This window comes from Staurois parvus, unplaced genomic scaffold (assembly GCF_062004578.1).
Source record: "Staurois parvus isolate SC_StPar_1 unplaced genomic scaffold, SC_StPar_1.0 ptg000286l, whole genome shotgun sequence".
NCBI lineage: Eukaryota > Metazoa > Chordata > Amphibia > Anura > Ranidae > Staurois > Staurois parvus.
Window position 1 is genome coordinate 2,202,513 of NW_028318082.1, and position 72,089 is coordinate 2,274,601.

Sequence of the window (72,089 nt, forward strand, 5' to 3'; positions counted from 1 at the left end):
CTTTCTTTGCCATTCTGATGCTTGGTTTGAACTTCAGCGAGTCGTCTTCACCACATCTAGATGCCTAAATGTTGCCATTTGATTGGCTGATTAGCAATTTGTGTTACCAAGCAATTGAATAGGTTTACCTAATAAAGTGGCCAGAGAGTATACATTAGTCCCTAAGGTCTTGATGTCTACTACATGTTCAAAAGGTAATATTTATTTATTTTTACCTCTAGCCATATGTCAGCTGCCTTGATTTATTTTCAAACCTGTATGCAAAAATACAGGTAAAGGACAGACAGATAAACAGGTGACATTACACATGAAATGACCCTTTCCACATTTTGTAATACACTGTAAGAGTGTGGAGAGCACAACATTGTGAAAGAGCTGTTTGACATGAAAGCACCTTCAAGTATGCTCTTCTGTAGATTTCCCCACCTTCAGGTCTGCTCTTCTATAGATTTCCTCACCTTCAGGTCTGCTCTTCTGTAGATTTCCCCACCTTCAGGTCTGCTCTACTGTAGATTTCCCCACCTTCAGGTCTGCTCTTCTGTAGATTTCCCCACCTTCAGATCTGCTCTTCTGTAGATTTCCCCACCTTCAGGTCTGCTCTTCTGTAGATTTCCCCACCTTCAGGTCTGCTCTTCTGTAGATTTCCTCACCTTCAGGTCTGCTCTTCTGTAGATTTCCCCACCTTCAGATCTGCTCTTCTGCAGATTTCCCCACCTTCAGGTCTGCTCTTCTGTAGATTTCCCCACCTTCAGGTCTGCTCTTCTGTAGATTTCCTCACCTTCAGGTCTGCTCTTCTGTAGATTTCCCCACCTTCAGATCTGCTCTTCTGCAGATTTCCCCACCTTCAGATCTGCTCTTCTGCAGATTTCCCCACCTTCAGATCTGCTCTTCTGCAGATTTCCCCACCTTCAGGTCTGCTCTTCTGTAGATTTCCTCACCTTCAGGTCTGCTCTTCTGTAGATTTCCCCACCTTCAGGTCTGCTGTTCTGTAAATTTTCCCACCTTCAGGTCTGCTCTTCTGTAGATTTCCCCACCTTCAGGTCTGCTCTTCTGTAGATTTCCCCACCTTCAGGTCTGCTCTTCTGTAGATTTCCCCACCTTCAGGTCTGCTCTTCTGTAGATTTCCCCACCTTCAGGTCTGCTCTTCTGTAGATTTCCCCACCTTCAGGTCTGCTCTTCTGTATATTTCACCAGAAGTCCTAAAAAGTGGGGCATGCTTATATGCAGATAGAGACTACTTTCTATTGTCGCTGGCTCTAGATTATCTTTTTTTGCCTCACAATTTTCCCTGTTGACCCCTCACTAACCAATAGATTGATGCAGTAGAAGGGTATGGGCCAGTGCTATTTCCACATTAGAGCACCCCAATTTTCAGGTTTCTTGGGGTGTTCCACAGAAGACCTGGCATGCATGTACCTAGAGTTTCACAATGTTTTTCTCTCCACTGGTACACTTTTTCCATTCCATAACCCACTAAATATCTTTTCAAATTTTTATTTGAGTCTATATCCTTTAAACTTGTGTGCCATCATACATAAGGTAGTCTAGTATGCCTTCATGACCTTAGTAATTCCAGTCAGAAGGATTTAATAATATTCAACCACAGTCAGCTTTCAAAATGTTTATATATATTTTTTATGAATATTACAAAATGATCTATACACAGACCAAGATGCAATTTAGCATAACTGTTCCTTTTATAAGGTTGTTTTATCTTCCAAAGAACAGTAAGGTTCTCTAAAGTGCATAATAAATACGCAGACGACTGTTATTCTTTAAGGATGTTTTTATTATAAATCCAGATTGTGAAAGTTTTTACTTATTGTTAAAACCGCCACTTCAAAAGGCATATGTAATGTTCCATATAGTCCTTGATAATTCATCTTCCTACTTGAATGAGTCACCTTTTACTTAAAGTCTTCAGGCTTTGTTAGTCTGACAGTATTTGCACAAAGTCAATTGTTTTTATGGTATCAAACTTACCTAGTGGTCCTATTTACATTCTAATGTGAATGACACTAGTCAGGAGGTCATGCCAAATTTGAAAGGCATATGGCATGAGTAGGGCAGAACACACAGTGGAAGTGATACGTTCCCCAAGTGCAGTATGTTTGTATTTACGGTAGAAGTAAACCCCAACTGAATGACATTTAGAGGTCTACTTATGAATGTTTTACCAAAGATTCCAACAATTTCCACACAAACTTAACACATTTTTCTAATTGAAGCTTATGTGAATAGTGTGTCAATCTTAGGTGAAAATTGTGTGAAACTTTGGTAATAACATTGAAAAACAGACCTGCTAGTGTGCTGAAGCACTGTTTATCATATACAATTACACTTTTGTTTAAAATAAAATGTTTGTTTTTACACACACTCCAGGTATGGCTTCATGGGATTTCCCAAAGCGGCCTTCCTGATGATGACAATAGTGGGCCATGCCATGTGCTATGTGTGTCGAAACAGTCTCCATCAGAAGCCCGCATGACAAGGTACCAATACACAACTGGAAGACAGTTATAGAATGTTGTCAGCCTATAAAATGACATTTATGGTGCAGTCAGCAGTGAGCAGTGAGAAAGAGATTTGCTGCTTACAAATCTTTACATCTGATACAGCAGGGGGCATGTCAGACCTCTGCAGAGAGATCACTGCTTTAACACAGATAGCAAGGCTCCTTCTCTACAGCATGCTGGCATGGGTCAACATTTCTGTTTGGGCTGTGGCTGCATTCTAAAGAAAACAGGCTGTAAGACTTTTGAATAGCATTTGTGTTGATGCACCTGGAATGTATTTGACTGATTAAAACTGAACGTTCAAATGGGCTTTAAGAAACAAGAAAGCACCTCTGTTTTCCATTTTTCGTTGGTCTGTACAGATAAATACAAAGCAGACAAGATGTTTGCTCTAATAAGGCATTCTAGCATCATTTTTTAGTAAAGTAATTGAATGACACAATGGACTGACCTTATACAAAAGGTATCATTATTTGGGTGTGCCTAGGGCACCAGTAGGTCAAATTATGGCACTTGATACAACGAGTTCAACTATGAGACATTATAGATTGTTACAGTGAGGGCTTAGGGGAAGAAAACTACAGTTATCACAGTGCTTTGTATTTTGTGGCATACTAGTGTCTCACTGGTCACAAAAGCTTATAGTACTAAAGGACTGGAGTTGTGCCCTGATGATGTGAAGTACGTGAAACTTACACCCTCACCTGCATTGATGTTTCTATTGGGTCAGGTCCTTATTGCTCATAATCAGTTCCACTCAACTGTATTCTTTTGGCTGCCTCTCCTTCTCACATTAATATATGTTCACCACCACAGTACCTCCATGACCCTCTTGGCCCTATTTCACTGTCATCAGGTAAAATGTCCACTGCCTATATTTAACTTATAGTTTTTACTTAAATAATACTTAAGGTACACCTTTCTGAAAAAAATATTAAGGTAAAATCCCTGCTGAATAGTAGCCACCATAGATTGTTAGATCGTATCTTCTCTAGAAAATAATTTTCTCCATTATATATTGGTACTTCCATGCTACTGGGAGAGTAGGCATACCCCCATCCCACAATGTACTGCTTTTTGCCTAAGTTACCCAATGTCTGATCTGGGCATTGTTACATAGGGTAAACATAAGCTTATGCTAGTTCTAGCTTTCGTAAAAGTTGGTATTTGCATATGGATTTTTGAAGATTCTGGTGGTGCTATCATATCTGGTGAGCTTGTAAACTGAGTGGTACCTTCATGATCATCTCCATCGCATTTATTGTTTATCAGTAATAGACTAAACAGTGTTGTTACTGATATGCATATTTCCACTGTTTGTCAGCAACTAAGTCCTCATACCTATCTCTAACCACTTTTTTCTTCACTGGTTTATGCCTACTGTCATGGAGAAATTAGCGCCCCTTGGCTGTCTCAGTAAAGGTTTAGCTGTCTTTCATGTGCAGGATGAACTTGACAGTCTAGCATTATCTTTTGTGGGAAAAGCAAGATGAAGTCCCCCAACAGGGGAATGATTGGATCTCTTGGGCCAGAATGCAGCAGAGCTTTTGTTCAGTGATTTAGCACTGATTAGTTGTATATTAACTGGATAGTTTTTATTTGGCAGTGTTTTCTGTAAACATTGGAAAGGTAAGGTGTTACTTTGGTGGGCCTAAATGTTAAGCAAAAGTAATGAATGTTAACTACTGCCAAGTCCAACTCCTGACCCAACAGCAAACCAGTTAAAAGAAAAAAACAGAAACCCAACTTTCTGAATCTCTGCTTGACACCCTTATGTACAGTGCCTAAAAAATGTATCACTAATAACAGTACTTTGAAGTACAATGTAGTGCTCAGGGCCTGAGCAGATCATCACTAGACCTGAGTGTGTGTACAGGGCTGTGGGGGAAAGGTGCAATACAGTGTTCAAGTGCCAACAATATGTGGCAGTAATGGGATGTTGGGCAGCAGTGATACATGTATGTTTAGCATTGAGGATGCCTAGCCCAGGTTGGTTAGATAACCCTGGTTTGGCCCCACTGCAATTAGGAATGGATAGGCTGTTAAGGATGTGATGTCCTGATGGTCCTTCTTTAAGATGCTCCCACCTACTGAATTGTATGATGCTCTGATTTCACATGCATTTATATTATGTGACCTGTTAAATTGAGCAGAGATGCTATCTACTATAAAATTCTAGATTTATACTGTGAGTTTTTTTGGTGTAGTTTTGATCTGCTCTAATGCTTGTCTTTGCCTGATTTCGGCAATTACAACTGTATTGGGTAAACTACACTGTGCGCGCATTGCACTATTTCTTGTCTTGTCCCTTGATATCATTAAAAAGAGTTTGGTTTAAAAAAAAAGGATGCCTAGCCCACAATGTTGTTGTTGGGAGTGGGAGTTGGTGTTTTAACCCCGTGTCAGGGAACTCATGCAGCAAGTGCTAATTCCCAATCAGCAGGTGCTCATTTTCATGCGTGCATGCAGGGTCCTGGGCATAGGAGCTTAACAAGATGTGCAAGGACAAAAAAAAGCAGGCCTCTGTGTGCACATATGCTCATGGGTGCGCCCAGAGTTCCTTGTGACCAGCGGCCTATTTAAATCTGAGAAATGCCTAGCTTTATTTCTGTATTGTATTCAGCTCTGATTCCTTTGTTCTAAGTTCTGAAAACCTGCTTAACTTGTTACTGACCCAGCTCACCTGACACTTCTCTTAGGATTGCTGTTGCCTGTTATGTCCGCTGCTCATCTGTGTTATCGACCATGAACTGTACTTCAGACCACGATTCTTTCTCCTGACTTGGTACTTCGCTGCCAGCATGTTGCCGACTCTTGCCTGTTCCTGACCTTGACCCTGATTGTGATTCTGTTCATGTCTGCCTGGCTGCACTGAACACAGCTTGTGACTTGATTACATACTGCCACTGGGTGGACCCCAAGCTATAGCTTCAGCTTCTTGCCACCTGCACCCTTCCGCTGCTCTAGCAGTCCTTATTTTCACTACCAGGGGTACTTGGATGGGAATTGTGCAACATGCCATCCTCGTCATCTCGGGCACCGCAGTCGGGTGCATGATACCCTGACAGGTTTGCTTTAAAAATGATTTTCTAGTTTCCTTCCCTGTATCAATAGAAAGTTCACAATTACATGTCTGTTCAATACATTTTTGGGGATTCTAACTTGTTGAAACATTAGTAAGTGTCGTGTAAGGTAATATTAATGAGAAGATTTAATTGGGTCACTCTACAAATTTCACAGTGAGCGCCTCTCCTACAATAGATGTCAAAAGAAAAGCTTTATATATATATATATGTGTGTGTGTGTGTGTGTATTATATGAGTCTAATGGAAGTCGCCATGCTACAATGCCACCACTGTCAGAGTGGAATGTACTGTCAGAATTGCAACATTATATTGTATTAGGCAACGCATGCTAATACAGGCATTACATTCAAAGTAAATCTATAAATCTCTTCCTTTGTTAAGAAGACTTCATAAAAGCTACATTTCCCTTTATCTTCCAAATTAAGGTTTATTTGATTACATTTCAACTTTACAAAAGTGTCGTCTTTAGACTCATTGTCAGCTGCACATCGAGATCTAAAGTAGCTCAATGTTTCTTGTGTAGTCTATAAATATTGTAGCTAGTGCTCGTTTTTGGTCCAGAAAAACTGCCAATCTGGACATTGTATGTTCCCTGATATAGTGCATACATTTGAAGATCTTTGGATTTCTCAAGCATATTTCGTTTTCAGTATTTCTGGTTCATCTTGAACTGAGGCCCACTAAAATCACTGTAGTCACATCTTCTTGAAGATGCTGAACACGAAAGCTTTAGAAACTCTTGAATGAGACCTCCCCAGAAACTGCAACACCAATGTCAATTCAAATATTGACCTAGATGCGATTTGACATAATACGAGTGTTTAGTTTTCTGAAAAATGACCTAAGCTTGCATATCTTGCATTTTTTCTTTTTATTGGCATTTTTTAGATGCCCATTTATCCAGTTTTCTTCTTCATCCTCATCCTCACTAGCCCATGGTCCCCAGGCACCACCATTGAGCTCTGGATTCCCTCTTGGATCCTCATTTGGATAGCGCACTGGGATAGCAGTGTGGTTATAGTAAGCTATACGCAACAATAGTTCCTTAACAATTTCAGGTTTCTGTGCAGACAAGTCATAACGTTCAAAAGGGTCAGCTGTGATATTGAAAAGCCATACTGATTTACGAGCTCCATCAGTATGTCGTTCTAAGTTCCACCAAGTTCCTGGAAAGTTAGTAAGAGTCTGTGGTGGTATCCAATCACTGTAACCAGGGTCCCCAGTTAACAGTTTAAAATCTTTAACCCTTATAGAGGCCTGAATAGCAGTGTTCCATATTTCTTGACCTTCTTCCAAGGATCCAGACTTGGCAAGATTGTACAAGGGGTCAATATTATGCAAAATTTCTGTACGGGGTGACTCTTTTCCTTCACTTATTGATGGCCACATATCATAGCCATCAAGTTCTTCTGTTTCAGAAATGTTTCCTCCTGCCAGTGTTACTAGCGTTGGATACCAATCCGTAATATGCATTAGGGATCGACTAGACCTTCTTTTCATTTTGAGCAATGGGCTATGAACAAAACCCAAACTCCTTATACCACCCTCCCAGTATGTGCCTTTGCGGCCCCGTAAAGGCCAGTTGCTTCCACCAGAGAAAGTTTGACCCCCATTGTCTGATGAGAATATTATAATGCTGTTGTCATAGTAACCATACTTTTTCAGTGCTCGGGTGATGTTCTTAACAGCAGCATCCATGCATGTTACCATAGCGGCATACTTCCTCCTTGCCACATTGCCCATATTCCTATAAGGATAGATGTACTCTCGAGGAGACTGCAAGGGAGTATGTACTGCTTGGAAAGCTATGTAAATAAATATAGGTTGCTGAGGATTATGGGCGGCCAAGATATGACTTACACGTTGGGAGTAGAGTATGGTGGAGTATTTGCCAGCAAGGTCCCAAGCAACATTTTCCCCTTCATGTAAGTCAAAGCCACAAACCCCTGGTCCATCACAATTATCATAGGTGTAATAGTCAACATTCCCAGTCAGAGAGCCAAGAAAAGTGTCAAATCCACGTCTTGTTGGAAGACAATCTTTCTTATAAAATCCCATATGCCACTTTCCGACCATGTGTGTTGCGTAACCAGCTTCCTGCAGCTTTTGGGGCAGTGTCACTTGATGAAGAGGTAGACAGTTGGGCTGTCGTGGTCGTATGATTGAATGCTGCAGGCCTGTGTGGATCTGATACCTTGAAAAAATGAATAGATATAGTTATTAACTACTAATATGCAAAATGCCTATATAGAATTAAACTGAATTGCTATACAGATTTACTGAACAAGATTTATTGTATATATTCATAAATACATAGATTATCATAAATTGTTCTTTCGTGAAAATGAAACAAATTTTAGTGTGGGGAAGGTCACAAGGAAGGAAGAAGTGATTTTGTTTTTCTAGATTTTAGGTGCATGTATTTTCATTTTGTTTTTTTCTTTTTTTGCTGTCTTTGTACCACTAGGGATATTTCACTTCTATGCTTGTCCCAGAGATTCATGTTAGAGGAAGTATCCAAAGTGAAAGGAATTTGGATCTTAGACAGTTGTTGCCAGAACAGGTGTTCCCAGGGAAAGATTTCCCTTTACCTCTTGCTCTAAGAAGAACTCTAACATTTTCAATTTCCCTTATTTTTTTGCTTGTTGACAAAAGTCACCAGTACGAATAAAAGAGAATCTCCCTAGAATTATTGATGAGGATATGGACCTCTTGTATTACCTAATGTCATGAGTGCCAACATCCCAATAAACTTACAGAATCAAGAATAACATATTTGAAACAGGGATTTTGATCATATCACATATACAATTTATACAACATAGCTTATCATACGCAAAAATCTAAATAATCACAGTACACACAGGGATTAAAAGTATCTAAAACCTGGTACATACTACAAGTTTTTTTTTTTTTTGTTCAAGCCAAGGCTGAATGGAAAAAAAACCTGCCAGCTCAGGAGGAGCCACTGTACTAACTATTCGATGTTAGTACAGCAATCTCCCCTGCTGTGCTATTGTGTTCTGACAGGGGGATGGCTCCTAACACCAGAACACTCTGGTCAGCACTCTCAGCCTTTGGCTGAGAGCACTGATCGGGTGCCGATCAGCAGACCTTTTTTGGTAATGCCCCTTCAACAGAAGCCAGCCAAGTGGCTGGCTTCTGTCAGATCATCTACCCTACACACGGGCCAAATGCCAGACTGTTTCTATTGAACTGACCGATGCTACCCGTCCTTCGGCCCATGTGTACTAGGCTTAATAGAAGCACACCTTCTGGTTAAAATCACATTATCATAGTTTTATTAGTTCATTGTCTTTTCATTGTCACAATAGGATATCACACAGTGGGAATTAAATGAACATGTTTATACATTATGTTTTAGTGTCCCAAAAAAGCATGCCTATGGATCTGCAGTGTTGAGTGCCCACGGGGGAGATGTCAGACATAGGGGAATCTTAGTGAATTAGTAATGTGTGATATCCCTAAACACTTTGAATGTCCCTTATTGGGAGGTAAATGTATAGTCAATATGAATAGTCATTGTGATGTATATATATTTATGATAAATATAAAGTGATTACATATACAGTATTTAATGTCATTTACATATTTCTTCAGATACAATGGACCAAGTTTCCGTGTGATATACTGTACATCTGGTAAATTTGTCCAGAGGAAACTGATTTTTGGTGCTTAATGTGTTGACAACTAGATATGAACTGATAGATTGTAAACTGTCAGTAATGTATTTGAATATGATGGTCCATTAGAAGCATGATTTTCAGCTGATCATTTCATCTTATTGTTTTAAACAAATGTATTACATTTGTGGCCTTTTTAGTGCTGATATTAATTTAAAAAATTTGTAATTTTATATAGATTGCCGCTGTGCAACATTTTAAGTCGTAAATGTGTGGGTTTTTATTTGTGCGTTTTGGTTACATTCTGCATAGGGATAAGTAATAAAACAAAAAGATTCTACCTTTTATCATTAAAAAATAAAGTGCAGTCTGTGAAAGTAATATCATCACCATTTACCTCCCTAGCGGTCTGATTATGTCCATATTTCTCTGCTCAAAGCGGTACATTTTTTTGCAGGGAAATATGTATTTTTTTTATTGTAGGCCTGTAATTTTTAGGAATAACTCACTGAAATCTGTCCAAACAAGAATCTAGTAAACATCCCGGGTATGTTAAAATTTGAATCACGAAATCATAAATTATAATTTAATAAATAATCATAAAAAATAATAATAATACATTTAATTCAATAATATAACCAACCAAAAAACACTGAAGTTTGAAATATAGCTCCAAGTTCGCACATCACTGAACAAAGTCGCAAAATCGTTTTCAGTGTCTGATGACGAATTTCCCCACGAATCATTATCACTCAATTCTGCAAGTGGTTCTAATTTACTATCGCTGTTCTCTAGCTGGTCTAAAACCGATTTTGACCGAAAGGGATGCTTTTTGGACGCCATGGACGTTTCTCAGTTTCCAGGCAATAAGAACACTAAAAATGCAGGCAGGGCACAGGACAAAGCACTCGGGACAAAATGTATGTGAAATGCTTTGATACAGTAATGTTTTACTATGTGATTTTAGTGTATTTAGTGAATGTCACATCTTGTCATTTTCAAATTTCCCGCCAGTTCCGTCCTCCGTATGTCCCGACGTCGCAGGGGACGGAACCCAGAAGACAGATGCCGGCATCTGCCAGAGGACATTACAGGGGACACTTCAGGAGGGACATCGCGGGAGCGCAGGACAAGGTAAGGGAAGAACAGATCCCGGAGCAGCGCCGCATGGTATTCCCGAGTGTATCTCTGGGTTACCGCTTGTGGTACTGAAACATTACCCCAAGCTACACCCAGGAATACTGCCAGGGAGGCTATATCAATTGCCACTCAGATTGTAACATGGTAACTTCACAAGTTGAGAGGCAGCATGAGGTTGATCTGAGATACAGAGTATGTAAATACAATCCAGAACAAAGGACATTCTCCAAGATATTGAAATTATTTAAAGAGGAGCTCCAGCCAAACAAAAAAAAAGTCAGCAGCTACAAAAATTGTCCCATGATAAAGCGGTGTACTCACTGCAGCTGGTTTTACCAGCTATCCTATCTCCTATCCACCAGCATCTTAACTGTGGGGCAACCAGCTGTGTCATCTTGAGGCTTCACAGCCGGGTGCCCACTGTGCATGCACGAGTAACACTGCGATTTGTGATTGGTCCTGTAGTTTTCTGGGGCCTGTCTATAATCCCAGAAGACTATAAAGAGGGAGGGGGAGGACAACTTCTGCCTCCAATCGCCTAGGCAATCGCAGCGGAAGTGGTAGCGGGTGCCTGTCAAAATCAGGTAGCTGCACCCCCCAGCTCCACAAAGGTGCCAATTCCTCACAAGGAGCAGGGGACTAGTATTAAATTGGAAATTCTCCTTCTGGGTGGAGTTCTGCTTTAACTATCAAGGGATGAGATGTAATTCATGGAGCCCAAAATTCTGGCTAAGGCAGTTCACGTACACTAGGGGACCACCCAAGATTTTTAAATACTTAGAAACACAAAATGAGTCCACACCAACTGTTGTAGAGCCCAGAAGTCTGTATTACATAAGATGTTGCAGCCAGTACATTTTGAGGGTTGCTAAAGTCCCCCTTCATCAGCTTTAAAAGCTGTATAAGACTGGTAGGTACTTCTATATCTTCCCGACTAGGACAAATAAATTTAGATTTCTGGACTCTACAACAATTACACTTATCCTTTCATATTTCAAGCCCCTGGCCTGGATTAAGCATGCAGATATTATTCTATTTTATTTCAGGTAGTTATATAGCACTGTCAATTTATGCAATGCTTTACATATATATTGTACATTCACATCAGTCCCTAACCCTCAAGGGGCATACAATCTAAAGTCCCTAACCTACATTCATACATATTCTAGGGCCAATCTAGACAGGATCCAATTAACCTACCAGCATGTCTTTGGAGTATGGGAAGAAACCAAAGTACCCACACAGGTACAACATGCAAACTCCAGGCAGGAGGTGCCATGGTTGGGATTTGAACCAATAACCCTAGCACTGCCAGGCAGAAGTGCTAACCATTTAGCCACAGATATGGACTTTTGTCTTTTCCCCAACCTATAAGGTCTGCATACCTGTTCCAGGTCAATGCATTGCTAAAGCCAACCACTGGGTAAATAGCATTTTGTAAGTAGGTCAGTAGTGGCACTCTCCATATTTCTCTCACTATTTTCTAATGTAGTTAGCAAGTTTCAGCAGTTTAAAATAGTCCTTGTCAGACTACCTGTGTACATAGTATCCTAAATTATTTTACCCACCAACTAACTGCTCTACAGCCATTGATTGTCCTTCCAGCATATCACCTTACCAGTGACTAGACACTGTACACTGTCTCCACCAAGGGGCACTTTTGCGCATAACTGACCAATCAGTAGCCTAAATATTGTTCCTCCTGTTTAGCAAACACCATCTGAGCAATGAATAAGGATAAATCAGATGATCTGGTACTAGAGAATTCTCACACCATTAGTTTATATAGGACAGGTAAGTACTTTACTACTTTTCTTCGATATGGCCAGAAGGCAAGAGAACATTTATGTGCCGTAGGATATAGTTTATACATCCTTGAGTGCAAGAGTTTTACCTTAATACCTATAGTTAAAAGACTTTCTTGCTGAAGCCAGAAAAAAAATATTGATTTGTCTATTAGCGATTGTCTGCATTTTGTGTATTTACATCTATAGGTCTGCACTGATATCCATTGTGTTGTTCTGGAAACTCTGTTGATCACCTAAATGAATAGCGCATGGTGACAGCTAATGGGGGCTTTCCTGTCAAAATCAGAGGACATTTGCAAGCATGAATCTCAGAGCCTTATCCATGTGTAAAAGGCATCTATAGTAGATCCAGATATCATTTAGGCTTTTGGGAGACAACAATGTCTCCAATAATATTTCAATATTCACACTACTTCAGATAGCTGAAACTCTTGCAAATGACTGTTGTAGTGCCTCAGTAGCAACCACTTTAAGCCACTCATCTGAATGTTTCTCTACTGCAGAGCATTGCTCTACTTGGCTTGATAGCCAGGCCAAAGGGAGGAGAGCATAGGAGGCTACTGCAGCCACTATCTCATTCTCATGCTACATACACATACTAGGGCCCATTTAGACAAGATCCAATCAACTTGCTATCATGTCTTTGGAGTGAAGAAGAAAACCAGAGTACCCGAAGGTAAACTACACAAACACAGAAAAAACGTGCATACTCCATGCAGGTACTTTCCTGAGCAAGATTTGAAACAGAGTGCCTAGTGGTGCAAGAGAGATGTGCTAACCACTGAGCCACTGCGCTGCCCAGTATCCTGGTGTTCCTGACTCTTAACACAGAGGACCACCTGTTATTGCCGGCTTGAGAGGGGTACCTTTTACCTGGCCTACCTTTTACACGGCCTATGAGGGACCAAGCAAAACTGACTTCTTTGGTGAGAGGCTTCTTGGCCACCTGAATCTTGTTAATATGTGATGTAATTGAGCACAACACTAAAAGGATCAGGGCCCCAACACTGCAGGACTGCGTTATAGCAATCTGGTCCCAATGGTCAATGAAGTAGGAATAGTTAGAGTTTGTTTCTGTGGGTGAAGGGGGGGGGGGGTACAGAGTTTGTGTGTGTGTGTGTAGCAGAGTTTTGTGTGTGTGTGGGAGGGTGCAGTATGGTGGCGCATGCTGTGATATTTATAGTGGAGCATGCTGTACTCTGACCATCCCTTGTGCCACGTCTGCAGTCTCTGACCATCTCCTGTACTATCTGCAGTCTCTGACCCTCCCCTGTACTAATGGCAGTAACCTCTAGAAACCAATCAGTGAGAGGTAATGTACTGTAACCTCTAACAACCAATCACTCAGTGTTCTTTATGTTTATATTATTAAAGTTTGTTTTTTTTAGATAAGTCTGTGTTTATTTGTTTTTTGGGTTGTTGGGGTGGAGAGCAAAATTGCATGGGGGAGCCCAAGAAAATCTCAGAATTAATTTAACCACACCCTCTTTCAAGTTACGCCCAACATTTAGAGTGATTTAAGCCACACACATTTTTTTTTGTGCGACGTGCTGCACGCCGCCATGTTTTTATCTCCAGACCACACCCACAATCTATGCCCCACCCCTAATGTACATATTGCTCCGCCTATGCTGGCTTTCTGGGCATACAATAAAAAAAAGCGTTTCTAAAATTTTTTTTTAAATGTTGCCAACTATGTTTTTAAATGTTGCCTGAGCCAGATGCCCCCTCCGCAGCCATCAGTGAGTGCTGGGGCAGGGCGAGAAGAACTGAACAATCAGTGGTGTCTGATCGCTCAGTGCTCAGCCTTAGAGCCAATGGGGAAGGATGCAGCATCGCAATGATGCTGCATCCACATAGGTAAGTATGATTTAAAAAAAAAACAAAAAACATAATCCTATACTTCTCTTTTAAGCAATTTCCCTTTACCAGGATTTTGCCTTTAAGGAGCCAATTTTAAACTGTTTCTAGATGTCAGTGTCACTCAGGTCCAGGTATAGGGCAAGTCATCACTGTAGCAATGCAGGAGGACCTCCTTCAGGGGTAACACTACAACCTAAATCTGAAGATTAATCTGCCTATATTTTGCCTTCTCTGGCTCCTAACTCTTCCTTCATCAACATATTAAGGAATGTTTTTCATTTTCATTACATACCTCTTTTTAGACCTTGTGATGTCATCACTGGGTCTCAGTTCCTCCCGATGTAAAGCAGACAGATCATGGATGGTAGGAGGAGCCAGTAGGGTGCTCTACATATCTTTCTGAAAACATCAGAGCACACTACCTTAGAACTCCTCTCAAGAGCCCTCAGCCCTGATGGAAGCAGCAGGATAGCGCTTAAGGAAAATTATAAAAAAACTCAAAATGTCTTGATTGGTAAATGTCAGACTGGAGGAATAGGCATTCCTTGGAAGGCTTAAAGGAGAAGTACAGCCAAAGTTCTTTTGGCTGTAATTCTCCTGTGGATCACAGGAGTGCAGTTCATTCTGCACACCTGTGACCCATTCTCAGCTGACAGCGGGCTAAAGCTCGCTGTCAGCTGACATTAGTGAGCCAGTGCAGGCTGGGGCAAGAACCATCCTAGAGTCTGGAGCGGCACCTTGCTCTCCCTCCCCCTTCACAGCACTGAGCTCCGATGAGCCCCCAGGGGGGCCAAGCACACAGCGGTGACTGACAGTCACCACTCTCTGCTCACAGCGGCGGTGAGAACTCCACGATCAGCGGTCACACTTAGAGCCGGTGGGGGACCAATGCTGCATCCACCGAGGTAAGTAAAATTTGGGGGAAAGAAAAAAACTTCTCTTTTAATTTGGATGTTGTTAACATCCACATATGATGCTGAGCCTCAGTTGTTGAAAGGACAGAAATCAATGAATGAAGGGGATAACCAAGAACAATATAGCTGGGGAGGAAAGAGCTGGATATCCTCCATCCAGGAATAGAACTGGGCTCGGTCTGACATGCTGCAGCGTCTAATGCAGGCTCACAGTGTGCAGTGAAATCAGAGCAAGCACTTTCATTGGAGAGGAGCCTGAACAACTGAGCAAGACTGAAAGCAAGGCTGGGGTTCAGCTTTAATATATGATAAGCTTACTTGGGTAACCTAAGTGCCATGCTCTAATTTAAACTGATGACCAACAGTAACATTTTGCTTTTCTGCACACTGCAGTGATTTCTTTCTCTTGGCATATGCAGCTTCATAAATAATAAAAATGTAAAAAGTTGGTTTAAAAGTTTGTTTTTTAATGTATTTTTTAGATACTCTTCATTCCTCAGCAGGAGGGATGTCTGCTATAAGCCTGCAACCTCCGTTCCTGGTATATAATGCAGTCTGGTTCCAGCTGTCGTTGTGTAAGAGTTAGAAGCCCACAGGTTATCTATTCTTGGTTCAGAGCTCATATATAATGTATGAGCTGTGTTTTCTGAAATGTTCTCTTTGCATTCTGGTGTATGTTTTATAAATTTCTAGGCTATTCTGAAACTTATTGGCTTGTAAACAAACTGTTTTCCAGGTAAAGGTGTGTGCACACAGGGACTTTTCACAATTCAGGTAGTGGAAATCTGTTTGCAGGTTATCCAAAGAATGTACCTGACCCCTGCACCATGTACATTAAATGCCCCTGACCACTGTACCACGTACATTATGTACATGTGATCCCTACACCCTGTACACAACACACTCCTGACCTCAGCACGCTTTACAATACACACACCTGACCCCTGTACCATGTACATTAAATGCCCCTGACCACTGTACCACGTACATGTGATCCCTACACCCTGTACAAAGCACACTCCTGACCTCAGCACGCTTTACATTACACATACCTGACCCCTGTATCATGTACATTAAATGCCCCTGACCACTGTACCACGTACATTATGTACATGTGATCCCTACACCTTGTACATAGCACACTCCTGACCTCAGCACGCTTTACATTACACATACCTGACCCCTGCACCATGAACATTAAATGCCCCTGACCACTATACCACGTACATTATGTACATGTGATCCCTACACCCTTTACATAACACACTCCTGACCTCAGCATGCTTTACATTACACATACCTGACCCCTGCACCATGTACATTAAATGCCCCTGACCACTGTACCACGTACATTATGTACATGTGATCCCTACACCCTGTACATAGCACACTCCTGACCTCAGCACGCTTTACATTACACACACCTGACCCCTGCCCTCTGTACATTACATACACTTGACTGTAGTACTTTGTACACTAAATAAACCTGGCCCCTACACTCTGTATATTACATATTTCTGATCACTGCACTGTAATTTTGCCTAACCCACAATTTGCAATGCATTTTTTGTATCATGGCCTGATCTAGGGGGAAGCTGGGGTGGGCTAAGCCCCCCCCCAAAATTCAGCTATGCCCCCCCCAGGCAATCCATGGACTTTGTTCAATAAGAGAAACTGTCTGCAGTGGCACACATAGCCCAGACAGCACACTCCCCCCCTCCCCTTCACTGACAGGAGAGGAGAGAGGGGATCAACATGCAAGGACAACTTTAGTATTATTGAGGATGGCTGACAATCTGAAGGCTGGATAAACTGATGGAGGTATTGCTCAAACATGTGTAATGCTTCTGTCTAACCCAGGGGTGGGCAAATTTTTTGACTTGAGGGCCGCAATGGGTTCATATATTGGACCCGGGGGCCGGACCAAGAGTAGATGAATGATGTGTATGTGTCATCCATAGTAAGTATAGTAATATTCCCCCATAGTAAGCATAGTAATTAATCCCCCATATAGTAATTCATCCCCCATAGTAATTCATCCCCCATAGTAATTAATCCCCCATATAGTAATTCATCCCCCATAGTAATTCATCCCCCATAGTAATTCATCCCCCATAGTAATTAATCCCCCATATAGTAATTCATCCCCCATAGTAATTCATCCCCCATATAGTAATTCATCCCCCATAGTAATTCATCCCCCATATAGTAATTCATCCCCCATATAGTAATTCATCCCCCATAGTAATTCATCCCCCATATAGTAATTCATCCCCCATAGTAATTCATCCCCCATATAGTAATTCATCCCCCATAGTAATTCATCCCCCATAGTAATTAATCCCCCATATAGTAATTCATCCCCCATAGTAATTCATCCCCCATATAGTAATTCATCCCCCCTATAGTAATTCATCCCCCATATAGTAATTCATCCCCCATAGTAATTCATCCCCCATATAGTAATTCATCCCCCCTATAGTAATTCATCCCCCCTATAGTAATTCAATTTACTTACCTTTGCTCCGCGCGTTCCTCTCGCCGTGTTCCCGCGCCGTTCTGGTCTTCAGGGCGGACTGTGAGAGGAGCCTAGCTCCCCTCACGTTCGTCACGCTGCCCCGCCTACACACATCCTGACAGCCATCCTGACAGTATCACGCTCCGCCGGGCCCATAAGGTCTACATAAGGGGAATTCTTATTGCAATTGGGGCTAGAAAGAAAAGGGAAAGGAGAGAGAAGATCAGTAGGCTCTTAAAAGAACTGGAGGATGTTGAACAATTGCATAAAAAGAATATAACGAAAGAGATAATGCAGAAGGTAAAGGAAAAGAAAGAGGAATTAGAGATTATGATGGAGGAAGAGAAGAAGAGAGTCTTTAATAAAGTATTATGCGAAAGATATAAATGGGGTGATAAATCAGGAAAGTTTTTGATGAGAGCTTTGAGGAAAAAGAAAAATAGGAATTACATAGAGAAAATAAAAAACCCCAAGGGAGAACTGGTGTACTCAACTAAAGATATTGTGAAGGTGTTTAGAGTTTATTATAGCAAACTTTATAATATTGCCCCTCAAGATTCAACACGTAAAGATGGAATAATAAACGTAGAAAAAAGAAGAATATATTTAAAAAACGCAGGACTACCGAAATTAAATGAAGATCTTTTGAATTCCTTAGAATCTGAAATTACCTATGAAGAAATAAAGATAGCATTAAAAAAATCTATGATAGGTAAAAGCCCAGGACCAGATGGATATACTGTTAGATATTATAAAAAATATAGTGAACTGTTAATACCTAAATTGAAGTCCTATTTTAACGCCTTGGGAGAAGAGATGGATATGAGACGAGAATCACTGCAGGCTCAGGCGGTCCTCATATACAAGGAAGGAAAAGATCCCACCCAATGTTCAAGCTATAGACCAATATCTTTGCTGAATATAGACACGAAGATTTATGCAAAGATTTTGGCAAATAGATTGAAAGATTTAATGCCCGAATGGATACATGAAGATCAGGTGGGTTTTGTTCAGGGGCGAGAGGGTAGAGATAATGGGTTGAGATCACTGTTGCTTATCCAGAAAAGTAGAAAGGGAAGGTCGCCAGCGGTGGCTCTTTCAGTGGATGCAGAGAAGGCATTTGATAGAGTCAAATGGGGATATATGATGGACACATTGGAGATCTTAGGAGTGGGCGATAGAATGAGAACTTGGATAGGAAAGTTATATAAAAACCCCTCTACAGTGGTAATGGTAAATGGGGAGCTATCGGAATCTTTTGAGATGACAAATGGAACAAGACAGGGCTGCCCACTGTCCCCATTGTTATATGTTCTATCCTTGGAATCATTATTTGCAACAATAAGGAAAAATGTAGACATAAAAGGAATACGGGTGGGAAATATAGAACATAAGGTTGCTGCATTTGCAGATGATTTACTGTTTTATGCAGAAAATCCTAGGATAACGCTCCCTAATTTAATGAGGGCTTTGAAGGAATATGGAGAGATGTCAAACTTAAAATTTAACCCGTCTAAAACAGAGATATTAAATATAAACCTTTCAAATAAAGAAAAAAGGGGGATACAAGGGGAGTTTCCCTTTGTGTGGAGAGAGAGAGAATTGAAGTATTTAGGGGTAAAACTCACCTCGGCCTATAAAAACTTGTATCAAGCAAATTATATAGTAATGTTAAACGAAATTAGAGAGGAACTAAAGAGATTAGGGGGAGGAAATCGGTCCTGGTTGTAGTTCCCAAAATCCTATATAAATTTCAAATGGTCCCTATTAAGTTGCCTGAGGTATATTTTAAGATACTGAAAAAGATGATGACAAGATTTATTTAGAGTAATAAAAAACCTAGAGTATCTTACGAAGTGATAACTAGAAATAAAAAGAATGGCGGATTGGGAGTCCCTGACTTTAAGAGATATTATAATGCAGTTATTTTGGCTAGAATATTTGATTGGACATATAATGCAAAAGGGAAAAGTTGGGTCACAGTGGAAAATTCACTTAGTGGTAATGATTTAAGTAGGAGTATATGGGTGCCTACAGAGTATAGAGGATTAAAAGAAAGCACGAGTGTGTATACTTTAAATGTGTTAAGAGTGTGGGATAAAATGCACAGACAGTTAAAGTGAGAATTTAATTCATTATTGATGCCATTGAAAAATTCAGGGTTCTTCCCACCAGTTAGGGAGGAGGTTTCAGGAAAATGGATCACGAATGAGAGTGCCCAATTGAGAGATATAATGAAAGGAGTAGAACTGAGAACACTTAAAGATTTGAAAAAGGAAGAGGGAAAGATTTTCACTAGGATTGATGGCTGGAGATATAATCAATTAAAATGTTTTGTGGGGAAATTGCATAAGCCTTTGAGAGCGAGTATAGATTGGAACTTGTTTGAGAAGTTGTTGGGATCACGAGGTAATGGGAGACACGGTACGGCAAGGATATATAAAATTCTCACTGAGTTAGATAAAGGTGGAAAAAAACTAATGTATATAGAAAAATGGGAAAGAGACTTGGGTGTGGAGATAGATGAGGTTAAACAAAAAAAAATATTTAGGTTGGTTCACGAGAATATAAGCTCACGGGAGGTGGAAATGAATTTTAAATGTTTGACAAGAGGATATATCACACCGAGTATAGAACATAAGATGAGTGGGGAGAAGTCACCTTTTTGTTGGCGGGGGTGTGGAGAGATAGGCACGTTTTATCACATATGGTGGGAATGTCCAAAGATACAAATATTCTGGAGAGAAGTGGTACACCAAATTAGAAAGATTACGGAAATTGATATTAGTCCGGAACCTGCCTCTTACATAACACAGAAATAGCAGTAAATAAATATAAAGAATCAGGAATATGGTATTTTCTAAATGCAGCCAAGGGATTGATTCCAAAATTTTGGCGTCAAGTAGAAGCTCCAAAAAAACAAGACTGGATAGTTAGAATGGACCATATTGCAAGATTAGAGAAACTGTTTTATGCCCAGGAAGATGGTATGGGGATATATCAGGCGAAATGGAAAAAATGGGAAGAGCTTAGATCAAGTGTGAATGGACGAGAGTAAGGCCTCTCTTTTTCTTGCCCCCTTATGATGAGAGCATGATTTAGAGCCTCTTTTTTCTCTTGCCAAAGAGCGGTGGATGTAAGGTGGGGTGGGAGGTTAGGGTGGGGGGGTGACTATGGAGCTGCTAGTGGGGGGGTTGGGAGAAATAAGGAAAATATGGGAAATGAATGTTTAAATTAGATACTGTTGTTATATGAATGTAGAGAATTTATATTGTGGATTTTAAATTTCCTAAGATTTTGAAAATCAATAAATATTTAAATAAAAAAAAAAAAAAAGGTCCGCCGGGCCGTATACGGCCCGCGGGCCGTAGTTTTCCCATTGCTGGTCTAACCCCTTCCTGCCCAGCTCCAGCATCCCTTTAGGGGATTGTTCACATGAACTTTGGTCTCTGAAGAGCGATCTGCATTCAGATCACTCTTCAGAGAGCAGTTGGCAGGTAGTGAGGAGATGTATAACCTCCTCACCACCTGCTTTAACCCCTAGAACCCCACACTAACGCACTGCAACCACGTGCTTCGCACGCAGTTGTGGGGTTCTTGCAGAGCAGCCTCATTCACTTGTATGGGTCACATTCAGCAGTCACTGTGCCCACAGAAAGCAACAGAGGATAGAATTTCTTAAATGGCCACAAATCATCACAGTGGCTGTATGTTTACACCCCAACCCTGTGTTGCCAACCATCCATAAATTTACAGACAGTTTGTATAAAACAGACACTTTCCTCCTATCTGCAAATGTTCATGGACAAGAGGAAGGTGCCCGTAAAAAAATCCCTTTGTCATGGGCTCTGACTGCCAGACTTTGCTGTAAGGAGGCACTTTGCTGGACTCTGATGTAAGGGGACACTTTGCTGGACTCTGATGTAAGGGGGCACTCTGCTGGACTCTGATGTAAGGGGCACTCTGACAAACCCTGATGTAAGGGGGCACTCCGCCAAACTCTGTAAGGGGGAAATCTGCTGGACTTTGATGTAAGGGGGGCACTCTAGACTCTGCTAGACTCTGATTTAAGGGGGACTCTGTAGACTGTAATGTAAGGTGGTTTCACTCTGGGGACACTGATGTAAGGGAGGACTCTGATGTTAACATGGCTCTCATCTTGACTGCTACACTCCATAGGTTGTTTTGTTTTTTTATTATTCTGACCCCTGTATTCTGTACATTATGCATAGATATACATAGACCTGACCAAGGTGTTCATTTTCTCAACAGTTGCTGGTTTTAATTGTGTTCTTCTTTAAGGTAGGCTCAGTAAGGCGGCCCAGACATTTATTTTCGTTCAGCAATATGCTGAATAAAATAAAAAATTATTCGATTCTCCACAAATTCAATGTGGATGGGGAATCATTCGCACTTAGGTAATGTGTTCTGACAGCGGACAGACTCCAATGTCACCAGAATACACTGATCAGTGCTGCCAGCTATAGCCAGCGCTGCTAATTGCGCAGAATGTTTCCTAGAGGCTGATTGTACAGAAGTCCATTGGTAGATCGACTTCTGTACAACTAGTCTGCCCATATATGGATAGAAATTCAACCAGTCACTACTGAAGCAGATCAATTTTGATCCAAGTATTGCCGCCTAGGGCAAAAATATTCTTTTTGTGTGCATAAAAACATATGAAATGGAAACAATTAAAAAAAAATGTTCCTTTGTCCCGAGGTTTATTTGTGTCTTTGAGACAGTCGGTTGTGGCACAGTATTTAGTATTTTGTGGGTATGAGGAGTGTGGTATAGGTGTGCATTGTATACAGCAGGCACAGATTCTGTTCAATCCCCCCTTAAGACCTTCTCACTGGCCAGCCACAGAATTTTTTTCTCTCTTCTTTCCCAGGGTGCCCCGTGTTTTTCCTAATCCCAGTCTTGCTCACATTTTGTCACCCTGCTTTGACTTTTTAATTGTAAAGTCAGTCAGATTACTTGTTATGAGTATTGTTAATACTGTCTATGTTTACATATTGTATTTTTTTGCATGGAAATATGTAGTTTTTTATTGTAGGCTGTAATTTTTAGGAATAACTCACTGAAATCTGTACAAACAAGAGTCTAGTAAACATTCCGGATATGATAAAACTTGAAACACGAAATCATAAATGATAATTTAATAAATAATCATAAAAAATAATAATATAATAATTTGATTCAATAATATAATCAAACCAAAAACACTGAAATTTGAAATACAGAGGCAAATTCGCACATCGCTGAGCAAAGTCGCAAAATCGTTTTCAGTGTCTGATGACGAATTTCCCCACAAATCATTATCACTCAATTCTGCAAGTGGTTCTGATTTACTATCGCTGTTCTAAAACCGCTTTTGACGTAAAAGGACGCTTTTTGGACGCCATGGACTTTTCTAAGTTTCCAGGCAGAAAGAACAGTCAAAATGCAGGCAGGGCACAGGACAAAGCAGTAGGGACAAAATGTATGTGAAATGCATTGAAACAGCAATGACAGCAAAAATTACAATTTTAAAAAATTTCAAATTTCCCGTACGTCCCGACGTCACAGGGACCGGAACACAGAAGCCGGATGCCGGCATCGGCCAGAGGAGATGGCCGGGGTCGCTGCAGGGGACACATCGCGGGAGCGAAGGACAAGGTAAGTGCTGCAGGGACCCCCAGAGCAACGCCGCATGGTAAGCCCGAGTGTAGCTCGGGGTTACCGCTCTTGGTATTGAAATTTTACCCCGAGCTACATTTGGGAATACCGCAAAGGAGGTTAAAAACATATATGTCCTGCGCACTGCTGACCCCTGCATAATGCTATACTGACCCCTGTAAACTCCCCTGCTGACTGACCGTCCTCTGCCCTCCTGACCCCCCCTACACTGGCCTACAAACTGCTGAACCGTGCAATACACTACCATACTGACCCCTGTCCCCTGCTCTACTTACTACCCGTCCTCTGCCCTTCTGACCCCCTGTACACTGGCCTACAAACTGCTGAACCCTGCAATACACTACCATACTGACCACTGTCCCCTGCTCTACTTACTGCCCATCCTCTGCCATTCTGACCCCCTGTACACTGGCCTACAAACTGCTGACCCCTGCAACTACACTACCATGCTGACCCTTTTCTTTCACTCTGCTGACCGCCCATCCACTGCCCTGCCGACCCCCTGTACACTGCCCTACAAACTGTGGATCCCAGCCCTTTGCTCTGATAATTCCTGTACTTTGCCCTGCTGACCCTCAGTACACTCCACTACGGATTCCTGTTTTTTCGCCCTGCCCTACTGACCGACTATCCTCTGCCCCCCCCAACATTTTTTACTGCACCCCCATATCAGACTGTCGAGATCCAGCCCTGTTGTGCATGCAGGTAATTTCTCTTCTATTGGCAGGTTGAGAGGGAAGGGACGCAGGGAGGACTGTCTAGATGACTTGTAGGGGAGCTGCTGGTTAGGCTGTGCAAGGCCCCAAGTTTTCTAATGGCTTTTGTCTATCTAGGACAGGCAGTATTTTATTGGCAGGATCTCTAGGTGAAAAAAAGGGAAAAAGACTAATAAAAAGGCAACTAATATAACCAGCACATCCAAGGACTGAAAAGCTGCACAATACTACATTTTTCTTTTTGGGTTTTAAATACTTTAACCACTTCAGTACCGGACACTTTCATCCCCTTCCTGCCCAGGCCAATTTACAGCTTTTAGCACTGTCACACTTTGAATGACAATTACTCAGTCATGCAAGGCTGTACCCAAATGAAATTTGTATTATTTATGTAAACAGATCAATATTTCTTTTTAAACAGCCACTGGGTTTTTATTAGTTTACTATATAAACAAAATACTGACATTTTCTTAGTTTCTGTTTATAAAATTTTACAATTTTTGCAAATGATCTTCCTGCATAAATTTAGGCCAAAATGCATTCAACTACAGTACTTTGGTAAACAAAATAACCCAATCATTGTATATCATTTACTCTATGTGAAAGTTATAGGGTCTACAAAATATGTTTTTTTAGAACATTTTTTTCTATTACTGTCACTAGAGCAGTACAGTGACACAATGGTGGGAGGTGATCAGGATTTTTTTTACACTATGATTATTTAATACAATAATGATTACTGTATAACCAATCTTTTTAAATTGTGAATGGCATCCATTCATTTGCCATTGTGTACTATTGAGATAGCTGTGATTGGCCACAGCTATCACACGGTACAGGTCTGCTGTGATTGGTTCTGTACCAAATGATCACTGTGACCAATCACAGAGATCACAACAGTACACAATGGCTATGAATGAAAGCCATTGTTTACACCTGACATATGATCACAGTAATTGGTCACAGTGATCACATGGTACCAGTGCAGTGTACAACGATATGTGGTCTGCTGTGTTCTGGTGGATACAGCAGGTCACAGATCTCACCTGTGTGTGCCCCTCAGGGCCCATGAGGTGCGCAAGTGGTCATTTGACGTACTCCATGGATAAGACAGCACCAGCCCAGCCATAATAATACAATAGGCCAGATGGGAAGTGGTTAAAATGTTTCTGAGGCAGTTTGGCAATTGAGGGGTTCTCACTCCAGCAACCCATAGATAGGTAAAGTGTGCAGTGATCCACATCAGGCCAGATGTCACTGGCTATTTGAAGGTCTTAGCTAGCCAACAACCTCCTCTGTCAACAGTTGCTCAGACTTATGCCTTTATTACTTTTTTATTCTCAAACTGCATTTTCAGGGCTGCAGCTCCTAGCTGGACATAATACTCAATGGCAATACATTGAGGGAGATTTACAAATACTGAAGTGTGCAAAATGTAGTGCAGCTCTGTACAGAAACCAATCAGCTTCCAAGTTTAATTGTCAAAGCTTGATTGAAAAAGCTGAAGTTAGAAACTGATTGGCTAGCACGCACAGCTACACCAGATTCTGAGTGCGCCAGTTTTAGTAAATCCCATCCATTGTGTACATCACCGTGGATGAAAGAGTGACTTACACACAATGTGTCACTTTAATTTGTATCTGTTGAATAGTATAGTACCAATAGTTATCCAGCTACATATAATAAAAAAAACCTTGCAAGGGGTAGCTGAAACATTGGTATTTCCTAAGAAATTGCAATAAATTATGTTTTTGGTGCATTTGAAGGAAATCTTTGAAGGAAGATGGGGCACTTGGTATGATGGAATGAGGCTGCCTAAATTAAGCCACCCTAAGTCATCATGAGCACTGGACATTTTACAGCGGCTGTTTTTGGCTTTTGATGTTTTTTCTACAGCCAGTAAACTCCCCAGCATGTTATCCTATGTGTCCATGCACACATAGACTTTAATCAACGTTTTTTGGCAGGGGCCTATTTTGGCTGGAAAAAACCCCAGAACTAGTCGGTTTTTAGAAGAGTTTTTTAGCTGAAAAAATGCTCTAACGCTGAAAAACGCAGTAAATCGTTGCAAACCAGCGTTTTTGAACTTTTGTTGACCCAAAAAAAGTTACCAGCATTATTAAAACGTCCAGTGTGCATGGAGCCTTAGAAAGTAGAGAGACATTGCCCAAGTTCTAGACCCCAGGAAGGCGTCAGAGAGGCTTCAATTGCTGGAGAAGGATGTGTGGCTTCCTGAATTGATATGTAAGACCCTGGGGTAAAAGCTGGTTTGTGTCTACAAAGGGATGAGGTTATGTCTGAGACACTTCCTCTTGGGGGACAACTGTGTTACAGTACTGAAAATTGGGTGTGGATTTTGATGCTCCCAGTGCTATCAGTGCTTGAAAAATATGTTTGTGTGTTGTTTTATATTTCACAATTGGCCTTCCAAGCTCAGTATCGAAGGTTGCTCATTGTCAAAGGGGCTTACAAACAGATGTTCACACTGCAGATTTCCCATTGAGTAAATGCTAATTGTCAGGCTGTGATGCTGACTCGTTTTCAGTAATACATTAAGTGACAAATCAATAATGGACATTCTATTGTCTTTCCTGATCTGCTTTCTTCTGAAAGGTCACCAACTCAGAAAGTATTGAAGTCAGAGGATCAGAATAACAGCCAAGCAACAAGTTTTTCAAGGTTAGTAATGCAGCCCCTGATATTCCTTAGTAAAGCTGTGCATAAAATTACATCTGGCAGTCTCTGCCTTCTGATATTTTGTGCTTTTTTTAAATTCTGCTCCAGTCCTTTTTAGAGGCCTACAGTTTCCAACCTTAACCCTGTTGAGTGTTGGCATTGTTCCTATGCTTGACAGAGTAAGCAAATGTTTTAACACTTGTCTTCTGTAGTGGTTTGATAAGTAAAGGGCCATCCAAATACAAATTGTCATAGTCAATACAAAATATGATTGCTTCTTTATTGAAACAATGGAACACCATAAATACTCAAAGTTGTATACAGCATAAGAGAAGAGCAAAAGGAGGCCACCTGGGAAATCAGAGATATAAAATAGAGAAAAGCAGGCCTATTACGCCGAAATGATTAAACCTGTTTGCTTGCTACAGGCAACTCTTCCACCGGGTTTGGGAAATGTTGTTCATTTATGGCTGGTTTTCTACTTAAAAAAATGTGAAGGTAATCTTCTGCAAATGTTTACAGACTGAAAGGAGGGCCAAATATTTTATGTTGGACACTCCTAATTCGAACATGCACCCGTACGCTTTCTGAGCTGTCCAAAATCACTTGTAATATTCACTGAAAAGAGCCATCTGTACAGAAAAATTCTCCAACAAGTTGCTAAATCATTTCATCCAAAATCTCAGATATACATCCATCATTTCACCCTACCCAAATAAACCAAGACTGCATGACGTTAGATTTATTACTCACAGCAACCATTATATACGATTGTAACAATTAAATAAACAACACTGTAAATATAAATAACATAAATTCACATATGGAGAGTGCTAGTAATAGTAGTTTTAAAATTAACTGTAACTAAACTGTTCACAACAGCATCTCACTGCAGTGAGGACCTCTTACTACAACTTCCCTGGGAACAACTCCTCAAGTAGAACACTACAACAACAAACCACCATGATGCTTCATGCCATCAGATCTGCCCTCTTGACCAAACCCCTTGCTAATTTTGCAAGTGCCAAAGACCTGTCTGCCATGACAATTGGTCTAACCTAATGACCAAAACAAAGGGGATTTGTGAGAGTTGAGCAAGACAACTGTTCGGCTCAACAGAACTTTCTTGAATGGTCGTCCTTATTAAAACAATTGGAAGCAGCCCTTGCAGCTTCTCCCATCCCTATCTGACTGTCCCATTCTCTAAATGTAATCGTCTCCCACCACAGTCTTTAAAACAAGGTTAGAATGTATAAACCTTACCTCTGCGTTTCCCAGCATCTCCTGTTGCATTCATTATACTGTCAAATAAATAATAACCAATGCACAAGAGTTAGACACCCTTTACAATAACATCCACCAAAAATGAAACCCTGGTTTTGGGTGAACTGACCCTGTAAGTGTACTTTAGAAATATTTTGTGGGCTGAAATTCTTTGTAATTTGGAAGCCAAATTTGTGATGCATACCTTTAACAGTAAGAAAGGTTTCCAACTTTAGCATGACTGTTTCCAGAGTCAGCTCACTGGAAAAATGTGATGATGCTGATTAATTGTCCAACGAGGAGGCTGGAAGTGGAGCGGTGACACAGGAAACTGTATTGCTGAACCAAGAAAAGGGATTACTTAAATAGGAATTACATCTGTCACTTGTATGTCTGTGTAGTGTGGAAAATGTGTGTGGAATATATCACGAGATATACAGAAATACGATTTCTTTCGATGTTTAAAGAACGCCGGGATAGGCAAAAAATCACCGATTAGTACTGTCACGTGTTCACCCACACGTCACACCCACAGCGACTAGCTAACCGAGGCACGCACGTGCGGCCGTCACTTGGGGTAAGAGGGAATAAGGGGGACTTAGCTCTGAATATATAAAACAGTATATAAGACTGGCTGTGATACACTTTCACAGCCCACACTACCTCTTGGCCGCCACCGGAGGGAGACTCCACTCCAATCCAGCTGGTCGACCACACACACTGGCAGATACAAATCTCACATACAATCTGGTGCACTAATTAGAGTTGAGGAGCAGCTTAGCAATCACACACCCTTCTAGGATCCCTCCAGCTTCCTACAAGCCAGAACCCCAGTGTTAATCACTCTTCCACTGTCCACACACCCCCACACCAGACACACCACAAACGGTAGCTGGCCACCACCCAACAGTCTATCTGCAGAACGGTCTGTTGGGACACCCCACACACACAGATCTCCGTCTGGCAGAAAAAACTACAAGAAGACACACAAATGACTATTCACTATAAAATAAAAGGGAATAAAACAGAAATAAAACGTTTACCAAGATTTATCCTGTGACTGCAGCAAGTCAGGGAGAGTCAGCAATCCATCAGTCAATTGAACTGGCTCCATACGAATCACCCTGTCCCAATGTCAGGGTACTCAATTTATGGGGATAGGGACGTAGGCGGGACATTAGTCCTCAGCCAATTGACTCTGAGGGGGTGTTCCTGTACCCGCCCACAGGATATTTTGGGTGCTGACCTGCCCAATGTCAATTGGACCAAGACCAGCTTGAATCACCAAGTTGGGGATTGGATTTCTGACACCAGCACATCAGTCCGATCACAACAGTACCAATCACTGTTTGGCTGTTGCAATCCAGCGCCGCCTAACCATTTCCTGCATTTTTCTGTCATTCTACCTAATCCACAAATACGGTTTTTATATGCCGATGTAACCCACAGAGTGCCCAATCAGAAGGAAGTATTTTCATCTCTCTGCAACTAATATTTTAGCTTTTATGAGAGATGAAACATTTCCTTTGATCCCCTGATATACTTCAAAGCTCTGGTCTCCCGCTGTCATGAAGCCAACCTGTCTCCAGCCGTTTCCTTCCCGGTCTCCCCAGAAGGTGACAAACCTTATTAGCACCCAGGTTTCACTTCCAGCCTGACGAAGCTGTCTCTTTTCAGATGTTAATTAGTGACCATCTGTGTCTGAGTACCTATGACTGAATATTTCTTTAATGACATGGAATAAACTAGATTTACATTGTTATATTTTCTACAGGTCACATCTTATCTACTCAAATCTGTACATTTATGTCACAAGTACACACACCCCCCTACACAAAACACTAAACAGTTAATAACATTTTGACAACCTTTACCATTTAGGAGAAAAGTCTAATTGGATTTTCTTTACCTTTTCTCCGTAATTCAAAAGATAACAGCGTCTGCTCTGCCCAGGAGGAGATGTAACAGCAAGGATTACATCATATCCTCTCCTTTCTCTCTGCAGTAAAAGGAAACTACAGTTCCCATCAACTACAGTTCCTATCAACACTAGGCCTGTACATGATGAATTCCTGGTCCGCCCACCATAGCAAGTGGGGCTAAATTACTGTACATCACTGCTTCCTGGAGAAAGAACTACAGAAGGAACGTGCCAAAACCAGTGGCTGGGGGAATAGGAGGCATGGCTGCCACTGGTCTTACAAACAGGAAACCAAAGAGAATTAACGGTTTTGAAAATGAATAGACTATTTGAGCAACTACCGAGTGAACCAAAAGATGGATGACATATTCACTGAAGGTAGGATATGTTCTGCGTTAAAGTCGAACATTGATCAGCTATAAAAAATGCCAGTAGGGGTCCCCCTTTGTAAATGTATGTAATTACAGCACATGGCTTTGTGGGACAGTTCATTCAACCTCAGTGGGAAAACGCCTGCAGGGTCAAGAAAAACTAATAGGCAATTAGCTATATTACATGCCTCCTGAAACAACTAAACAAGCATTAAATCCTTTATATATGGGGGTAGGCCACCCTAATGGCATTTTGTTACAGCTGATTAGAGTGCAGCTTTAAACAGGAAACCTATACAGTATGTATTAAACTGTTTGCTTGGATTTTCAAATGCAGTTAATAATTATTCTTACTTTATTTTTATACTTTTGCTTTTGGGGATTAGCTAATGTGTATATTAGTCAACCTCCCAACTTCACAAAATTAAGACAACTGTACCTGGTTGAGATTTAAATAGCTTAGTCATTAAGCCTGGGTTCACACTTGTGCGGCATATCGCATGTGATTCGCACAGGAACCGCAACACATTCCTTTGCAAATCACATGTGAATTCTGTGCAGTGCGATTTGAGCCATACATTTTGTATGGCTCAGGTCGCACCGCATCCGCACCAAAAAGGTGCAGGACCCTTTTTTTGGTCTGCACTAGAATCTGATTGCATGGGTATTCACACCTATGCGATCCAATTCTACACATCGCACCGCGTTTTGCGGACCGATTTTGGGGTGTTGTTAACCTAACATACATACCCGCAGCGGTTCGCATGAATGGAATGCGATTTTGATGTGGTATGGAATTCACACAGAAACCGCTGCAAATTCCACACCGAATCAGTGTGAACCCAGGCTTAAAGCTAAAAAGAAACCTTTTTTTGTTTAAAAAGTACAGAAGAGTTATTGTTTATACTGTCTTAGAGAAAGTTAATCTACGTTGCATAATTTAGGAAACATGGGTGACATGAAATCCACAGTGATGGATCTTTTTTCCAGATGGAGTCATAGGATTCCAATAAATTTTTTGAGTCTTCATCTGGTTTATGGTTATATGATGTCATGAAACAAATAAAATGCTTGAGAACAGATGCCATTATATAACTGAACAATAGGAAAATTCATTTGGTGGTGAGAGAGAAAAATGTGGACAAGGCTGTGGACAAATGAAAACATGCATCTGATTGCGATCAAGGAATTATTCTACTTTATATTTGAGAGATAAGACAACTTTTTACACCTGAGTGATCACACCTTATTTGATGGTTAAAGCTAAATTCCAGACAAACATATACAAAAATGAAATTCATATAAGGGAGCTGATTTATCTGCCAAACTATTTGTATATCCATTTATCCAATCCTAAAATTTACCGTACTCTGGCATGCAGCACAGCCTTCACTGGCAGGGGCATGTTCCTTGTTAGCACATGAGTACTGCAGCACAACTGATTGTTTGTTTCTTTGGACCGCTTCCCATTCTATCCATCTGGGCTCAGCTGTACAGAGACTACAAGAGGTTGATGCCAGGCCAAATTCAGGTACTTATTGACTGCACAAAAAAAAACATTTATTTACGTATTAACTACTTGCCGCCCTGCCACTGTAGAAATACGGCGGCAGGACGGCACAGGCAGGCAAAACCACGTTTGAAAACGTGTGTTTTGTAAACAGATAGGGGCGCGCGCGAGGCGCGTCACCGCCCTGTCTGTCCCGCCGATCACCGCCGCGGATGTCAGTCGCCGGGTCACAGCCGGTCCTTACCGGCTGTTTCCCGGCGATCGGCGGCAAACAGTGACAGACAGCACAGCTGCAGTAGCTGTGCTGTCTGTCACTTCCCTGACAGCTCGAGGACGAGCTGATCGAGAAAGAAGAGTTTCTCTCTCTCTATCAGCGGTGTCCTGTGCAGCACACACCCCCGCCCCCTAGTAAAATACTCCCCCTCACTCAGATAACCCTTCCCTGCAAAATAAAGTTAACCCCTTCCTCCCCAGTGCCATTAGTACAGTGTCAGTGTTTTTTTTTTTGCACTGATCACTGTATTAGTGTTTTTGGGGATGTCAGTGACCCCAAGTCAGTACCCCCCAATGTCAGAATGTCCGCTGCAGTCCCACCATAAGTCGCTGGTCGCTGCCATAAATCAATGATTGCCGCCATAATTCACTGATCGCCGCCATTATTAGTATAAAAAAAACCTAAAAATCCCAGTATCTTTCCCGCCATTTGTAAACGCTATAACTTTCATGTAAACCAATTAATTTACACATATTGTTTGTTTTTTTTAGCAAAGACATGTCGCAGAATGCATTTTGGCAGAAATTTATGACTAAATTTGATTTTTGCATTTTTTTTTACTGGACATGTTTTATAGCAAAAAGTCCAAAACATTATTTTTTTTCCTCAAAATTGTCAGCCTTTTTTTTATAGCGCAAAAAATAAAAACCGCACAGGCGATCAAATACCACCAAAAGAAAGCTCAATTTGTGGGGAAAAAAAGGATGTAAATTTCATTTATGTACCGTATTGCATGACTGCGTAATTGTCAGTTAAACTAGCGCAGCGCTGTATAGCAGAAAAATGGCGTAAATTGCAGTATCTATACCATAGTTTGTAGATGATATAACTTCCACAAAAAGCAATCAATATACACTCATTGGGATTTTTTTTACCAAAAACATGTAGCAGAATACATTTTGGTCTAAATTTTTAACCAATTTTGAGTTTACTATATATTTTTTATAGCTGAAAGTAAAAAATATTGTTTTTCTTCAAAATATTTGGACTTTTTTGTTTATAGCGTGAAAAATAAAAAGCGCACAGGTGATCAAATACCACCAAAAGAAAGCTCTATTTGTGTGAAAAAAGGACGTAAATTTTGTTTGGGTGCAGCATTGCATGACCGCGCAATTATCAGTTGAATTAGTGCAGCGCCGAGTAGCAAAAAGAGGCCTGGTCATTAAGGGGGGTAAATCCTCTGGAGCTCAAGTGATTAAAGCTCAACTCCTGGAAACCTAAAAATTATCCCTTGCAGAGGGGCTGTGCTGTTTAGATCTAGGGGACAGAGAAAAGAAGATGATTTACCTGATTCTCTGCTCCTCCATGTTGCTAGACTGGTTCCCGCAGCATTTTCTTCCGCTATGCCCCAGCGTACTATGATCCTGATGTCATCAGGACCAGTGCAGGGTCCATAGCCCTGCATTGGATATAATGATGCTGAAGGACAGTCCTTCGCCTGAGCGTGGGGAAGTACCTTCTGCTGGGGGAGTAGAGGAACAGGCAGGTTAAAGTGCTGTTATTCTCCCTTAGAATAGGCGAGCAGTTAACCCTGGCACAGCCCCTCTGCAGGGGAGGATTTCAAATTTTCTGGAGTTGGGCTTTAACCTCTTGCCATCCACATGCTGCACATAAGCAGCCATAGACACTGTTGACAGCATACTCACTGTGCAATCCCAGCACAGTGAACAAGCTGTCAAAGACAGCTCCCGATCTCTAGTAATGATCAGGAGCTGGTAGGACCAGCTCCTGATCCTGTGACCACCATGACAGCCAATCTCAGTGGTCACATGATCTGGCTGCCCCTCTGGAATAAGAACCCAGTTAAAGGGACGTTGGGGCTGGGTGGGAGAGCAGCGTACACTGAGAAACATATCCAACATTAGACTAATCTGTTTTAGTTTTTATAAGATTTATTAAATCAAGAATCTACTCTGATATCGGAATTAATATTAATGAGATAATTATAGTAATATGTAATTTGTAATGTTTTTATGCCCATTCATAATAACTAGTACTCATGAAATGGGTACACAATAATACAAAATTTGAACAGACTTCTGTTAGTCCACTTTTTAATGGGTTGATGAGATGACATATGTTAGAGTGCATAGACTTAGTAGTGAGATGGAACTGGCAGTTGTTTTGGGGTTGGTTAGTATATACAGTATATGTTAGTATAGTACTGGACAAAAAGATTTGGCCATAGGGTAGAGGACCTGTCTATTTTCAGCTGAGCAGTGAAATAAAATATTTGATAGTGGAGTATTTAGATGATACAGAATGTTTTGGGTGGCCTTTTTCTTTTAGTGAGGTGGTGATATGATTCATGACAGCTGGTTAGTAGAGCGATGGGAAGGAAGATGGAATGAGCAAACCATCTGTTGATTTTTTGGAAACTTTTGGCTGTGTATTCCAATGATGACTAATGCTTGATGGTAAAAAGGTAATCAAAGGAGTCATTTTTAATGTTACTATTCTTGTAGATTGTAAAGAAAACCTGTCACACACCAGAGAATTTACTGAAGAGAGGCATGATCAAAGTTTGGCATCACTGAAAACCACATTCAAAAAAAATCAGTAGATCCAGAAATAAAAGTAAATGAATTGCAAAACCGCAACTTTTCATGTAAAAGTTGAAATAGGAACCACTACCCTTCATTCCACTGTCAGGCTTTTTATGTCATTAATGGCCTCACTGAAAAATAGTGTTGGGCTATATGTTTGCGTCGTACATTAGTTTGACTCAAACATCGGTTGTGCGTGTGTTCGGCGCCCTGACAGTGCATTGTGATTGGCCAAAGCAATGCACCTGACCACAGCTCAGGTGCAATGTTTTGGCCAATCACAGCACATGATGACATCACCCCAGCCCCCTTGTGATGTCATCACAGTATTTAAGAAATGTAATCCGCAGCTGTCAGATGGCCAGGAGCCAGTGTCGAGAGCAGAGCGTTTTTTTTTTCTTTTCTCGGGTCGGCGGTGGCGGTGGACATTGTGACTGACATTGGATCTACTTCCGGGGACATGTTTAAATCTGTTTTAAATAAAGGACTTGTCAAAGACTGTCTACTGTCATTCTTTACACTACACTTTTCTTTTTTGTGAATGGGTAGCGGTACCATGTACTCCATACTCATTCACATGGGGGGGGGAATTTTTAGGTTTTTCACTTGCAGACCCCCATAACCACAGGCCGCGTTTGTGGGGAAGTCCTTGTCCACATCAACATGGGGACAAGGTGCTTTGGGGGGAGCCCCCCAACACCAAAGCACCCTCCCATGTTGGCGGCATGTGGCCTGGTATGGTTCAGGAGGGGGTGGGCGCTCACTTGTCCTCCCCCCTTTCCTGACCTGCAAGGCTGCATACTCAGATAAGGGTCTGGTATGGATTTTGAGGCGACCCTCATACCAATTTTTTTAATTTTTATTAATTGTGGCATGGGGCTTCCTCTCAAAATCCATACCAGACCTGAACAGCTTGGTATGGATGGGGAGGGGGGGAACCCCACACTTTTATAATTGTCGGGAAATGCTGGCAATTCTATTTTCATTTAAATATTAAAGAAGGTTTTTAGTAGCTGTGCGGTATCTTACCGCATACTCAGATGCGGTAAACTACCTCTTAGTGAATTGTGACCTCTGTTCAAAGTTCGCGGTTGAACTTTTGTTATGTTTGAATGTTCGAGCGAGAACTGAACAGGGGGGTGTTCGGCCCATCACTACTGAAAGATTAGAAGGCTCAATGGACAGGGCCAGAGAGGCCTTTACAGTAAATTCGGAAATCTGCATCAGTGAAAGCCATCCATCACTGGACAAGAAGATACAGGAAAGAAGACCCTGCACAACAACTGACTAGCCTAGAGTAAAAAGATACTTATTACTATCAATTATAAATAAAAGCTTGCAGGAAGGCCTTTAGGGGAGGGCTAGGGGGCAGAAGGGAGGGCTGGACTTAGGCATTAAATCTATGGTGAGTAGATGCACCGTGGTGTGCTGGCAGAAAAGACTTTGAGTCCAGTTGTAATTACCAATACTTGTAATGAAGAAATGGCCCAAATTTACAAACAACCCAGCTAGAAGGCCCCAAGCTTGGAAACACTGACAATTTTGCATAACTTGTAATATAGAGCAGATTTTGATGCACTGAAGACGTCTGTCTCCGAATGCAGAAGGAAGCACGTGTTTCAAAAAGGAAGTGTAGTGCTACCCCCTGTAGGAGCCACTTATATTTTTGCCTGGGTCTCCCCTATCTTTGCCTTGTAGCCAGGCGCAATGATATTTTTGACAGCCAGGTGCAAACACACACCTTTGCGCGTTGTCTTTAATGACCAGTCTAGGGGATATTGTTTTTGTATTTTTATTGTAGAACTGGGGATAAGGATGGGGAATTTAGTAGGATACTCCAGAATTAGAATGAATTACAGTTGAGGACATCTAACTGATCTTTTATTTGAGCACTGTTGAAGTTCTTGCTAGAAGCAGATAGCAGGCATCTCTTATAGCAAGAAGTAGTTTAGGAATGAGAAAAGTCCATTAGCAGTAGTAGAAGTAGCAGGGCAGAGCTCCTCAGGTACAAACCAGTTATGGCAGACTGTGGCAGTCCAAAAGCAATAGAAACTGAGCAAAGCCCTATGCAGTAGCAACAATTGGACTCTTCAGAACACTAGCCAATGTTCCCTTTTTCTCAGACCCACCCTGACTATCAAGCACCGGAGGGGTAGCAAAGCGCACAGATTCCCCAAGATCTCTCGGTGTCTGTACTCACAATGCCCAGGGACAGAATGGTAGAATTCTTCCAATCTTCCAAGCAATACCCTCCAGTGATACCAGACAGATCTTTGGCAGAAAGCTCCCCAGGGTCACTTTTTCTCTTACTTCAGGCCCTCAGGTCACCCACCTGAGGCCTCATGGTAGCAGGTGCCAGATGAGGCAAGCCTGCCTCCAGCTTGGATTGGTGAAATCCTCTCCAGGAAAGACCCTCAGCCCTTGTGCTCACAGAACATAAATACTAGCTCCCAGCATGCAATGCCCCCCCCCCCTCTCCTGTAATTGGCCAGGGCTGTATCCATACCCATGCTGTTTATTTGCCTAGTTCCTGCCTATGTTCTAGAAGGCTCTCATGGCTTTCAGGAAGGAAGGTGGAGCTCAAGTCAAACTCAAGCAGCACCAGAGCATTATGAGCAGACCTGATTAATCAATTGCAGCACTCTGTTAAGCAGAATGCCAACCTTTATTTTACCTAATAGTCTCTCTGTTAAGCAGAGAAACACAGCTATACTTATCCTAACTGTACAAAATCCTAGCACCTATTGAGGAGGGTGCTGTAGAAGCTTCCACTTCCCCTGAAGATGTTAATTGTAATGAAACACCTCTGTCAAGGCATGTACTTTGACGTCATCATGTTTTCATGCATGCATGCTAGTCCTTGATCCCAATAACTCCATTTTTGTTTACCGCAGGTGTACCTGACGATCACCAACTTTGCACATGCACTATGTTTTATAAGAGCGTACATATTAGTAATAAATAGGAACATTTTAAACAGTGTTGCACTATATGCAGTGAGGTTTTGATTATATGGTCCATACTTGATGTGGGGTGGGGGCTGGAGGGGTTTGTCTGGAGTGAGTCCTTGTGGTTCCTTGAGATTTCTATGTATCATTTGGATATATCCTGATAGCCATCCATGTGATTTCTGTGCGCTGTCCATGAGAGCTCTGGTAGCCATCTGATTGAGTCCAGAACAGGAAGGATCGATGAGTGGTTGTATAACAACAAGCAATGTTTTGACCTCCATCTGTTTTGACCTCCATTGTTATAGGGGGTCACACTGCATGGTAAGGAGTTTGGCTATCTGTTCTGGTGGCGGTGGCTGGATTGGTTCACTGGTGTCCTGGCACAGGAGAATTTGGACTTTATTTCTTATTTATGCACTTTTTGGGGGGAATTTTTATTTATGGTTATATATGTTTGAAATTGATATGTGTTTTTATATATCTTATATAATGGGATAGTATTCTTTTTCATAGTTTATGCAGATTGAGTATAAGCACCTTACAGTTGGTATTTTGAGTTTGAATCACTGAAAATGTCATTTTTAATAGTTTAAAATCTGTAGTTTCGGTTAAAATAAAACCCATTTGAAGGTCCTTATTAAGGCTCTCTGTGTTATAGGTTGACAACACGTTGTCTTTTGTACTCTTACTTTATCACCCTGCTACATGGCTTCCAATGAGGACTACGAGTGGCAATTTCCACACACATGGGTCATTTTTTTTACCAGCAGGAAACCCACCATAAAAAATATCTGGCAGGCATGGTTGGAATGCATGTAGACAGGAAGTGACTGCAAAGAGGCTTCAGGTCAGCCATTCTATGATGCAAGAATAAAACGGTGGAAACAAGTGTTTTATAAAAGGAATGGCAACAAATGATATGCAATGATTCAGCAAACTAAATTCCACTTAGCTAGGGTTTATATCTGGGTTAAAACAATAGCAAACTGGTATCTGTGCTATAGAGGGATGAGGGGTCACTTTGGTCACCCATCTCAAATAGCTCCTATGGCCATGTGATGCATTGGCTTTCTTTCAGCTTTCTACCTTACTACTCTTCATTGCACATTAACAAATGCTTTTGTGTCATGCTGTAACCTTGCGAATTTAGATTTAGATGTGTGTGTGAGCCTTTCATCACCCCTGTGCCTGCCATTACTCAGACAAGTCTCAGATAGGTACATCCTATCATTCTTAGAAGCAGGAAGTTGATTCCATAGGGAGATCTGCAGAAACTCTACACCTGAAGGCAAAATGGTCCCTGTGAATGGCAAGAACACAGGAATCTCTATTTTTCTTTTCATAGCTTAACCCCTAAACAGCTCGTGTGCTAGAGGTGAAAAGCCGACTTTGTGCAGACATCTGAAACATACTGCCCGTTGTGTTTATGGCATCCTGCATTTTCTCATCACATGGGTTAATGTCAAATAGGATGGGAGCCAAGACAGCTTCTTTGCTGGCAAGAGCTTCTGGCTGCACAAATGATCTCTTGTTTACATATTCAGTAACTTTAGTCCCTCTGCAAATGACTCTCTAGGAAGTCTGCTTCTGGCTATTGCCAACTGAATTTTCACAGAACATGGAAGCCCTTCATTTAGGACCTACGCCTGTATCAGATAGGGGCGCTCTACGGACTGCTGAGGCTAGTATAAATAGGCCTAGGACTGTTTGGGAGCCATAAAATATGTAGCATAATGAAAGGATCAAACCCAATGTGATACAGGCATGAAATTCAGGGAATGGCTAAATTGTAGGGGTAATGAGGTTCAGCGTTAGGGCTCATGTACACTGCAGCTGATAAACTCATGTTCAGGTGCTTTTCTGCGTTTTTTCAGGAGCACCTGAACTCTCCCTAATATTTTCCTATGTGTCCATGTACACTATGGCGTTTACAGTTGTTTACAGGCAGTGGAGTTCACTGTCGTTTTTTTTTTAACGCACCAAACTTGCATTCAGGAGTAGATTTTATCAGCGTTTCAAACGCCAAATGCTTGTAAATGGGTGTAAATGTGTCTAACTGCGCTTATAAGAGTTTGCGTTTAGAAGTGTTTTTAACTGTTCCATATCCAGATGCTCTCCAGAGCCTTTTTTTCATCATCAGAAATGCATGCAAAGTGTTTTCCATGTATTCAAATGGATCCGGTACACCACGCATTCAGTTCCAGATTTTGCGTGAAGGAAAAAATGGTAGAATGTGCCGCATTATGCTCATGATGGGATCCATAGTGAATACAACCAGAAAAGACAGGTCATCTCAACACATACTGCGCTCTCTGCTTCTGCTCTCTCTGTTCCTCTCAAAATGTCTGAAATAGTTAATATTTTACTGTTTTCAGTGTATTTTTGGACGGTCTCCTGAGGTTATATAAAAAAAAACCACTTCTAAACGCAAACGCGCATAAATGCGGTATGCAGACCTGGCTAAACAGATGTTTTTTAACCTACGTTTTCCAGCAGTCAGTTTCTATCGTTCAGAAGAGTTTTACAAACGTCCCGTGTACGTAAGCCCTTAATTTAACCACTTCAATACCGGGCACTTTCACTCCCTTCCTCCCCAAGCCAATTTACAGCTTTCTACGCTTTCACACTTTGAATACCAATTGTGTGGTCATGCAGCACTGTACCCAAATTAAATTTTTATAATTTTTTTCATACAAATAGAGCTTTATTTTGGTGGTATGTAACCACTTTCCCTCCAGAGGATTTACCCCCCTTCCTGACCAGGCCACTTGTTATGATACAGAGCTACGTTTCTTTAACTGACAATTGCGTGGTCATGCAAGGCTGTACATAAATTCAATTTATGTTCCTTTTTTCCCACAAATAGTGCTTTCTTTAGGTGGTATTTGATCACCTGCATTTTTTATTTTTTTGCACTATAAACAAAAAAGGCCGACAATTTTGCTATAAAACATATCCAATAAAAAAATTTTAAAAATCTAATTTCTTCATTTAAGCCAAAATGTATTCTGCTACGTGTCTTTGCTAAAAAAAATCCCAATAAGTGTATAATAATTGGTTTACATGAAAGTTATAGCGCTTGGAAATGGTGGTATATATACTGGAATCTTTTTTTTTTTAATATATATACTAGTAATGGCGGCGATCAGCGACTTATAGCGGCACTGTGGGACTGCAGCGAGCATTCTGACACTGGGGGGGACTGACTAACTGACATCCCCAGTGACACTAATACAGTGATCAGTGCTAATAAAAAGCACTTACACTGTACTAATGACACTGGGCAGGAAGGGTTAACATCTGGAGCGCTCAAAGGGTTAACTGTGTTCTGTGTGTTTTTACATTATGTGCTGTGTTGTGTTTTACTACGGAGACATGCTGCTTTGTATTTCTCTCCTGTGCAGAGAAATACAAAGCAGCATGTCCTTGCTGACAGGAGAAAGACGAGTTGTTTACACACAGGTCTCTCTCCTCTCAGCTTTTCCCGACGGTCGCTGAGTGCCGGCCGGGAATCGCCGGCCAGGACCTGATGATGATTGACATCTTTAGCCGCCAATAGCGGCGTGGGTAGGGCGGTGCTCGTGCACGCGCCCCCCACCTGAAAATGCAAATCACGTATTTATACGTGATTTTGCACAGCCCTGTAGCAGTATTTCTGCAAGCGGGCAAGTAGTTAATCACCACTGGGTTTTCTATTATTTTCTAACATTTTGCAAATAAATATTTGTTCTTCATAAATGCAGGCCAATATGTATTCTGCCACATTTCTTTGGTGAAAAAACCCAAATCAGTATTTTATTTAGTCTGTAGGAAAGTTATAGAGTCCACAAACTATGGGATATATATTAAAGTTGATCAATCCTGATGTAATGATGGCCAATCTCATTTCTTGTTCCCTAAAAATGCCAGGACAGTACAAATGACCCATTTTTGGAAAGTAGACATTCCATTTTTGGCATAATTTTTTGAAGAAGAAACATTTTACATATGAGGTCCCGCCTGGCCTATTGTAATATGTGGTTAAAGTTGGCTTTTGTTATGGAGTTTTTGGATACATTTAGAGCTGAACTCCAGGCAAATAGCTAAACTGACACATGAAATGCACATAAGAGAGTTGTTTCACCTGCCAAAGTATTTGTTTTTGGGCTCATTCACACTAGCAGCTGAGGGGAGCTAAACCCCTTGGTTGAGCCACATTTAGAAAGCCCCCCCAACCTCTTCCCCCATTAGCTGTATAGGCCAGAGGTGGATATATGCCACAACAGGAATTATGCCCCTTATTACTTTCACCAGGTGTAGCACTCTCCAAGCGTGGCCCATTCAAGTAAGGTGCAAGGTTCAAGGGGTTAAAGCAGGACATGAGGAGGTGTGCTCTCTAAATAACAATCTGAACTGGGATCTCTCTTCAGAGACCACAGCAAATATGAACAAACCCTTTCTGTATAATCAGTCCAGAGATTTACACAGCACTGCTACAGAGCACAGCCTTGCCTAGCATGGCAGGCAAACTGAATTTTCTCTCCTGCAGTAAGGTACCACTTACAGGTCTTGTCCCTTCCCTATCCTGTGACTGGACAGTGGAAGTGATGAACTCATTCCTCTGTGACTCTGCTCTCTCCTCCTATCAGCATGTTTCTTGCAATCACATGAGCATTTCAGTGTAACTGATTGGCTCCTTGTGCTACTTTTCCCTATTCTAGTCTGAGCTATTCTATACAGGGATTGCAATAGGCTGATATTAGGTCCAAATCTGCTATTAACATTCCTTCTTTTGAAGAAAAAAATAATTTTAATGATATACTAATTAATACAGAGCTGCATGAATTTTTGTATTTTACAATGTATATCTGCCTGGAGCTCAGCTTTATCTGTTAGAGGTAGGTTGAGTGTTAAGGACTGGGTTAAAGTATAGCTGTCCTTGCACTTGGACATGCAGACTAAAGCAGCTGGTTTGTTTTTAAAAGGTGAAACATTTTGGAAGCCTTCAGTGCAAGAAAGACAGTTGATGTTCCTATCGAACTGCTACATTCTAAGCAAAGTTCACTTTACAGGATAGACCATAGAGCATCAGCACTTACCTTTTCAAGTCCGCTAGCAGACTATCGATGTGCTCAAAAGTTTGTATACCCTGGCAGAAATCATAAAATGTTGCTATTTATATTGAAACTATGACTGATCTTGCCACAAAAACTGTCTTTTATTTAAGGATAGTGATCATATGAAGACATTTACGATCACATAGTTGTTTGGCTCCTTTTTAAATTATAAAGATAACAGAAATCATCCAAATGACCATGATCAAAAGTTTGCATACACTGGAATGTCTGGCCTTGGAACAGACACACTAGGTGACACACACACAGGTTAAAATGGCAATTAAAGGTACATTTCCCACATCTGTTACTTTTTAAATTGCAATTAGTGTCTATGTATAAACAGTGAGTATGTTAGCTCTCACATGGATGCACGGAGCAGGTTAGATACTGAGCCATGGGGAGCAGAAAAGAACTGTCAAAAGAACTGCGTCATTATATTGTGCTCCATAAAAACACACTGGCTTTTTGCAGAGCAGCCTGTATTTCTCCTGAGGTTACCTGTCAGTTTTTCTTTGTATCCCAAACAATTTTTCTGGCAACTGTGGCTGCAATCTTTCTTGGTCTATCTGACCTTGGCTTAGTATCAAGCAATCCTCAAACTTTCCATTTTTTAATAAGTGATTGAACAGTACTGACTGGCATATTCAAGGCTTTGGATATTCTTTTATATCCTTTTCCATCTTTATAAAGTTCCATTACTGTGTTACTCAGGTCTTTTGAAAGTTATTTTCTGTTTCCCATGGCTTAATATCTAGTCTGCTCAGTGTATCCACGTGAGAGCTAACACACTCGCTGACTATTTATACATAGACACTAATTTCAATTTAAAAAGTCACAGATGTGGTAAATTCACCTTTAATTGCCATTTTAACCCGTATGTGCCACCTTGTGTGTCTGTACCAAGGCCAAACATTCCGGGACCATTTGGGTGATTTCTGTTATTATGATGGCTCAAAACAATTATGTGATAATAAATGGCTTCATATGATCACTACCCTTACATAAAAGACAGTTTTTTAGGCATGATCAGTCATATTTTCAATATAAATGTCAACATTTCACGGTTTCTGCCAGGGTATGCAAGCTTTTGAGCACAACTGTTTAGCACTACCCCCTAAAAGGTTGCTTAGTAATCTTTGGGTTCCTTGTCAATCTGGACCTCCTTTTGAAAGCCCAACCTCTGCTGACACCACTGTACTCTTGTGACCACAATAAACCACAACTGTAAAATGTACTCAAGTTAGTATACAGTAAACTAATATGAAGTTTATATTGGCATTGAATGTAACTTGGTAAAAAATAACAGAATAACATGGGTATATGCAGCAAAGATAATCACTCTTGTCAATTTTAAGTAAAAGTAACAGCATTGACAGTGAAATACCTGTAACTGTTAGCAGGCCTGCTTTCAGAAATAATCCAATGCCTCCAATCTGTGGAGCAAGAATGACTATCAAACAGGTAAGCTCACTGTGGGCCCTCAGAACCTAATGGCAACTATTAGATTTGAAATGTAGAGAGCTCTCATTTATAACTGACCAATGTCCCTTTCAGAATACTGTGGAGTCTTCTGGGCACTTGTTGGGGCCCAGTTGGTATGAAGTCGAACTAGGGTGTAGATGATAGTTCCTCAAGATGATAACACAAAGGATAATGACAGAAAAGGGAAAGATTTAGCACTTCTCTTTTATTGAATTAGTGCAAGGTTCCCTTTAATGCACTAAATAAAGGCAGATTTGTAATAGTGAGGTGTAACAATTGGCATACGTGTCTATGAGGCAAGAACAACGCTCTCAGGGTATCAAGGGCCAAAGGCAACAGTAGTAGAAATTCTGTTATGCTGGGAAGAGTAAATTGTTGTTTCAGTTGGCACTGTTGTATTCTGGCCTGCAGCTGTGTGTCCTGCGATCAGCTTGGATGATGAGACTGTAATGCAGATGTATCCCAACAATGGCGGCTGGGAGAACTAGGCCACAAACTGTGGCAGCTATGTGTAATGTCCACAACTATGTGCAGGTAGATAGCTGATATGATGAAACTGTCAGTGTTCACTTAGTCAGTGGGTGTATGGACCTCTCTCACCTGATCAATGATGTCCAGCAGATTGTATCAATCCATCTTTCCCTGCAGATGGGCCCCCCACAGACTATCTGGCCCTGTTCCAGCATCCCATCTGGTCTCCTGCCACAGATTGGCTCACTGGGCAGCGTGGCAAGACTAATGATCGGCAGGCTTTTTTCCACTCATCCTCCCTCTCTCCAATGCTGGCTCTGTGGCCTTGCTCAGCACTCCAGCTGTCAGCACACTTACTTCTCTCTTGATCTCAACCCTCACACACCATGCTTAGTCTCCTGGGCTTTGATAATTATATGCCCCCACCTACATGCAAGCTCCTCTGGGAAATGTAGTTTCCCAGTGCATTGTTCTTCAATAAAGTCCTGAAATTCAGCATACAAGTTCCACATGGCTATTCTTCAACATGCGGCTGCTACTGTTCTGCAGAACACTGCTATCTTGAGTTGGCTTCAACATCCTGCATTATTATTATTATTATTATAATACAGGATTTATATAGCGCCAACAGTTTGCTCAGCACTTTACAATATAACGGGAGACAATACAGCAACAATACAGTTCAATACAAGAAGGTAAGGAGGGCCCTGCTCCTTGGAGCTTACAATCTAGGAGGGAAGGGCTAGTGGTACAAAAGGTAGTAACTGTGGGGGATGGACTGGTTGGAAGAGTAGAAGATTCCAGTATTAGCTGAGGGCATTAGACATGTATAGCAGGGTGTCACAGCTCTGTGTCCAATATGGGGGAACACATTACTCTTTTTCTTAGCCCTGTGTAGGTTTTGACCATGTGAATCCTAAAGCAGAACTAAACAGGTTTTATTTTGTTTTTTTTCCCAATAATACACACTTACCTGTCTGATTGCAATTTTATACTGAATGCACACTGAGCTGTGCATGCGCAGATCAGCATGCATTCCTGGCACACTCCAGCTGTGCCGGAATGACTGACTTCCATGTACATGCACAGGATGATGTCATTCCCCACCAGTCAATCACAAGACCAAAATCCCAGGCAGAAGATGACATCAGCATGCTAGGGATGTAGCCGTCGCATCACTGTAAGGTTGAGGTGAGTATGTTCAGGAGTTTAGTTTCGCTTTAATTCGTTGCAGGAGATTTGGAGTGGTGGGAGATCATTGAAAAGCTAAATACAGCCTGGTGAGGTTTAATTTATAAAGACAGGTTAGATGTTAGAGGCTAATTTAAAGTGTTATGGTTAGGGTTAGTTGTTATAGTAATGTAAAATGGTGAAGTTTAAGTGTTATTGGGTTCATTTACAGGATTAGGTTTGAAGATCAGATTTCAGTGTTGGGCCTTATTCACACAGGGCGTACAATACTCACTCATGCAGGGCCGTGTTTACCCACACAGGGATGCACAACTGATCCCCATGTGGGCAGTCTCATCAATGTCTATTGGGACAATATGACAACCATATAGGTTCTGATGCAACACCTCCTGCACTCAGGGACCCAGATCAGTAGAGGGCCAATGGACCAATACTATTAGAGAGTATGGAGGTTCGTCCAGGACCGTTCGAAGGCTGCGCAGCTCTAACATGAGCTGGGGAAGCTTGATACAAACTGTAGTGAAGAACAAAAAACAGTACACCGACCTTGCGCATTACCTCAGTAAACAATTAGTTGAGTTATTGATTTAGGAGATATACTCACAAAAGTAGTAATAAAACAGGCATGTATAATCCAAAACCGAATTATACGATAAGAAAACACGTGCGAATCCCATTGGAAGGGTGATGCTGACGCGTTTCGAAGGGGGGTCTCTTCTTCATCAGAGCTTTGATGAAGAAGGGACCCCCCTTCGAAACGCATTTTGGATTATACATGTCTGTTTTATTACTACTTTTGTGAGTATATCTCTTAAATCAATAAATCAACTAATTGTTTACTGAGGTAATGCGCAAGGTCGGTGCGCTCTGTTTTTTGTTCACTACAATCTGTATAGGTGCATGCACGTGTGTGTCCCCAAACTCATACATTTTAAAGGCAAGAACTTGCACCTGCACCCACGCAGATGCCATATTGGGGCACAGCGGCTGCACGGACACAGCCACTTTATCTCAAGAGACATTAATAGCACTGCCTCTATTGCGATGCATGGAAGGCCTGTGCACACACTGGCCCTGCATAGGTGTATGTTATTGTATGCATTTGGTGCACGAGATCTTAAAGCTGCAGTAGATGGTTTGAAATTTCTGATGATTCTTGCTATTTTTTGCTGAAAAGCGGATCATTTTACTGTGACTACTGTAGTGTTAACTTAACCAAAGTGTTAAAATACAAGTTCAGTGTTAAAATTGACTCTCATATCCCCTCCTACCTTTTAGGTCCCCCACACAGACCTCATATGCAGCAGAGACCCATTTCCACTGACTGGTGCGGGGGTAGCACATCTACAGTTCTTTGAAAAAGTATTCGTTCCCCCTTGAAATTTTCCATGCTTTGTCATGTTAAAACCAAAAACATAAATGTATTTTATTGGGATTTCATGTGATAGACCAGCACAAAGTGACACATAAATGTGAAGTAGAAGGAAAATTATAAATGGTTTTAAAATATTTTTACAAATAAATATCTGAAAAGTGTGGCGTGCATTTGATTTCAGCCCCCTTTACTCTGATACCCCTAACTAAAATCTAGTGGACCCAATTGCCTTCAGAAGTCACCTAATTAGTAAATAGAGTCCACCTGTGTGTAATTTAATCTCAGTATAAATACAGCTGTTCTGTGAAGCCCTCAGAGGGTTGTCAGAGAACATTAGTGAACAAACAGCATCATGAAGGCCAAGGAACACACCAGATGGGTCAGAGATAAAGTTGTGGATAAGTTTAAAGCAGGGTTAGGTAATAAACAAATATTCCAAGCTTTGAATATATCATGGAGCACTGTTCAACCCATCATCCCAAAATAAAAAGAGTATGGCACAGCTGCAAACCTGCTAAGACATGGCCTCTACCTAAAGTGATAGGTCAGGCAAGGAGAACATTAATCAGAAAAGCAGCTAAGAGGCCCATGGTAACTCTGGAGGAGCTGCAGAGATCCACAGCTCAGTGGGAGAATCTGTCCACAGGACAACATTTAGTCATGCACTCCACAAATCTGGCCTTTATGGAAGAGTGGCAAGAAGAAAGCCATTGTTGAATGAAAACCATAAAAAATCCCATTTGCAGTTTGCGAGAAGCCATGTGAGGGACACAACAAACATGTGGAAGAAGGTGCTCTGGTCAGATGAGACCAAAATGTAACTTTTTGGCCTAAAAGCAAAATGCTATGTGTGGCAGAAAACTAACACTGCACATCACCCTGAACACACCATCCCCACTTTGAAACATGGTGGTGGCAGCATCATGTTGTGTGGATGCTTTTCTTCTGCAGGGAAAGCTGGTCAAAATTTATTGGAAGATGGACAGAACCAAATACAGGGCAATCTTAGAAGAAAACCTGTTAGAGTCTGCAAAAGACTTGAGACTGGGGCGGAGGTTCACCTTTCAGCAGGACAACGACCCGAAACATACAGCCAGAGCTACAATGGAATGGTTTAGATCAAAGCATATTCATGTGTTTAGAATGGCCCAGTCAAAGTCCAGACTGAAATCCAATTGAGAATCTGTGGCAAGACTTGAAAATTGCTATTCACAGACGCTCTCCATCCAATTTGACAGAGCTTGAGCTATTTTGCAAAGAAGAATGGGCAAAAATGTCACTCTCTAGATGTGCAAAGTTGGTAGAGACATCCCCAAAAAGACTTGCAGCTGTAATTGCAGCAAAAGGTGGTTCTACAAAGTATTGACTCAGGGGGGAGCTGAATACAAATGCACGCCACACTCTTCAGATATTTATTTGTAAAAAAATTTGAAAGCCATTTATCATTTTCCTTCCACTTCACAATTATGTGCCATTTTGTGTTGGTCAATCACATAAAATCCCAATAAAATACATTTAGGGCTCGTTCACACTTGACTGTTTTACCAACGCTTGCCAAATGCCCCTATAGCGTTTGGCAAGCGTTGGTCCGGCGTTTGCGGAGCGTTTTTTAACGCTCGGCAAATGCTCCGCAAACGCCACATGCGCAGTTTAGCAGCAGTTGCTAGGCGTTTGCCGAGCGTTAAAAACGCCCCACAAATGCCTATAATGAAGTTTAAATGGTGTTACCGCTCCGCAAACGCGCCACAACCGCGTCGCCACCTCCTATTCTAGTCTATGGTGCTGTTCCGCAAACGCCCGGCCGGCGTTTGCGGAGCGGCACCATAGACTAGAATAGGAGGCTTCAACGCCTCCTGACTCGACCAGAGGCATCCATTTTGCCATGACGCGACGCTAACGCTCCCGTTAGAACAGCACCATGTGCTGCAATGTGCAGAATTGTCCGAGGCATTTGGGAAGCGGTAAAAACGCTTCCCAAACGCCTCTCTGCCGCCTGCACACAACGCTAGTGTGAATGTAGCCTTACAGTTTTGGTTGTAACATGACAAAATGTGGAAATTTACAAGGGGTATGAATACTCTTTCAAGGCACTGTATATTGAGCCACAGAAGGTAGAACTATATAAAGCTTAGAGCATATCCAAAGCCAAGAACAAATAAAACATATTTTGCAGGTGAATCTGCCAGTGACACACTTCCCGTTCTAAGATGACAGTGCTCACTCTACACTGTACTGTATTTCTGGTAGAGCAGCATTGTCAACCCCATGGCAGGAGGTGTATTAGGATGACAGAACACCCACCGTGGCCTCCTCCCCATAACATACAGGGGTATAGTACTGTAGTCCATGAAGAAAATGGGGCAGGGCTGATAACAATGTTTCAGATAACACTGCATAGAGCACAGGTAATTACAAGTTGACTGGATTTCTGGCAGGATCAACTGTTTTATTGTTTTATTGGTATTGTTTTAAACTTGGCAAACAGATAAAACAAAATATATCAATTAATTGGTATATTTAACAGACCACAAGGAAGTCGATAAGAGAAGTTAATTGTTAGTATTTACATACATTTTAACTTTTCCTTCAAAGTTAGGAGGAGGGACAAAGTGTTAGGCTAATGATAAATGTTAATCTGAACATTAGGAAAACAAAAATTCTTTCCCTTCCTCTCCTCCAGCATTACAAGAGTTAACTGCTCATTTATGTCTAGGGGATCGAGTAAAGCACTTTTAGTTACCTGATCCTCGGTTCCCCCAGGGTCATCCCTGCTACTAGTCTGGTCCCCGCAGCCTCTAATTCCTCTGATATCATCTAGACCAGAGGTCTTCAAACTTTTCAAACAAGGGGCCAGTATACTGTCCTTTAGACTTTAGGAGGGTTGGATTACGGCCAGTGAGGATAGAAAATGTCCTAGCTCCAGCATCAGTGACAATAAACATGGCCGCAGGGTTGATGGTCAGTAGGAGCAGTAGTGCCCCATCATTGGTATTAGTGGGAAGAATAGTGCCCCATCATTGGTTTTAGTGGAAGAAGTACTGCTCCATTGTTGGTCTCAGTGGGAGGAATAGTGCCCCAAGGGCTGGATAAAGGGTAGCAAAGAGTCACATCTGGCCCTCGGGCCGCAGTTTGCAGTTTGGAGACCCCTGATCTAGACAAATGTAGTGACCATAGCCCTGCATTAGATGTGAGGATGCAAAGGGACAGTCCACTGTGGGAGCATAGAGGAGCACCAACTGCCACTCTAGACTAAATGAGCAGTTAACCCTTGCAGTGCAGGTGCTGCCCCTCTTCAAGTGAAGACTTTTCATTTCCTGGAGATCAGCTTTAAGGATGGGTGATAGTTGGGGAAGCACGGTGCCTAGTGGAAAATCCTATGTATGCTTTTAGTATCTAAAGTCCCACACCCAAATGTACTGTTCAAAGTTTCTGGCACGGAACACCTTTTAGTTTTCCATGTGGATAATGGACCCACTTACATGAAAACAATGTAGATATCAGCATACGTTTTACATGTTTTATATCCTGCAAGCTCCAGCAGATCCTAATGATCCTAACACAAAGAATGACCCTTTGGCAATAACAAGAGTATTGTTTTGGGGACATATATATTTCTAACTACTCATTTCCTTTCCAGCTACACAATTGGGAAGCCATAAACTATACAATTTGTCTGCACACCAATTACTCATGGAATTATTTATTTTCAGAGGTTCACTCATCCCTACTTTTCATCCTTCTGAATCCTTTCCTAAATTTTAAAAAGAAAAGATCACTTTTAAGTACAAAATAAAGACCCACTCACATCTGTGCGCTTTGCCTGAACTTCGGATAACATTTGTCTTGCTTTTCAGTTTTATCTTGTGTGGCTTTTCACATACATGCACTTAAGGAGATTATATTGTCTGAAAATGCTACATACTTATGTAACCAATTTCTGATTGGCATTTAAGTAAATTAAGTTTGGAAAAAGAAACGTTAACTGAAAACTTTTGATAGGTGGTCACAAATAAAACACTTAAAATTGTCAAAATGCTTTGTTGTGCATGGGTCCTATCTATACAAAATCTTAAACGTGTAAGGATATTTTGATTGGTGAAAATGACAAATAAATTTGTAGCCCATAGCAACCAATCGGGTTTTCGCTTTCACTCCGCAATGAAAGGGAACAATAATTTTACCCCTGACATGTAAAACTACAGTTTTTCACTCTTCCAGTCTCAGGTTACATGTTCTTGAGATGCAATGGCACGCTATAGGGCACTGACATGTCAATGAAGACTCAATGCAGAAGTGCTGTAGGTCATGTGGCCCAGTATACTTGGTTAAGGTCATGTGACTTGGAACCAAAGCACAGCGGGAACAGATTTTTACAGCTTTGCAGTAAGTGATTAATATATTTACTGCCATGGCCAGTCTTTCTTTGGTTTTGGAGACTAATAGGGTAATAAGTCCCAACTTCATGGCTTTTGTCCAGTTTGAGTGAGGGATTGCATTACTTGTTCTGGACAATGGCTTGAGTCTTTATACAACCAGCTGCTTTCACAATAACTGTTAGTATATTCTAAATTAAAAGTTAAAATGTCATTAAGAAACAAGACCCTAGGGAGTGCTTAAAACACTGGAAACCAGTCATTCGTCTTCTCCCTAGAAAAGTGTTTACTTACCTGCAAGTGATAAGCTGACTACGTGAAGGTGTGTTTAAGGTCATGTGACTTGGAACTGAAGCATAGCGGGAGCAGGGTTTTACAGCTTTGTGGTAAGTAACTAATACATTTATTGCCATGGCCAGTCTTTCTTTAGTTTAGGAAATTATTAAGCTAAGAAGACCCGACTTCATGGTTTGTGTCCACTTTGAGTGAGGGATTGTGTTACTTGTTCTGGACAACAGCTTGAGTCTTCATACAACCAGCTGCTTTCACAGTAATTACTAGTACATTCTAAAGGAAAAATTAAAATGTGAGAAAGAAAACAGACCCTAGGGAGTGCTTAAAACACTGGAAACCAGTCATTCGTCTTCTCCCTAGAAAAGTTTTTACTTACCTGCCAGTGATAAGCTGACTACGTGAAGGCGTACATATGGGTTGCACATAATAATTCTCTAGCTTGACCCCCTCAGCAGCAAGGCGATCCAGCGTGGGAGTTTGTATGTCTGACCCATGGTAGCCTATATCGTGGTACCCCTGGTCATCAGTAAGAATGAAGATGATGTGTGGAGGCCTTGGAGAAGGAGGTGTCTGAAATTCAGCTGGAGCATCACTGGGGCTGTCTCCAAGTACCACTGGCTTCATCCAATCCCAGGACATATAACCAAAACTCAGCAGGCTTACTAGAGAAAATCCTGTTAGTGTTTGAACTGCCATATCCTCACTTTCAGCAGGCTGTCACACAGGTTGGCAAAGCTCTCGTCAGCTGGCTAGTGTCCTGGCATCAGAACATTAATTTTCCCGAAAAGAAAACCCCAACTTGCCATCCAATTTGGATTTTGCAGAATAAAGTCTTAGCAGCAACATGCAGAAGTCAGGGGGCGGTCATCCCTCCTCGAATCTTGTTGGAACCCTTCCAGCAACATGTGCCTACAGGCATTTCTCAGTTTTACAAGTCACACAATCTGTCACTTCACAGGCTCCAACCCAGCCAGGACAAAAAGATGTACTCCAACCTTTAGGTTAATCTCTGCTATTCCTTGAAAGCTAGAAAAACTTGACTGCAAACAATATTGGCTGGCTGCAACAAGGCAGAAGTTAGTAATCTTGTAAAGATGCCGATAAATCCATTCGATCTCTTTGGAATGTCAGTGCTTTCTATTCCAAATGAAAAGAAGACTTTAAACTGAAATCCACCAGTCTGTCCCAGCTACATATCCTCAGGCTTTAACAGTCGAAAGAAAACTTTTTAAGATTTAGATAAATCTGCCAGCCCTGTGGAGAGTTTGTAAGCAGGCCAAGCAGAACTTTGGAATTTTTCCCTGAACTTATCTGAACGCTCAGACAGGGGAGAAAGAGAGACTCTCTCTAGACAAAAGACGAGAGAAGTGTCCAATTAAATTAGTAGTTTGTAGCATCTGTTTGGATCTGACCAGCGCTGGCAGGTTTAAGGAGAGCTCGGGATGCTGGTCCCTCCCAGTTCCTCCAATCCAAAAGGAAAGCTTTTAAAAGTCAGCCCAGGACACTCCAGGGTCCTAGTGTGCTCCCTTTTTTTTTAACACCAGATGCAGTGAGCTGGGGTGGAATGAATGGCCTTTTCATTTGTTTATGTTTTCATTTTATAGGAAACTACAGAGAGAACATTTTCACTTAATATTGCAAAATGTACCTAAAAGCAATTTCTGATGTGATGTTTACATTTATTTTGAAACATTAACCAAATACAAGCTCACAGCACTGCCTTCTATACAACAGTGCAAAACATATTCACCTATACAGTATATTAACTGCTTTCCCGCTGCACTATAGCAGATATACTGCTACAGGGTGGCAGGGGTGTGCAAAATCCTGTATATATATATTTATATATATGTGATTTTGCATTTCTGGGTAAGAGGCGCACTCAAGCTGCATGCACACCATACCTGAGCCGCTATTCGCGGCCTCAGCTGTCAATCACTGGGTCCTTGCTGGTAATTACTCGCTGGCACTAGATGATCGCGGAGCATTACCGACGGAGGGAGAGAACTGTATGTAAACAATACAGTTCTCTCCCCTGTCAGCTCCTGCACACTGCTTTGCATGGCTCTGCATAGCAGTGTGCTTACAGTGCTTACAGTTGAAAGCACACACACAGTACAAAATAAAACAGCACACAGTTAACCAATGGATCACCCCACATGTTAACCCCTTCCTGTCCAGTGCCATTAGTATAGTGTCAGTGCTTTTTATTAGCACTGATCACTGTATTGGTGTCACTGGGGATGTCAGTTCCCCCCAGTGTCAGAATGCCCACCGCAGTCTCGCTATAAGTTGCCAATCACCACCATTACTAGTAAAAATAAAAGAAATTTTAAATCCCAGTATATATACCGCCATTAAACACTATAACTTTCACATAAACCAATTGATATACATGTATAGGGATTTTTTTTTAGCAAAGTCATGTAGCAGAATACATTTTGGCCTAAAATTATGATGAAATTTGATTTTGAACATGTTTAATAGCAAAAAGTCAAAAATATTTTTTTTTCTCAAAATTGTCAGTCTATTTTTTTTATAGCGCAAAAAATAAAAAACGCACAGGCGATCAAAAACCACAGAAAGAAAGCTCTATTCGTGGGAAAAAAAGGATGCAAATTTAATTTGGGTGGAGTGTTGCATGACAGCGCAATTGTCAGTTAAAATAATGCAAAAAATGGCTTGGTCAGGAAGGGTAAATCCTCTGGAGGACAAGTGGTTAAAATGAATGAGATGTTTTATAAGGTATTTGTTTACATACTGTATACTTTAATGATAATCAATCAACATTTGTAATACTCAGGAGGAGCCAACTTCCACAAGAAAGCTTCCATCTGAGTACCCTGCAACCCCCCCCCCCCCCTCCAGACTACTGAGAGCAACTTCCTGGTGTTGGACTTCAATACTGCCTTGGAAATGACAGTTGTTAAAACATGAATGTGATACATCAGACAAAGAGGGAAAGAGGCAGTAAAACAACACAGACTCAAGATGCAAAATACTCAGGTCACATTCAAGGAGCTCTCTGAAATCTGGCTGTGGTGGATTACATAGAATCAGATTAAAGTGAATTGAAAGGGCTTTCTGACCTAAACAGAGATTTGATATTTCCTTGCCAGCATTAGTTTACTAATTTATTTAACTTGTCTGTAAATGTTCTTAAAAGAGAAGTTTGGGGTTCCAAAATGGACAAACACTCGGCTCCATGATGCAGCATTGGTGTGATGCTGCAGCTGTCCCCCAACATCTCTAAAACCAAGCGACCACGTGACTGCTGATCATTCAGTTCTCGGTCTTCCCGGAGCAGAGATTGGTGATTTTCAGTTACCGCTTTCTGCCCTGCCCCTCCAGTGTTTACTGAAGTGCCGGGTTGGCAATCACAGATGGCTTCAGCTCTCAGCCTCTCGCTGGCAGCCAGAGCCAACTGTCAATCATGCAGTTGGGTGGATCCCAACAAAATGGTCGGGATCCTTCCAGAGCAGGGAGTGGCTCTGTGACGTCAACTGACAGGAGTAAGTGCACTCCTGCGACCCACAAGAGAAGTTTGGCCAAAAAAGCTTTGGCCATATTCCTCTTTATAAAAGAGCAGCAAAACCAAAATACAAGACAGGAAAAACTCACAAAGGTGATAATGTATGTCAAACAGGGGCGGACTGACCATTTGTAAACTCGGGCACTGTCCGAGGGCCCGGGGTCAGTAGAGGGCCCCATGAGATGCCCCTGGTACCTTTTTCATAGGCTTTTTTGAGTTTGGGCAAGGACACAGGGGCCCCATGATCCCCTATTTCCTGGGGGCCCCATGAGTTGTCAGTCCGCCCCTGATGTCAAAGGACAAACAGCTTGACATCTCTCTCAGGAAAGTTCCCTTCACTTCAATGGTAAACAGAAGTTGTGATGCAGAAACACAGGCCAAATGCAGTATGTAAGGCACACATCGATACCAATTATGTTTATGTACAGTTGTGTTCAAAATAATAGCAGTCAGACATCACTAACCTGATCAATCACTGTTTTTTGTAGAAATTATATTTCTACATGGCAAATAATTTACTAGCAGGTGCAGTAGAGTAATAGAAATCCAACAGACCCAACAGTCATGACATGCATGCTGCTGATTCTGTGTAACTGAATCACTAATTGAAAGGGGCATGTTCAAAATAATAGCAGTGTGGAGTTCTATTAGTGAGCTCATTCATTCTTTGAAAAACAGGTGGCAATTATTGCCCTTATTTAAGAAAGGAAGGCAGCAAATGTTGTACATGTTGGTTACAGTGCATTTCTCTCTGAAATTCTGAGGAAAATGGGTTGTTCCAGACATTGTTCAGAACAGCGTACCTTGATTAAAAAGTTGATTGCAAAGGGGAAAACATATAAAAAAAGTGCAGAAAATTATAGGCTGCTCAGCTAAAATGATCGCAAATGCTTTAAAATGGCAACCAAAACCTGAAAGACGTGGAAGAAAGCGAAAAACTATCATTCAAATGGATAGAAGAATAGCCAAAATGGCAAGGACTCAGCCAACAATCAGCTCCAGGAAGATCAAAGAAGGTCTAAAGTTACCTGTGAGTACTGTTACAATTAGAAGACACCTATTTGAAGCCAAGCTATCTGCAAGAAGCCCCCGCAAAGTCCCACTGTTGAAAAAAAGACGTGCTGAAGAGGTTACAATTTGCCGAAGAGCACATTGACTGGCCTAAAGAGAAATGGCGCAACATTTTGTGGACTGATGAAATTAAGATTGTTCTTTTTGGGTCTAGTTTCCGGAGACAGTTTGTCAGACGACCCCCAAACACTGAATTCAAGCCACAGTACACTGTGAAGACAGTGAAGCATGGTTGCGCAAGCATCATGATATGGAGATGTTTCTCATACTACGGTGTTGGGCCTATTTATCGCATACCAGGGATCATGGATCAGTTTGAATAAATCAGAATACTTGAAGAGGTCATGCTGCCTTATGCTGAAGAGGAAATGCCCTTGAAATGGGTGTTCCAACAAGACAACAACCCCAGTTCCCGGATCTTAATCCAATAGAAAACTTGTGGGGTGACATCAAAAATGCAGTTTCTGAGGCAAAACCAAGAAATAGAGAAGAATTGTGGAATGTAGTCCAATCATCCTGGGCTGGAATACCTGTTCACAGGTGCCAGAAGTTGGGTGACTCCATGCAACACAGATGTACAGCAGTTCTTAGAAACAGTGCTTATACAACTAAATATTAATTAAGTGATTCAAAGGAAAGCAAAATCTTCAAACATTTTTCAGTTTATATAGTGAAAGTTTGAGTTTGTAAAAAAGAATACAAACACTGCAATTTTTTTGAACAGTCAAATATTCACTTTTCTTCAATTGTTTTTAGAGGAACAACACAAATTTGATATATTTTTCTTCATGTTTTGACTTGGAATAGAATGTGTAGTGTTCCCAATGCATTTGTGTGTATGGAAATAAAAGCTATTAGAAGGATTTTGAGCTTTATTCACTTTTTTCAACACACTGCTATTATTTTGAACACAACTGTATATGGGTTTCCAGCACTTACCTTGCTCTGTGTGCATGAAAACCTCTGGAAGAAAATGGAATTCCCATGCATATACTAATGCACACAGTAGGCCTTAACTTGGATTTCTTAAGACTTTTCTATCCACAATGCACTCACTCCCCCTCTCTGTTGGGGTCCCTCAAGGCTCCGTCCTCGGGCCCCTTCTCTTGTCCATCTACACCTCCTCCCTAAACCAACTCATACACTCTCATGGCTTCAACTACCACCTATATGCCGACGACACACAAATCTATCTCTCAACCCCCCACCTCACCACCTCAGTCTCCGCCCGAATCACACACCTACTGAGCGACATATCAGACTGGATGTCGCTCCACTTCCTTAAACTGAACCTCTCCAAAACCGAGTTTCTTGTCTTCCCCCCAGCCTGGACACCACCCCCCATTGACATCTCCATCACATCCAACAACGCAACCATCAAACCCGCCCCGCAGGCCAGAGTACTTGGTGTCTTTCTGGACTCCAACCTATCCTTCCAGCCCCAAGTCCAATCTTTAACAAGCTCGTGCAGACTCCACCTCTGCAACACCGCCAAAATATGCACGTTCCTAACCCCAGAAACCACTAAACAGCTCATCCACTCCCTCATCATATCACGACTCGATTACTGCAACTCCCTCCCTCCTTACTGGCCTGCCTCGCCGCTGGCTATGCCCGCTTCAGTCGATCCTGAATACTGCTGCCAGACTCATTCACCTTTCCAACCGCTCCATTTCCACCACCCCCCTCTGCCAATCCCTTCACTGGCTTCCGATTGCGCAACGGATCAAATTCAAAATCCTAACACTGACATACAAAGCCATCCACCATACTGCCCCGAACTACATCACTGACCTAATATCCAAGTACCGCCCAGCACGCACACTCCGCTCCTCACAAGACCTCCTTCTCTCTAGTTCCCTGGTCTCCTCCTCCCATGCCCGCCTCCAGGACTTCTCCAGGGTGTCACCCATCCTCTGGAACTCCCTGCCCCAACCCATCAGATTATCACCTACTCTCCTCTCCTTTAGGCGCACCCTGAAAACCCACCTCTTCAGGGAAGCCTACCCCACCCCCTGCTAACTTGCCAACCTCCTCCACTCTTCCTACCACCCCATCCCCCACAGCTATCTCCTCCTGTGCCACCATCCCCTCCCTCCTAGATTGTAAGCTCGAAAGAGCAGGGCCCTCGATCCCCTCATGTTTTGCATTGTATTGTTAATGTTCTGTCACATGTTCTGTCCCCCTTTGTAATGTACAGCGCTGAGCGAACTATTGGCGCGTTATAAATACTGTATAATAATAATATTAATAATAATAATAATAATATCAAGTAATAGCAATATTAATGAATTCCTATATTCCACCAGCACCAATTTAACTGGCTCCTGAATTTTTATGCACTGCTGAATTTTTATGCAACACACTGCAGCTCACTTCAACGTAGCAATATGGTGAATAGGGCCCATAGAAAATAATCATTTTCTATGCGCCCTTTGCATTGGGCCTATGTTAAGCTATGTAGGTCAATGCAGCTCAACGGACATGGCATAAATGGGCCCTTAGGCAGTTGCCCTATTAGAAGTTTTTCTGTCTATTCCTATTCTGATGTTTGATTTTCCTTCACTTTTAGTCCTGGTGACAGTGGTCACTAGGACAAAAAGAGAAAGTGTGTGTATCTATATATATATATATATATACACATATACACACAGGGGCGGACTGACAACTCATGGGGCCCCCGGGCAATAGGGGATCATGGGGCCCCTGTGTCCTTGCCCAAATTCAAAAAAGCCTATGAAAAGGTACCAGGGGCATCTTATGGGTCCCCCTACTGACCCCGGGCCCTCGGGCAGCGCCCAAGTTTCCAAATGGTCAGTCCGCCCCTGCACACACACGCACACAGTATGTGTTTTATATAAAGTTCCCTTGGATACAGCATCAATATCCGTTGGCATCTGAACTATTGCACACACATCTGCATTGCTTTTGGCAATTAAATTCGATTTTAACCCTTAATATGTTTATATTTGAACAGGCTGCTGACTGAATTCTCTTTGACAAGCAACATTCCTATCATGATCATTAAGTGTATCTAAAGGCAAACCCTTTTATCCACTTTAGGCAACATAAAGCAGGATTATGATAACCTGGGCAAAAAGCTGAACTTTCCTGCTGTCTGTAAAATTTGCCATACTACCTGTTGTGTCACTTTTACAGGATTGTATAGGAAATCCCACCCAACAAGGTCACAGACATAAAAAAAAAAAATTGACAGATAAACTGCCTCCTTTCTATTTACACCTAGAAAGAATGAAAGTTCTGCTTTTATTGCTGCAACACAATATCACAATGTGAAACAAGTTCGTATCACTTATTGAAACATTTCCAGATTGTTTTTATGTTACAAAAATATTCTATAGGAAGTAATTATTAACTGATGTGTACTGGCCCTTTAAAAGTTCTTCGTACATTGTGAGTATAGGAGGTCACTGTAAGCAATTTACTGATCAAGTAGTAAAAGCCCCACTGTAGGAAGTAAAAATAAGTAATTTACAACCCTGAAAAAAAGAACAGAGTCTTTAATGACTCTGCTGTCTAGAGTCTATCCGGGGTTATTTAATGACATCTGCTAAGTACAACAGTATTTCTTTAAAGGGTCACCAAGCAAAAACAAAAAATGACATACATGGAAGTGCCATTGCTACAAATACACTAAACAGATTAAAAAAGTCCCTTAATTTACATATGTTAAAAAAGACCTTAATAGTTGCTCATCACAGCCTATTATTGGGCTATTAATCATTTTAGGCTGGATAAAGACTGAGAAGATACTGACTGCAAGTGTTTGTTAGTGGTGCTGGAATGGAGTTCCGGTTTGGGTACTGCAAGGCATAGATACCACAGCAACTATAAAGAGACCCTGTTAACTCTATAATCAAAGAGGAGATTAAGGCCCCATGTACACAGGACACTTCTGAACGATGGAAACTGACTGTTGGAAAATGTAGGTTAAAAAATGTCTGTTTAGCCGCGTTTGCATAACGCGTTTATGCGTGTTTATGACCGTTTGTGTTTTAGAAGCTTTTTTTTAAAGATAACCTCAGGAGACCTTCCAAAATGCCCAGAATGAAAAACAATAAAAAAAATTTACTATTTCAGACATTTGGAGAGAGCAAAAGCAAAGAAAGCAGTATTTGTTGAGATTAGCTGTCTTTTTTTTTTTTTTTTGTGGTGTTTGGATGTGTTGCAGCTCATATCTGTTCAGAAATTATTGCAGCAGTGTCTAACATATTTTCTTTCATGTGAAACCTCAAAGTATGGTGTACCAGGTCCATTTGAGTACTGGGAAAAGACTTTTCATGCATTGTTCATGATAGAAAAAGACTCTGGACAGCATCTGGAAATGGAAGAGTTAAAAAAAATTTCAAACGCAAATGCTTATAAATGCGGTTAGCTGTGTTTAGCCGCTTTACACGCATTTACAAGCGTTTGAAACACTGATAAAATCTACTGCTGAACGCAATTTTTCTGTGTTCAAAAAAATGACTGTAAACTCAACTGCCTGTAAATGACTGTAAACGATGATGTGTACATAGATACATAGGAAAACATTAGGGAGTTCAGGGGCTGCTGAAAAAAAAACACTGAACAGCTCCTGAACGTCAGTTTAGCAGATGCAGTGTACATGAGCCCTAAGAGGGGATATGATCAACATGTATAAATACATCAGTGGTTCACATAGTGAACTTGGTGTAGAGTTATTCACCTTGAGGTCATTACAGAGGACAAGGGGGCACTCTTTATGTCTGGAGGAAAAGACATTTAATCTCCAAATACGGAAAGGTTTCTCCACAGTTAGAGCTGTGAAAATTTAGAATAGACTCTCTCAAGATCTGGTTCTGGCCAGTTAAGTGGATTGCTTTAAAAAAGTCCTGGATTCTTTCCTAGATATACACAATAACTGGATACTAATATTTATAGGTAAAGTTGATCCAGGGAATATCCGATTGCCTCTCGGGGGATCAGGAAGGAGTTTATTGGATCATGCTTTGCTCGGGATTTTTTGCCTTCTTCTGAATCAACTGTGGGTATATGATATTTTTTTCAGCCAGACTAACTATTTGACTATATGTAACAAATGAAACAGGGAGTTGCAAGGGAATATACTCACCTCTCTGGAGGCCCAGGTGACATACAGTACATTAAATATGTTGAATGCACATGTAGCCCTCTTTTGGGGGGGATGAGAATTGTCCCTCTATAAACATGATAAAATGATTAACCTGTAGGTGAATAACAGAATCAGAACCTTCTCGAAGTGGAAGAGTGGCTTTGATAATAAATTTGGTAGTGCCTCCACCTAGGACAGGGCCTTCCCATCCTGAGAAATTAACCAGTAGTCTAATCAATGTAATTGGGCGCAGAGGAGCTACTGCAACCAGCATATAAACATTAACCATAATTATACAGATGCACACTAGTATGGAAATAATACAAGCTTTATATATTAAAAGATTAATAATGGTACATACATCCAATGTACAAACAAATTATATCAGCAAAGGGCCCAACAGCAGTCCTGGTGGCAATATGCACATATACCCAGGTATATATAGATATTAATAAAGTTACCTCTAGGTGAATGCTGCAGCAAAGTCCAGTCGCAGGGGCCCCCAGAGGATGATTGCAATGCAGTGCCTGTCTTGATGCTGAAGACAAGGGCAGTAAGGATGGGGAGATCCTCCAAATGTTATCCAACATACCTGAAATACCTTCGCACCAACAGAAACCATGATGTGATACTGGAACTCAGGGTAAGCCTGTCTACTCTGTGTCTTTGTCCCATAACTTTTAATCTGCCATGCAACTGAACCCCCTAACTACCTAATGGGTATTTGCAGGAGACAGGTAGATCATGAACAGGTCCCTATTTTGCTGACCCGCACCACTTAGGTGCCTGTACCCCCCAGCCTCCTCTGCCACCGCTCTCATCCTCGTGGCATAGTGTGAGATGAGAGTGGAAGGCAGCTCAGCCTTGTGGTAGTGGGAGCTGGCCATATTAACTTTTCAAGTTGCTAGGACACAAAGCAGTCCTAGCAACCAATCACTAGCTTGTTAATTTGAAAAGTTAACTCTGGCAGCTCCCACTCTGTGTCCAGAATTGTGCTGCCTTCCACTCTGTGTAGCCGTGTAGGAAGGACACTGCTTATGCTTGTGTGGGGGGGCGATATTAAGAGGGCAGAGAGCACTACAGCGTGTGTGTGTGTGTTGGGGGGGGGTGATGTGAAAAGGGGCAGAAAACACTGCTATGAGGGGGAAAGTAAGAGCAGAGAACACTGCTATGGGGGGGAGGAAAGGCAGGGTGGAGAACACTGCTATGGGGGGAAGGGAGGGGGCAGAGGACACTAATATGGGTGGGAAGGGGGGTAGAGGACACTACTATGGGGGGGGTCAGAGGACACTGCTATGGGGGGAAGAGGGGGCAAAGGATACTGCTATGGGGGGGGGCAGAGGACATTGCTATGGGGGAATGGGGAGCAGAGGGCACCATGCCCAGGATGGTGTGTGTGTGTGGGGCGGGTGGTAAAATCTGAATGCCCAGCTATATGCTGGGAATTTTTATTTTTAAAATACCTAACTTTCAACAATCCCCTGTATTATCCTCCTGCAGTGGCTGAAAGCCAGCTTCTCATCCTCTTCCTTCCACTGGCATTCAGCTGCTGCTGGAGAAAAATACAGGGGATTGGTTACAGTAAATGCCTCCTCCATTGTCCCTCCTGTCCTCATTCCCTTTTTTCTCCTTATTTGTAAAAAATAATAAAAAGTGAAATTTTAAAAAATAATAAAAATATACAAACACCATCCACTGCTCTACTGACATCGTTCCCTGCGCTACTGACAAAGTCCACTGCCCTACTGACATCATCTACTGCCCTTTTGACACTGTCCACACATCATTCACTGCCCTACTGACACTGTCCAATGCTCTACTGACTGACACCATCCACTTTTAAGGTGGGCTAAGTTTATATTTTTACAGTGACATTTATTTTATCATATTTTTCATAAGTTTTCCTTACTATTTAGTTAGGCCTTGCTAGTTAATTTCATTAAAGTAAAGGGGTCCGAACCTCTGTAATCTTTGATCTCTTTCATGTTGTTCAGATAGATTTCCAATTCTGAAAGGTTGCCTACACCTACTTTAGGGCCTCTATTTAAAAAAGAGATATATAATGTTTGGGGGTTCAAGCAAAAAAAGGCTGATTTTTACATGTAGGAGAGGAATGTCAGAATTGGCCCAGACTGGAACTGGTTAAGGCTAAAAGTAAGAGCACTCCTGTGACCCACAGTAGACGTATGACAAAAAAGCTTTGCCCATATTTTTATTTTATAATTAGCCACACTGTTTTATATTTCTATTGTTCAGCCTACAGGCTGAACAATAGAAAATTACTGGGTTCCTCCATCCATGCTAAACTTATTGGGTTAAGGAATCTGTACAGCCTGCTATTGCATTCAGACAGCGACAACACTTGCAACTGTCTGAATACCCAAACAGTGACTGTATCTGATAGTCAAGATTTTATTGCTGTTTGTATCCCCATCTGGGAAATTAATCACTCCATTTGTACTGGTGACCATTGTCACAAAAAAATAAATAAGGGCAAATCCAAAATTTTAGAATTTTGTCTACAACAAAAGGCGAGGGGCACAACTGTATACGGCCTCATTTACTGTTGGGGTTGGGGGACAGTGAGAACACTGCCTGCCAACCGCTCCCCCTTAAACTGCAAAATCAGCAGCCAGGCGTATACTCATAATGTGGCCACAATTCTCTGCTTTGCGACTGTAGTAGCAGAAATGATATCCCTTATCACGTAAGGAATGAACTACTGTTGCAAGTGAGTTGGGTCATACTGCAAACACCCCACAACCACATGCAACATCTGCGATTGCAGTCTGGTAGTGTGGCCTTTAGGTGATTAAAACAGGCATTGGGGATGTGACATATTGCCTCCTCACTGCCTGTTAAACCCCTCTAAAAAGCAATCCAAACGGTAAACAAGTCCCACACTTTTGAAGATTTCCTCTAACTTCCTTTGGGTCTCTGAGGCAGAAAGTGAGAGTATTCAATGGTACACAGACAGCAAACAAAAAAAAAAACTGTCAGGGGTTTTAACCTTTCCCTACTATATTTAAAACAAAAAAACCCCAAAAAGTTGTATTTTATTTATGTATGAATCAAATATTTACAACAAAACTTTTAAAACAAATTGGCCTAAACCATTCGAATGTCATACGCATCTGACAGCGGGGGGTTTTACACACAATGTGTTGTTTTCATCTGACAATCAGACTCCTGTCTGTCAGATGGAGGTGGTTGGGCCTCTGGCGGTACCCAATTGCTTCCACACACCCCCTGTACTCTGCGCCCCCCTCCCCTGGCATGCCCCTGCCATTTATTCTGGGCTCCGCTTGGCCATCTGTGAGCCTGGGACCAGCATAGCGGGTGCCGGCAGGTAGGGGGGAGGGAGCTGAGCGGACACACCTCCGCTCTCCTCCCCTTCTTGTTGCTGACCCAGAAGCAATGTGTAAAACGTCACTTTCGGGTCCTCCTCTTGACCAAGTTTTCTTGACCATCATAACCGGGAAATAATGTAATGCAAAGAAATATGCATTGCATTAGATTCAGTGGAGCACAGGGGAGACATCCAGGGTCTTTTAGACCCTGGATGTCACTTTAAAGAGAACCTGTCATCAAAAAATGATCACATAGGGGACTATGATCAACAAAAGTTAAGTAAAACTTTTTTTTGTAATTGTAAAACCTTAAAGTTACACCCAAGCACATAAAATCAACTCCGAAAAAATGTTTGTGCGCCCACATATATAAACATAAACACACATGTTGGGGCACCTACGCATGAAAACGTTGATTGCGATACACATGTTCCATGGCCATGCATGCCACACAGAGCAATAATTCTAGCACCCAAAAAAAAGTATTTTTTCCCCCTATAGCTTTCCCTCCATAACCCAAGCCCACTGTGCAATCTCACACTAATGCCAGAGATGACACCTACTGACAGATGAGAGCTGACAGGCCAGGCTGCACTTGGAGGAAGCTGAACAACACAATATAAATTAGGACCAGCTGACTACAGTCATGCAGTCTAAATGTAAAGAAACACTTCTACTTATGGCAAGGTGGCTGCAGAAAAATCTAATATTTTGCCGCTTACCTGTTCTTAGTTTTTTTAGGCTTTAACCCTTTACCTTCACCTGTTAAATGACAATGCTCATTCACTATACTGTATCAGGCCAACAGACGCAGGACAGGACTAGAAATACCTCCCGCTCTCCTGTTCTCCCTAACATTGAGTGAAAGGGTTCTGAAGTCCTTTAGAACAATGTGAATGATAAGAATACAGCAAAGGCAAAGAGCACATAGAGACAAGATTTCTAGCAAGATAAAAAGTAGGGATGAGCCGAACTGCCCTGGGTTAGGTTTGAGCAGAGTTCGGCAAATGTCAAGAAGTTTGCACGGCAAACACGTACCTCTTTGGAATCAATGGAAGCCAAATCTGTCAAAATAAAAATTCCTATTTTCTGGGCTAATGGTCATTTTCCCTTGTACAAATTTTAAGGTGAACTCGATACAAAAGAGAAAAAAAAATGCATGATTTCCCCTTAAAAATCCATATCAGACCCTTAATCAGAGCCTGCAGCCTGCCTATCCAGGAAAGGGTGAACAAGTGTGTGCCCCTTGCCTCCTGAACCATACCAGGTCACATGCCCCCAACATGGGGGGTTCTCTGCCAGGGAGGACCCCCCTGGAAAATCAACTTCTCCCAATGTTATTGGGAGGAAGGACCTCTTTCCCACAACCCTGGCCAGTGGTTGTGGGAGTCTACTGGTTACAGGCTTCTTGAAATCTGAATGCCTTCTTTAACCATAAGGGGGCCCCCAAATACAGCCCCCCTCCCATGTGAATGAGTAGGGATATCCCTACTCATTCACAAAAAAGAATGCCACCTAGGAAAAAAACACACCCAAATGTTTGACAAGCTTTTTATAAAAAAAAAATCCCCAAAAAAGTCCCTCATTGTAATCAATCAATAAATCACGATACTGGCCACCCACTTACACAACAAAAAAAGACTCGATGACCTGGTGCACACGACTGATTCTGGCACTACTCATAGATAAATGACAGCTCCCCAAGCTGTAATCAGCTATATATAAGAAGGGGTAGGGATAGTGGTCACATCATTGACATCAATGATGTCACTGCTGTACCAGCCCCTTTGCTTATGTAGTGGAGATTCCCATGGAAGTTGGCCTTTCTTAGGGACACAGCAGATGCATGCCCCCGTTGGCTTGTTCCCCAATCCCTGGCTGTACTCATTTGTTATCTATCTGATGCCTGCATTCTTGCCTCGGCTCCTTTATGCTGGTAAACATGGTTTTAGAATGTAAGTGTTTGTTTAATTGGTGTCTTTGCGGTTTAACTAACTTCTGAACCTTGCACCCTGTACGTAACGCATCCCTGAATCCTGGACTCTGTCTGAAACGCACTCCTGAATCCTGCCCTCGGTATACAACGTACACCTGAATCCTGCACTCGGTATGAAACGCATACCTGAATCCTGCACTCTGTACATAACGCACTCCTGAATCCTGCCCTCGGTATGAAACTCATACCTGAATCCTGCACTCTGTACATAACGCACTCCTGAATCCTGCACTCTGTACATAATGCACTCCTGAATCCTGCCCTCGGTATGAAATGCATACCTGAATCCTGGACTCTGTATGAAATGCACTCCTGAATCCTGCCCTCGGTATACAACGTACACCTGAATCCTGCACTCGGTATGAAACGCATACCTGAATCCTGCACTCTGTACATAACGCACTCCTGAATCCTGCCCTCGGTATGAAACTCATACCTGAATCCTGCACTCTGTACATAACGCACTCCTGAATCCTGCACTCTGTACATAATGCACTCCTGAATCCTGCCCTCGGTATGAAATGCATACCTGAATCCTGCACTCTGTACATAACGTACTCCTGAATCCTGCACTCTGTACATAATTCATCCCTGAATTCTGCACTCTGTATGAAACGCACTCCTGAATCCTGCACTCTGTATGAAACGCACTCCTGAATCCTGCCCTCGGTATACAACGTACACCTGAATCCTGCACTCGGTATGAAACGCATACCTGAATCCTGCACTCTGTACATAATGCACTCCTGAATCCTGCCCTCGGTATGAAACTCATACCTGAATCCTGCACTCTGTAAATAACGCACTCCTGAATCCTGCACTCTGTATGAAACACTCTCCTGAATCCTGCAATCTGTACAGAACGCATCCCTGAATCCTGGACTCTGTATGAAACGCACTCCTGAATCCTGCCCTCGGTATACAACGTACACCTGAATCCTGCACTCGGTATGAAACGCATACCTGAATCCTGCACTCTGTACATAATGCACTCCTGAATCCTGCCATCGGTATGAAATGCATACCTGAATCCTGCACTCTGTACATAACGTACTCCTGAATCCTGCACTCTGTATGAAACGCACTCCTGAATCCTGCACTCTGTATGAAACACATACCTGAATCCTGCAATCTGTACAGAACGCACTCCTGAATTCTGCACTCTGTATGAAATGCACTCCTGAATCCTACACTCTGTATATAACGCACTCCTGAATCCTGCACTCTGTATGAAACACTCTCCTGAATCCTGCAATCTGTACAGAACGCACTCCTGAATTCTGCACTCTGTATGAAACGCACTCCTAAATCCTGCCCTCGGTATACAACGTACACCTGAATCCTGCACTCGGTATGAAACGCATACCTGAATCCTGCACTCTGTACATAACGCACTCCTGAATCCTGCCCTCGGTATGAAACTCATACCTGAATCCTGCACTCTGTACATAACGCACTCCTGAATCCTGCACTCTGTATGAAACACTCTCCTGAATCCTGCAATCTGTACAGAACGCATCCCTGAATCCTGGACTCTGTATGAAACGCACTCCTGAATCCTGCCCTCGGTATACAACGTACACCTGAATCCTGCACTCGGTATGAAACGCATACCTGAATCCTGCACTCTGTACATAATGCACTCCTGAATCCTGCCATCGGTATGAAATGCATACCTGAATCCTGGACTCTGTATGAAACGCACTCCTGAATCCTGCCCTCGGTATACAACGTACACCTGAATCCTGCACTCGGTATGAAACGCATACCTGAATCCTGCACTCTGTACATAATGCACTCCTGAATCCTGCCATCGGTATGAAATGCACTCCTGAATCCTGCACTCTGTACATAACGCACTCCTGAATCTTGCACTCTGTATGAAACACTCTCCTGAATCCTGCAATCTGTGCAGAACGCATCCCTGAATCCTGGACTCTGTATGAAACGCACTCCTGAATCCTGCCCTCGGTATACAACGTACACCTGAATCCTGCCCTCGGTATGAAACGCATACTTGAATCCTGCACTCTGTACATAACGCACTCCTGAATCCTGCACTCTGTACATAATGCACTCCTGAATCCTGCCCTCAGTATGAAATGCATACCTGAATCCTGCACTCTGTACATAACGTACTCCTGAATCCTGCACTCTGTACATAACTCATCCCTGAATTCTGCACTCTGTATGAAACGCACTCCTGAATCCTGCACTCTGTATGAAACACTCTCCTGAATCTTGCAATCTGTACAGAACGCACTCCTGAATTCTGCACTCTGTATGAAATGCACTCCTGAATCCTGCACTCTGTACATAACGCACTCCTGAATCCTGCACTCTGTATGAAACACTCTCCTGAATCCTGCAATCTGTACAGAACGCACTCCTGAATTCTGCACTCTGTACATAACGCACTCCTGAATCCTGCACTCTGTATGAAACGCACTCCTGAATCCTGCATTCTGTACATAACGCACTCCTGAATCCTGCACTCTGTATGAAATGCACTCCTGAATCATGCACTCTGTACATAATGCATTCCTGCATCCTTCCACACTTTGTGTGATGCACTCTTCCACAGTTTGTGCAAAATTATTTGTAATGAAAGCTTTTTTTTTTTAATGATTGTGCTGGGGTTTGTGTCTGTGAGACTCTTGCTTGTGACACAGCAATCAAAGCATATTTTATAGGTATTGTTTAACTATGCCTCATAGGCCCCTCCCACTGCTAAGCATTTGGCCACACCCTTTTTTGCCACGGTGCACTACGCACGCCACAGGTCACTTCCTCCCTCAGGTGTCCCTCATTCTGAATTTCAAAAGTTGGGAGGTATGCTTACAACTTGAAGCTGTCATATACAGATGAGGTAGAAATTCTGCTTCTATATATAATGCTCGGCTCCCACTGACCAGGTCAAAGTTCAGATCGAACCATCAGCTTATCCTTAATCAACAGTTATTTTTTCAACTTATCAAAGATAAAAAACAAAATAAACTAAAAGGGACCAAACATGAGAAGTTCACTGTTAGGGTTTGCATACCCTTTAAGTCAATTGAATTGGGAACCTACAAAATTGCCCTACTTCTAAGCCTTGCTCATTGAGTTTGGTCCCATGAAGGCAAGGAACCAGTAACTGCCTTTATACCAACAGGAGCCATCTTGATCAGCTTCTACTTACTCTCTTGTGATCAAGTTATTTAACCAACAGCACAGTGACCACAATATGGAGTGGGATAAGATCACAGGAGGCATACTGGCAACAGGGGTTACGTGGTTTCCAAGATTTAGTCTGTAGTGATACAGAGAAACGTTATTCATTTTGCAGTATCTGTGTCACATTAAGCTCATTTCTGGGAGTTTATTTGTAATAAGCTTTGTGCCACATATTAGCCTGGCAGTAGCGTTTATACAGGAAACAGACAAGACACAACAAATATGTTTAATTTCTCACCAGAGCATGGAAAGTCCCATGGAAAGGAATGAGAAGTTTTGTCTTAAAAAAAGTTTGCATATGGTTACTCTTGGGAATAGCTCCTCTCCCACCAAGGCTGATGGCGACAGAAGCACATCTTAAATACATTTTAACACTGTGTCCAATATGGAATATATGAGATTCTGTCTGCCAGTGCTTCACAGACTGACACATAATGTTATTAACTTTAGCTGGATCATGCTAACAAGTATCATTTTACAGCTGTTCCAGCAAACATACTGTATTTTATTACTTAACAGAGATAAGCACTCTTATAATTAAGCCAAACTGTTTTCAGCCAAAACGTGTTTTGTTGTTTTGAACAGTGTGGGTAAGAGATAGAACATTTATTCCTGTGTCCTCATTGGGGAGATTTCCCATCACTTCCTGTTTCTTTGACTTCAGGAGAAAAACTAATAGGAATGAATGTCACTGAGACCTGATAAAACATTACAGAAAAAAAAACCTGACAGAATATCAGACCCTTCCCCAATCAATTTTTGATGCTGTCTCTTGTTCCTATTTTAGAGATGTCCTTTCACTTCTTGCATCTATTGTGTGTAAAATCCCCAATTGTGTCTTCCGTGTTCAAGATTCCTTACTGTGTCTGCCACATTCCAGATCCCCCATTTTGTATACTGTTTTCCAGATCCCCCATTATTTCCATTTTTTCCAAATGCCATATTGTGTATGCCATGTTCCAGATCTTCCATTGTGATTGCTGTGTTTCAGATCCCCCATTGTGTCTGATGTGTTCCAGATGCTCCATTGTGTCTGCCATGTTCCAGATCTTCCATTGTGATTGCTGTGTTCCAGATCCCCCATTCTATTGGATGTGTTCCAAATCCCCCATTGTGGCTGATGTGTTCCAGATCCCCCATTGTGGCTGATGTGTTCCAGATCCCCCATCGTGGCTGATGTTTTCCAGATCCCCCATTGTGTCTGATGTGTTCCAGATCGTCCATTGTGTCTGATGTTTTCCAGATTCCCCATTGTATCTGATGAGTTTCAACTCCCCTATTGTGTCTGACATGTGCCAGATCCTCTATTGTGTCTGATGTGTTCCAGATTCCCTTTGTGTCTGATGTTTTCGAGGTGCCCATTGTGTCTGGGCTGCCCAAATGGGAAAGGGTTAATGCCAGTTTACTGTTTTCTCAGGTTTTTCTCTGGGTCCTGTCCTCTACCCGGTGTTACACATAAAAGGGGGAAGGCCAGGATTAGGAAGGGTCTGGGAAAAGCATTGGAAAAGGAGTGAGGTTCCACCTGGGAGGATGTGAGCTGCACCTACCCGCAAGTTGCCCACACAGGAACCTACCTCCTAAGGACTTTATCACTAATGGACAGATAGGGGTTTATTTACTAAAGCTGGAGAGTCCAAAATCAGACTCCCTTCTGCATAGAAACCAATCAGCTTCTAACCTCAACTTGTTCAATGAAGCTTTGGCAATGAAACCTGGAAGCTGATTGGTTTCTATGCAGAAGGGAGTCTGATTTTGGATTCTCCAGCTTTAGTAAATAAACCCCATGATGTCTGGCAGCCATATCTTTAATAGACAGTTAGGAAACCTGGTCTGAAGTTACTACAAAAGGGTGCATTAAGGTATATGGGGTATTGAAGAACAGGGTCTGTAAAGTACACACAGATAGAAGAAGAAGGCCACTACCAGGTTAACTTGGCAGGAAAGATGGAGAAGTGATATTGCCATGGCTAAACATGACAATGATGACATAACGAGCGGGTTCAGTGTTCTGCATCCCTCCCTAGCAATCGGTTCCCCCGAGAATTGAACCCATTATACAGAGACCCCAGGCACGGTAAGGGAAAGACAAAAGTTCATTTTGTGCACGCATGAGGTCCATGCTAGTGTATG

General features: G+C 41.8%; 1 protein-coding gene across 1 annotated transcript; it reads right to left on the minus strand.

Moving 5' to 3' along the window:
- Positions 1 to 1,768: 1,768 nt before the first annotated feature.
- On the minus strand, positions 1,769 to 53,080 carry ARSI (arylsulfatase family member I). The gene is made up of 2 exons (XM_089682140.1): positions 52,058 to 53,080; positions 1,769 to 7,796 (listed from the first exon to the last, which is right to left on the minus strand). Exons 1-2 carry the CDS (start codon positions 52,375 to 52,377, stop codon positions 6,395 to 6,397), a joined length of 1,722 nt encoding a protein of 573 aa, XP_089538266.1. The 5' UTR covers positions 52,378 to 53,080; the 3' UTR covers positions 1,769 to 6,394.
- Between the last annotated feature and the right edge of the window lie 19,009 nt (positions 53,081 to 72,089).

Excerpts from the sequence above, each read along its gene's own strand:
- ARSI (XM_089682140.1), bottom strand. The coding sequence starts at position 52,377 with ATGGCAGTTCAAACACTAACAGGATTTTCTCTAGTAAGCCTGCTGAGT. Across the intron at positions 7,797-52,057 it reads AGTCAGCTTATCACTGGCAG|GTATCAGATCCACACAGGCC; the intron begins GTAAGTAAAAAC and ends CATTTTTTCAAG.